Source organism: Agelaius phoeniceus, chromosome 22 (assembly GCF_051311805.1).
Source record: "Agelaius phoeniceus isolate bAgePho1 chromosome 22, bAgePho1.hap1, whole genome shotgun sequence".
Taxonomy (NCBI): Eukaryota; Metazoa; Chordata; class Aves; order Passeriformes; family Icteridae; genus Agelaius; species Agelaius phoeniceus.
Genome location: NC_135286.1, coordinates 964749 through 1015943, shown reverse-complemented (window position 1 = coordinate 1015943; position 51195 = coordinate 964749). Strand labels below are relative to the sequence as shown.

At 55.5% G+C, this 51195-nt stretch overlaps 1 protein-coding gene across 1 annotated transcript; it reads right to left on the bottom strand.

Moving 5' to 3' along the window:
- Nucleotides 1–14266: 14266 nt before the first annotated feature.
- RUNX3 (RUNX family transcription factor 3) lies at nucleotides 14267–49156 on the bottom strand. The gene is made up of 5 exons (XM_054648269.2): nucleotides 48663–49156; nucleotides 47654–47810; nucleotides 43268–43372; nucleotides 28438–28602; nucleotides 14267–17410 (listed from the first exon to the last, which is right to left on the bottom strand). The coding sequence occupies exons 1-5, from the start codon at nucleotides 48921–48923 to the stop codon at nucleotides 16887–16889; spliced, it is 1212 nt and encodes a 403-aa protein (XP_054504244.2). The 5' UTR covers nucleotides 48924–49156; the 3' UTR covers nucleotides 14267–16886.
- Nucleotides 49157–51195: the final 2039 nt, after the last annotated feature.

Genomic DNA, 51195 nt, shown 5'->3' with positions numbered 1-51195 from the left:
ATACAAATGAAGCTGTTGGAGGGCTGTAATTTCAGAGATTTTTTTTTTTTCTTTTCTTTTCTTTCTCCTTTACTAAAAAAACCTTTTGTGCACTTTGGAGCAAGCCTGTCATATTTCTTGGAGTCTCCAGTGACTCCTTCATCCTACAGACTTTCTGGAGTCCTCCTTGTTAGGCCGAGGACTGCATGATTCATTGTGTGCTGGAGATTTAATACTGCACGGAAAACAGGCCCAGTTCAAATTTGTTTTCTTTCTTTCCCCCTCCCCTCTTTTCTTTTTTTTTTTTTTTCCCTTTCTTGGCTTCTCACTTACATCCTGGAATTCCTTTTTTTTTCACAAGGTATAACATAAATACATTCCCAAATATGTCCAGAAGGAAATAATCCCATTGGATTTTTCAGCTGCTGTTTTAGGGCCGTTAAAACCAATTTGGAGCAGTTCAGCTTCCTCAGGGACTGGCTGTGTGTTGGGAAGACCCTCTCCCATCTCTCCTGGGTCTCCATGAACAGCTCAGCCTCTGCTGCGTCTGGACACGTGTATCCTCAGCCAAAGGCTTTTGGGGTTGCTTTTCCAAGGGTGAGATGTAGATTTTTAATGCCAAAAGGGGCCGTTTTGGTTGTTGTCCCATCCTGGTTGATCAGCAGGTGATTCCCTAGGTCTGATGTCAGCCACGTGCTCCCAGCCGTGGCTGGGATTGGGATTTTCCCAGGACAAAGTGCTCTGAGGGGCAGTGAAGTGATGACCTGACCCTGGGAAGAATTAATTGAACCCTTTAATTAGAGGTTGCCTGCAGTGAGGTGCCTCTGTCCTGCCCAGGCTCTTCTGCATCTGCATTTTCCAAATGCACGGTAATGAATTCCCGTCCCTCTCGGCCATGAGCTGAGGATCAATGCTCCAGAGGAGCCCAGGGCTGGCTTTCCTGGGATTTGGTTCTGGGAATGAGCTCCTAGAGCAGCTCCTGCACTCCAGGAGCCGGATTTCCACAAGGGCCTCAGCACTCCCACAGCAGGGAGAGCCTGGAGCCCATTCCTGGGACTCAGGATCAGTCTGGAGCCCATTCCTGGGGTTCAGGGTCAGCCTGGAGCCCATTCCCAGGGTTCAGGATCCCTGCAGGAGGGTGGATGAGCTGCCTGAGCCCGCTGGGTGCTGCGGATGCTCTGCTGTCTCTGCCCCTTCCCAGGGCTGGGGGGCACAGCTGCACCTCGGGATGCCAATCCCAGCCCTCTGCTCATTCCCGTGCTGTCCCTGCACCTTTGCAGCTCCTCAGCCTCAGAGAAACGGCTCCCACCCCTCTCTGAAGGATTTTTGGGTCCCCCGGGAGCCGCTGGTCCCACACAAGGACACCCAGGGCAGGGGTGCTGTCCCCAGTGCCCCCCGAAGCTGCAAACCCCAGGTAGGGAAGGGAGCAGGGGGGCCGTGCCTTGTCCCAGTTCTGTGCTGGGGCAGAACCTGCAGTTCCAGCTCGGGTTTTGTCCCTTTTTGTGGGGTTGGGGGTTCCCAGCCGAGCAAGGAGCGTTCCCCACCCGCACGGAGCGGGGGTCTCGGCCTTGCAGGTGCATCCCCCCCATCCCCTCCATCCCCTCCATGGCCCCCATCCCCTCCATGCCCTCCATGCCCTCCATGCCCTCCATGCCCCCCATCCCCTCCATCCCCTCCATCCCCTCCATGCCCTCCATGCCCTCCATCCCCTCCATCCCCTCCATGCCCCCCATCCCCTCCATCCCCTCCATGCCCTCCATCCCCTCCATCCCCTCCATGCCCTCCATCCCCTCCATGCCCCCATCCCCGCCGGAGCTCCGGGGCCGCCGCCGCCTCCTCCTCGCAATCTGCCGCCATCGCGGCGGGGCTGCCGCGGCCCCGGAGCGCCCCGGGCTCCCCCAGCTCCGCGCCCAGCCCCGAACCGCGGCGGGCCGGGGCCGCTTCCATGTGGTTCCGCCACCGGGGGCTGCAGCTTCCCAGCCGGGGTGGGGCCGGAGCCGGGGGCCGGGATTGCTTCAGCCACCAGCCTTTAATCCCGTCTGAGGTGACTCAGCGCCCCCGGGGGCCCGAGTTAAGCTGGCTCTCGCCGCACCGTACATTATATTTATATATTTATTTATTTATTCGTGGGCAGTGCGGCTGCGGGAGCAGCGCAGGGGGAGATAGCCCGAGATGGGGAGTTAAGCGAACCTGTTGGACCTAAACCCGGCCCAGACACGGAGCCCAGCTGCGGTCTCGGTGCAGCTCAGCCGCGGCTGAGGCAACTCCTCGAACCCGGGCTTTGCTCCTCAGGGCTCTGTCCCCGCTCCCGGGTCACACCTGCCGCCATCCGGGGCTGAGGAGGGGTCCTGCTCTCCCTGTCACCCCTTGCACTGTCCTGTCACCCCACAGCATCTCCCCAGCTGCTTTTCGTCTGGTTTTCCCCGTTTGCAGAGGGTGAATATTTGGGCTGCTGTGGTGGCCATGCCCCTGCGGAGCCACCGGCACAGGTACCTCTCAGGGCTGCAGATCCTGAGCGTGGAGCGAGAGGGCCCAAAGCTCCCTGGCTTTAAATCGGGGCTCCCTCCGTGCCTGCTGAGCACACTTGGCTGCTGGCAGGGATGTAGCAACTCCCCAGCACACATGTTGGTGGTTTTGAGGGCTAAATTGGACCTTGGGAATTAGCAGCCTTGTAAGTCAATAACAACATGTCCTAATGAATGCAAGATGTCCCCAGGAAATGAAAGCTCCTCTGCTGGACTGGGATCCTGTGACTGGGGGAGAGGACCGGTAAACAAGCAGGAATGCTTCAGCTGGAGATGAGCAGGAGATACAAACTCAACATCATTTCGGCATTGCAAACACACCCCGGTGTGGGTGGTGGTGGCGGGGGGAGCCCGAGCCATCGGCAGTTGTGAAACGCGGCCGTGTCTGACTCCTGAGTGTCCCCCCGGGGCTGGGGTGTCCCTGCTGCCCCTCAGGCTGGGGTGACTCCAGAGCTGCCCTCGGGGAGCCCTGTGCCTGTCCCTGTCCCCACGGGGCAGCCTGGACGTGGCTGGGCCATCGGGGAGGGCTGGGAGCAGCTCCAGAGGGGAGGTTTGGGCTTGGGATTGGCTTTGGGGCTCTGGCTGTGCTGGGAGGAGGGACAGGGGCTGCATAACACGGGCTGTGGTGTTCCCTGGGCTGTGGGTGAGCCCAGGGGGGACCTGGGGCTGCTCCTGGGGCAGAGCAATCCCCGGCCTGGCTCAAGGGCATCACCGGTGCCACGTCCTCAGGGATAGAGGACTTTGTCCTCAAGGGACAGGAGAGCAAACGGCCTCATGGATCCCTCTGGGAGATGGGGCCTTGTGGGTCTTTTCCCTCCAACCAAAACCTTTTCCCCAAACCTGCAGGAGCCCAGCACCTGTGAGACCTCACCGAGCTCCAGCGGGCCTGGGAATGGGCTGAAACTGTCCCAGGGCTGGGATTCCCACCGAGCTGGGCACGGGGGTGGAACCGGGAGCCCCGAGAGCGGTGCTGGGTCAGGATGTGCTCGGCGGGAGCAGGGAAGGAGCCGGGGCTGGCGGCGTTGCCCAATCCACGCGCATGGAAATGAAGCTTTGTGCGCAGAAAAAGCCTCGCTCTGCAGAGGCGCTGGGTGTGTGCGCGTGTGGGAGTTCAGACTCCGCAGGAGCAACCTTGGATGCCTGGAAAAATCTCCTTTGTGCATTTAATTAGCGGTGAAGCCCATTTGCATGCGAGATGCCTCTCGGTCTGAAGCTGCTCGTTGATCAGCGACTGCAGCCCGTTTGTATCGGGAGCTTTGCTGGCCCCAGACCGCAGCGGCGCTGCCGGAGCGGAGCCGAGCGCTTTGCATTTCAAAGCCGGGCAGGTACCGGGGCTGATTTCACAACCGGGACTCGGGCCCGGCCTCCCCTGCGTCTCCTCCTCCTCTCCGCTCCTTTCCCTGCGAGCCGGGGACGCTGCAGCCCCGGTGAGGGATCCGCTCCCTGCTCGGACAGGGCCCGGCCGAGGGAATCGGGGTCTGGGCTCTCCCAAACACCCGGGCTCGCTGTCGAACGGCGGCGCCGGGAGTGGGAAGGGCTTGTCCAAGAGGGAAAAGCCCTGCCGGACCCTGGAGGGTGCAGAGAGGATGGAAGGGACGCTCCCGCAGCCCCGCACGGCGCAGCCGGGCCGGGTTCCTGCCCGCTCTCCCTCTCTCTGGGTCTTGTCCATGCCCCCGGCCCGGGCCGGCCTCTCCCGGCTCCGTGAAGCTCCTTTGGCTTTTCCGCCCCCGCCAAATCAGCGTCAGGGCATTAGAGCAGGCGGCCGAGCTCCCTTGGCTGAGCTGGGCAGGGACGGGGCTCTCCCCGGTGCTTCAGCGAGGTCCCAGCTGGCCCCAGAGAGGAAAAAATCCGTCCCTGGCGCGAGGGGAGGATGGGGAACATCCCTTCCTCCCCCGGGAGCCACAGTCCCCGTGGAGATGAGTAATCCCCTCCCTCCCAGCTGTGCCGGCTCCCTGCGGGCTGGGAAAGGGATTTTCTGCACGCTGGTGGCCCTGGAGCCAAGGGGAGCAGCAAGGTCCAGGCAGGATCCCTGCCCTGACCCTGTGTCCCTGCCGGCTCACCCAGGCTCCCCTGGGAGGTCCGGAGCTCCAGGACACGTCTGTCCCTCAGCAATGTCCTGCCTGCCACACGGCCCTGGAGAGGGAAAAAAGGGTCGGATCCAGCCCCTCCATCCCGTGTGGATGTGTTCCAGCCCCTGCATTCCTCACCAGCCACTTTCTGGGCACCTTCCTGTGGTGGCAGCTGGCATGGAGGGGCTGGAATTTCCTCCTCCTGCTTGGTCCAGGCCCAAAAGGCCCGGCTGACATTTTTAATTTGTTATTTTATTTAATTATTATTACTTTATTTGCATTGATTTGGCCTTTCCAGCCAAGCTGTGGCCAGCAGGGCCACTGGCATTTGTAGGGAATTAAACTGGACTTGCTGTGCTTGGGTTTTCCTCGATGAACCTCAGCCAGTCCAGACCTCCCTGAGCCTTACCTGAGGCTTGGGGCTGTGGTTCCTCACATAAAAATTACCATTATTACTCTGGTTTTGTTTTAAAAACCCAGAATAAAAATCCCTGTGCAGCTGTGAAGCCTTGCAGGCTGATGCCAGCCAGGGGCCATTCCATGGATGTGGAAATCCTCCTGTCCCAGGTTTTCTCCAGCACAGGAGTGGGAAGCTGGGTTGGAGCCTGGCTTCCAGCCTTTTCCTTTAGTCCCAACTCCTGTTTTTCCTGGGCCCATCCTGAGCATCTCCCTGTGCTGCTGAGGCAGGGATTTGTTCCCTATCTGAGAACATTGGACCCTTCTGGAGCAGCCCTGAGCTCCTCCTGACTCGGGGGCTGAGGCTGGGCAGCAAAGAGTTAAATTTGCTCCCTCCACCTGTATATTTTCCCAATTGGGAATGCAGGAAACTGCACTGAAGGGCTCTGGATTTGCCAAAACTGTGCCACGAGCCAGAGGCATAAAGCAAAGTTTATTTGTGAGGTTCCAGCAGGCTGAAGCATCTCCTGTGAAGGGCTGAGTTCTTTAAACCTATCCCAGCTTTTTTTTTTTTCCATCTCTGCCTTTTCAAGTGACCAGGCTTGGGAAAAGGGAGAGGATTCATGCAGAGGGGCTTGGTTTTAATCTAATAAGGGTTTTTTTCCCCCCGTAGGCAAATGCTGGAGCTCTTCAAGGCACAGATCAAGCCCGGGCTGGGTTACAGAGGGGCCTTTGATTGGGATAATTTCAGAGCGTTTGGAGCTCTGGGAGGGACCTGGGGAGGCTCAGCCATGGCCCAGCTGTGGCTGCCCAGCTCCAGAGGGGCTCAGCAGCCCCCAGTCTGTGGGATGCTGTTTTGGGATTTTGGGATGCTCTGATGGGATGCTGTTTTGGGATGCTGCTTTGGGATGCTATTTTGGGATGCTGTTTTGGGATGCTGCTTTGGGATGCTGTTTTGGGATGCTATTTTGGGATGCTGTGCTGGTCCATGGCCACACAAGGACCACAAGGTCCTTGGCCATTAACCCAGCCCGGCTCCACAGGCTAATTAACAATTAACAAAGATCCTCAAATCCACAGAGGCTCCGTGGGAGTGTTTTACAACCTCCCCACTCCAGTGGCAGCTGCCATGCCCCTCGTGCCGGGGGAGCACATTAAAACTTCTTAATTAGATATTAAAAAATTAATAATGTTTGCACTTCTTGTGGCGGGGGAGAGCCAGGGGCTGGGTTTGGCTCCTTGCTCGGGGGCTCTGGGCATTCCCAGCTCAGAACCAGCCCCATCTGCTGCTGCTGCTGCCTGCCCAGAGCCAGAGTGAGAGGGGAGCGTGTCCCGTCCTCATCCCATCCTCATCCCCTCCTCATCCCATCCTCATCCTGTCCTCATCCCATCCTCATCCCATCCTCATCCCCTCCTCATCCCATCCTCATCCCCTCCTCATCCCATCCTCATCCCCTCCTCATCCCATCCTCATCCCCTCCTCATCCCATCCTCATCCCATCCTCATCCCATCCTCATCCCATCCTCATCCCATCCTCATCCTGCCCTGGAGAGGCAGCAGCTCCTCCTGCCTACGTGAGCTCTGGCACACTCCTGCTCTCCTCAGCTCCCAGAGCCCTGGGGCAGGAGCTGGGATGGGCAGAGCCGTCACCCCCTGCCCTGGCAGCCCAGGGGCTCCGGAGGGGACAAGGAGAACGTGGGACCCCACATTGTTCCCACCTTGGATGGGCTCATCCCTGCCTGGGGAAGCGCAGCCCCATGGACTCACATCCCATGGAAACAAATCCCATGGACTCACATCCCATGGAATCACATCCCATGGACTCACATCCCATGGACTCACATCCCATGGAAACAAATCCCATGGAACCACATCCCATGGACTCACATCCCATGGAACACCCCAGCCCAGCTCCAAGCCCAGCTCAAGCCCAGCTCCCAGCCCAGCTCAAACTCTTCCCAAGGCGCTGGGTCAGCAGGGCAGGGCTGGAGCCAGGTTTGGCACTCCATACTCAGCTCCCTGGGGTTGATTCAAATCCCTCTGATCCCCCTGGAAGGAACTGGGATGAGGCCAGGCCGGGAGTGCTGCAGGTGCTCCCGGGGCACGGGGCAGCAGGGCTGGGCACCCGTGGTGGCACCGAGCCACCCCAGCCTGGGTGGCCCTTCCAGGGCGGTGCTAATGAGCGGTGATGGAGCTGAGGCTGCGCTGCCACCTGGGCTGGGGCAGGGACAGCCATAGGGGCGAGCACGGCGTGTCTGGGTGCCAGGGGCACGGCCCAGCCGGCCCGACCGGTCCGACCAGCCCGGCTCGGTGCCCAATTGCAGCAGCAGCAGCGCCCAGGGCTGGGCTCGCTCCTCCTCCTCCTCCTCCTCCCCCTGCCCAGAGCCCCACCGAGGCGCAGGAAAGGGCTTTGGTTTGGGGTTTCCTGCAGGAAAAAGCACAAAGCCACCCCAAAATGGCAGCGAGGGTGGGGTTTGTGTGAGGAGGGGAGCGCTGGCCCCTGGCGGGGTCTGGGGGTGGCACTGGGTGCTGACTCGGGCACAGCAGCAGAAAAAGCTGGAACAAAGGCCTGTGCAGAGAGCCCTGGGGATGGCCGGGCCCTGGGGACATTCCCTGCAGTGGGGAGGAACCGGGGCTCTGGAGGGGACTCGGGGCTGTCCCAGCCTGGCATTTGAGCACGTGCAGCACCCTGGGGCTCCCCGGGCACCGCTGGCACCGGGTGAGGTTGGGGGTGATGGGAAGGGGCACCTCAGCCCTCTCCAGCCCTTTAAACTTCACCCTCACAACTGCCAAGGCCAGGAACCTGCTTTACACTCACTAAAGAAAATGGAATTAAATTACATTAAAAGGCTGATCTCCTATAAAAGGGGATTTAGAAAAGCCAGCAGCTGGCGCACCCAGGAGCAGGGATGGAACACAGCAATAAAATCATCTCCTTAGGCAATCTCCACAAAACTGGAGATGATTTAGAGGGTTGGAAATGCCTCTCAGCTTCCCCCAAAAAGGGCTCAGAGAGGTACGTGGGTGCCTGCATGTGCTGAGTGACCCCGCTTCCTCTCCATGGAAAAAAAAAAAAAATTAATAATTAAAAACCCCCTTGAAAAAAAAAAATTCCTGCAGTGTTTTCCACCCGTTTCTTTTCCCCCCACATGGATTATCTCCTCTGGTTCCAAAGCCACAAGAAAATATCATCACATTTTTAAACCGAAACCTCAAGGTAAATAAAGGAAAGGGTTTGGATCTGCCTCCAGCCCTCGCCACTTCTATCAGGGAGAAAAACGCCGGCGCAGTTCCCGCCGATATAAGATAGAAAGGTGGAGAACATTTTTTAAATGTTCTGAAAACATTCCATCATCTATAGGAATCAAAGCCCCATTGAAAGCTACAGAACCCCTCACATTTGAGGGTTTTAATGAAAACCAAATTTTTTTCAGGCCCTGTGTTTTTCTTTGCGAGGATTTCCAGGGGAATACAACTGGAGCGGGGGGCGGACGTGGGGAACTTGGCTGGAGTTTCTCCTGCCCCAATAGGGCTTTCACTGTGGGGCTTTTAAAAAATGGTTTAAAGATAATATGGCCTCGTATTTTTGGACTTGTCAAAGTGCTCCGGATCAGCGCTGGGTTATTTTCCACTGGAAAATAAATGATGGAGCAAGGGCAGGAGGGGAGCTGGGGGTCTTGGGTGTTTGCCATGAGAGGAGGGCTCCCGAGGTCGGGCTGCCAGGCTGTGGGCAGGAAAGCAAAGACCAAATTCTGGGCTTAATCTTTAATGGTGTGGAGCTGGGCAAACCTCCTGCCTTCCATGGCAGGGAAAAACATCCCCTGAGCTGTGAACTGCCCGGCCCTGGGCAGGAAACCTCTGCCCACCCTCCTTGGAAAGCAGCAGGGGTTGTGTCCCCATGAAAACACCCAGCATAAAACCCCAGCTGCTTTGGGTCAGCTGAAAGGCTGCTGGTAACAAACATCTCCTTGGTTTGGGTTTCCCATTCCTTTCAGCCCATCCCCGTGTGGAAATGTGGCCATGGGAAACAGATGAGGAGATGAGGATGAGGAGATGAGGGGCTAGCAGAGCTCCCCACCAGCCCCACCCCACAAGGACTTCCCTCTGCTCTTTCCCTTAGCCACCAGGGCCCCAAGGCCCCTGCAGTAACTCCATGCCCAGAGGGGTCCCTGGTGGGACTCAGTGAAGTTCTGTGTCCCACCCAGGCAGGGCAAGGTGCTGGACCACACAGGTCAGAGGCAGCACAAGGCAGGGGTGCAGGGACCCCTAAAACCACCCAGTGACAGTTGGGGTGGGCTGGGGACCCCCAAGATTCGCAGGAACATTTAATCCCCTCATTAACATCCCCTATTAGAACAATTCATTCTTTCACTCCGGCCTAAACACCCAACTTTGCTTTACAGCTCATTTCATTTATGACTGAGAAATGAAATTACTGTATCGATTTCATAGCAGACAGCAAAAAAACCCTGGGTGTTCCCTGCCATAATAAACCCACTGGCTGCAAAGACAAACAGCAAAACCTGCCAAGGGGGGGGGTCTGGGTTCCAGCCACCCTGGGGACTCACCGGGAGCAGCACCGGGAGCGGCAGCTCCGGGACCGCCCTCCGCAGCCAAACCCCGCTCTGCATGGTTATTTTCCTGCCCGAATTAAAACCCTCCCTGTGTGTGTTTGCAGGGACCCGGGGGCTTTGCAAATCACTCCGATGGAAAGGAAATACTGGGCCTGGTAGCTCTGGTGTGAAATATCCCTCCTGGAGCGGTGCCAGAGCCCGGCCGGGGCTGGGGAAGGGGCTCCCGGCACCTCCACAGGGGAAACGCTGAGTCTCGGTGGTGGAGACCCCGAGCTGATCCTTGGCCACCCACCCCACTGGCATCGGGATTTGGCTGCTCAAAGGGCTGGGATTTGGGTGCTCACAGAGCTGGGGTTTGGGTGCTCACAGGGCCGGGATTTGGGTGCTCAAAGGGCTGGAATTTGGGTGCTCACAGGGCCGGGATTTGGGTGCTCACAGGGCTGAGATTTGGGTGCTCAAAGGGCCGGGATTGGGGTGCTCACAGGGCTGGGATTTGGGTGCTCACAGAGCCGGGATTTGGGTGCTCAAAGGGCCGGGATTTGGGTGCTCACAGGGCTGGGATTTGGGTGCTCACAGGGCCGGGATTTGGGTGCTCAAAGAGCTGGGATTTGGGTGCTCACAGGGCCGGGATTTGGGTGCTCACAGAGCCTGAATTTGGGTGATCCAGCCCCAAAATGTGCCCGGGCTTTCCTTCCTCCCCTGCTCTGCTGCACAGCGGTGCTTTGGGCAGGATCTCTGGGCAGCACCCACGCTCCCAGTGCTCTCCTGATGCCCCGCTGCCATCCCAGGGATGGTTTGGTTGCCCAGCCAAGACACCCGTGGCTTTTCCAGCCCCGTCGGGCTCGAGGCACACGGCGCTGCCTTGCCGGGAGCGCAGGGCGCATCACCAACAGCCCCAGCAGCCCTGCCTGACCCTCGGGGGCTGCAGCAGCAGCGGGGAGGGCGCTCCCGAGCCGCGCCCTGGGCGGATCCCGGGGGGAGCGGAGCATCCCCGGCCGGGGGTGCCCGGGCGGGGCCGGCGGGAGCTGCCGGGAGCTGCGGGTGCTGCGGGTGCCTCCGGGAGGCTCCGGGCGCCGCCGGGCGCGCGTCCCCCGCCACGCGGACCTGCCCCGTCACGCGTGAGCCCGGCCCACGCAGCAGGTGCCCGCCCGGGGCGCTCACCTGGGGGATGCTCCGGGACGGCCCCGCGCTCTCACACACGGGACGCGGCCCCGGCTCCCCTGCCCGCCCCTGCTGCCCTAATTAGAGCCCGCTATCGGCCCATCTAACGCGATCCCCGGGTTAATGAGGCCTCGCTGCGCTCCGTGCCCTGCCCCGGCGCTTTGAAGTGGAGCTGCGCTCAGGGCCGGCTGTCTGACAGCGGCGGGATCCCGGCCCTGCGTCGCTTAACAGCGTTTTTAGCCTCTGTGGGCTAAGCCAAGAATAAAGACTCACATGAGCCTGTTCTAATTTAAACTCTTCAGATCTCCCGGCCCAGCCCAGCCTCTGCACGAGAAAACAGCTTCCCTGCATCCCAGGCTGCTGCTGGCAGGAATTAACAGTTACACGGAGGCCTTGCTTTGCATGGACTAAATAAAAATGAAATGTGTGATTAAATCACAGAGCAGCACACGAGGTGCCTGCTGAGGCTTTCAAGATGTGGTTTTTGGGGCTGCCAGTACCGGGATGCAGGTTCAGGTGCCATCAGGAGGTGACATGGCCCTGCTTGGTGGCATCTCTGATATGGTTCAGGGCTGGAAGGTGGTGTCAGGACAGGTTGAAGCTGGGGAGAAAGAGCTCCCTGAAAAATGAAACATCTTGAGCAGCTGCTATGACCTTGGAACAAGGTGTTCATTGGGTTGGTTTTGTATTGCAGCAAACTGGAGAAATTCTGAGTTATCAGGAATGAAGAATTGGGGGCTTTTTTAGGGATTTATACTTTGGGCACTGGACCAGCCCTCCACCCCCTGCTCCTCTGCCAGCTCTCATTGTCCCCCAGCCAGCACTGAATGAACAGCAGTTGGGGATCTCAGCCTGCAGATCCAGCCCTGGCCATGGATTTGCCCTTTGTGGATCCTGGGCCAGCAGCTCCTGCCTTTTCCAAGCCCTGGGAATGGCACTGGTCACCTCCCAGGAGTGGGAAGGGGACAGAGCCCAGGCCGAGGGGGCAGCGAGATTTAAAGAGAGGCAAAAAGTCTCATTTTTGTGCCAGTCTGGAAATTAAATGGAGGGGAAAAAACCCTCCCCAACCGCTCCTCTATATAAAACCCATGTATATAAATGTATATAAATATATCTCTCCCCCAAGGCGCGAGGTCCCGCTGAGTAAGTGGATGTGAATGACGTGTAACCCAACACTTGCCCAGACACCCTAATGAATTTTCCATGTTTTCCATCATTTAGCTTCTAAATAGGCAGCATTCACAAAAACACCCACCCCAGCCCCACAAAGGCCCCATCCTTTCCAGCAGGAAGGCCCTGCAGGAGGATTAACCCCCATGGATGCCCAGGGAGATGGTGCCAGAGCGGGAACCTCGCTCTGCCCCAGCTGGGTGCCCTCAGGGTGATTTTTTGCAGGTGCAGGGGGTCCCTGGGGTGCTGCATGGGTGCTCTGCACCTCTCAGGGCCATCTGGTTCTATTTCAGAGGAGCAGGATTTCATTGCTATTTCAGAGGAGCAGAATTGGGCCTTAATGATGCTGATTGCTCGTTTGGGCACGGTTCATTGAGGGCTTGATGTGGGCAAGGCAAAGGCCAGGATCCTTCCCCTACATCCTGTGTAGTCTCAGAATCTGTGCAAGTTAAAAGATTATTTGCCAAGGTAGTTTGGACACAACAGGGTCATTAAAACAGAGGCCAGGCTTTGGAGTTTGGGCTGCAATGAGAATAAAACAAGCTTTTTGCTGAGACTTTTGTTAGCTCTGATCTCAAAGGAAATAGTCTTCATTTCTCCTAGGAGATTTTTTAGCCCAAACTCCACACAATTTAATATCTGAATGCTCAAAAAAATAGCTTTTCAAGCTCCAGCTATTTTTTCCCTTTTTCTGTTTTCTGTTGCAAAAGAAAATAAAAACATTCCTGCTCTGACTGCCCCATGCTGTTGCTTCCAGCCCTGTTTTTCAGCTTCCCCCTGGAACAGAGGGAGCCCTCAGGTATTTGGGACCCTTTGGGAGGGGCTGATGTACCCCACGACCCCACACTGCTGTGCTGGGGTTCAGCTCTCCCATTTAAATGAAACTGGGGCAAAACCTGTGTGGAAGCACAAAGCAGCAGCAGCACGTTGGATGCTGGGCAGGGTAGGTGGCCTGGGTTAAAAATACCCCCAATACAAAAATGTCAACCTTATAAAAATATTACCCATGGAATAACGCAAATAATTATAATACCCATATAAAAATAATGCCCATATAAAAATCACAGCCCTCTGGCCCTCAGGTGCTGGGCACATTTAACACCACCGGCTCTCTGGGCCTCCAAGCAGGATTTTAGGTGCTGCTTTTGGCCTGACACATCCTCATCCCCTCCAGGGGCACCCCCACCAAACCCACTTGAACCCCATGGATTTCATGGATGATCCAGTGCATGTCAGTACAATAAAACCCTTTTTATTTGTCCTCTTTTTTCCCCCCTCCCTTTCCTTCTCCTTCTCTCTTCCCACTGCAGCTCTGACCGAAGCTGCAAGAAAAGCACGAATCCGTTTGGAACAGAAAGTTCCTGTAAATAACAGCTACACCTCGGGGTGTTTCCTCTCCCAGTAGCTGTGAAGAAAAGGCAGCTAACTCTCGGGTTTTCCTTGGAACATATTCCCACTGGCCAGGGCTGTGGAGCTGGGTACAAGCATTTATTGTGGTTTGGTTTGGGCTTTTCCTAATTTTTTTTTTCTTTTTTTTTCCTCTTTCCTCACGGAGATGCTGTAGAGGGAAGGCAGAGCTTTGGGGATGGCCCCGGCGCTCCTGCCCCGGGCTCATGAATAATTCTGGCGCTGAGTTCCCCGGCTCCTCGGGAGCCCCGGCCCGCAGCGCCTTGGCATCGGATCCTATTGTGGGCTGGGATTTTTTTTTCATTTCTGCCTTTCAGCTGTCATTTGGGTTCTGGAGGCGAGCGCTGAGTGCTGAGGAGTCCGGGCTCGCACCGCCCGGGAGTTTGGGTCCCGCTGCGTTTGTGCGGGGTTTTTGCGGCTGGGACGGCGCTGACAGGAGGAGGGCAGGAGGGGATGCTGGGCTGGCACACGGCTGGGCTGGCACACAGCGATCACCCTGTGCTCCACACCCCTCCGGAGAGCTTTCAATGGGTTTTCAGCCAGCTCAGGTCCTCCCACCCCATCCCGCCCCATCCCATCCCTGCCTGCCCACCCTTGTGGTGCCAAACTGTGGCCAAGAGCACCGGGGCTGGTAGCGGGATGCTCTGAATGAGCCGCAAACCAGAGCCTGCAGAAAGAAGTGACAGGCGGGAGGCGGCGGGGCCATTGTAACCATCGTTTATTGATCCACATGGCATTGACAGGAGTACACGGCGGCCGAGGCCACGGCCACGGCCCGCGGAGCAGAAACGACCCCAAACCAGAAAAGCAGAACTGTCCCCGAGCCGGGGCTCTGTCCCCACGCCAGCCCCGCCGGGCCCGGCTGCTCTCGGGGAAGCTGAGAGGCTCCTCCAGCCGCAGCTTCCCCGATGGCTTCTCCAGGAGCAGACCTTCCTCTTCCTCCTCCTCCTCCTCTGCCCCCCCACCTCCCCCCTCCCCAGTGACAAGTGCTAAAAATCGGGCTACATATTAAATATAGGGCATTACCTTCAAGTAGGGCTGGGGTATTACACAAATAACCACATTTTTTTGGTATCACTAGCGTTTTTTTTAATGTCCATCGTAAGACACCATTAAAAAACCCAACAACTTTAGCCTTCTTTATCTACAAAGATCTCTGATCTCATCTCCTTAGTCTGGTGATCTTTTACCCTGCACATACAAGTATTAGAAGCATTATTAAGAATCGTATCCTTCAACACATTTAAGAATTATATTATTATAACAAATAAGACCAAAAATTAGATTTTATAGTTAAATATTCTGTGAGCCAGACAAAGGGGCTTTACTGTACAAGCGATTGTGCATTCTTTTTTTTTTAAAAAAAGCAAATTATAGTGCAAAGCAAAAAACATTGGCCTGTCTCGTGACCATTTGCATACAACAGAGGTGCATCTATTTACACCTTCACATGACAATATGTCATAAAAACAAATTGTTGCCATTCTTTTTATTATTTTCTCTTTTAAAACTCATTACAAACAGTCTTAAATTAACCTACAGCTACGAATGCCTTGTTTCCTTTGTGCTTTCAACCAGTGGGACAGGATGACAAATGCAAAAAGGCATCAAAACACAGGCTGCCCTGTCCAGCTCCAGAGCCGGCGAGTGCCGGCGCTAAGGCAAGTGGAGGTTGCAGTTATGCTGGGGTAAGGTTTTAAAAAAAAATATTATTATTATTATTGTTATTATTATCATTCTTATTATTGAAAAGAGTTGTTCTTGGTTGCTTGTGGAACTCTGAGTGGTCATGGCAGCTCTCCAGGGCAGCCAGGATGTGCTGCTCCAGCCTCGCCGTGGTAGTGCAATTGCAGCGCTCTGTGCTGAGGGTGACCGGCTGCCAGCTGGGAGCTGGGACAGGTGACAAGGCTGGGACGCTGTGACTGAGGCACAGGGGCCAGGAGGGCAGCTCTGGGCCTTCGGTTTGCTTGTGTTTGTGGGAGAAGTGGAAGAAGAAAGCCGTGGTTACTGGTGGCACTGGGGCTGGCACTGTCCTCTGGCTGCGGGGAGGGCTCTGCAGGGCACTGGGCACTGCAGCTATGGATCCCCAGGAATCTGTGTGTGCCCAGCCCTGCCAGCACCAAGAATCCTGAATCCAGCCCCTATTCTCATGGCAGCAGAGGGCACAGGCCTGCAGGAGGTGACAAACCCAGTGTTGTGATCAGAGCTGGCCTTGGGGGAGCCCACAGCTGCCCCCACCATGGCCCTGTTTGGTTGCAATCTCTGTGGTGCCAGCTGTGAGGGTGTGTGGTGCTTGGCAGACCTGGTTCCTGCAAATGCCACCTGATGCCACCAACACCAGGGGCACCTTGAGTGCCCCCTCTTCAGCTTATTCCTCTACAGCAAGATCCCTGTGCTCGGGGTCACCTGGGGAAGGACAGGAGGGTGAGGGGATGGAAAAGGCTGCACAGCATCAATTCACAACATTCCCACCACCAGGAGTAGAAACTGCTCCTTTCTCCAGATCTCAGAGCTTTCAGGATGAACTGACACATGTGAGGCAAAATAAAAAAATTGTGTTAATCCTCTCTGGGTGAGAGCATGGGAAAGGACCAGAACAGAATTATGATGCTTTGCCACCAGCTGTGAGTGTTGCCACTCAGAGGGGACGGAAGGAACATCTGGAAAATGGTGGCAAGGCTGTGCCAAAGGTTCCTGAGCCCCTTGGAAGTGCATCTCAAACGTCTCAGATTGTCCTGAACGCCGCCTTCACTTCAGCCACCATCACTGAGGTTTGCTAAGGGGAGCAAAGAGCTGAACGGTGAGGTCAGGACAAGAGAGCAAACAAAACAAAACAAAACATCTCCATAAAAAGTACATCTTGTGTGTAAACATGGAGGAGGGGTCAGCCAGGCCGGGGGTCAGCCACATTACTGATTGACAAGTGACGACAGCGACACCAAAATGAACAATACAACTTGTGTCGTCAACAAATAATAACAATAATCACATCACAGCTCTTGTTCACGTGGCTGACTGAGCCCCAGTGCCCCTGGCTGTGCTGCAAACCCCACTGCTCTTTGGTGCTCAGGGACCCTTCACCAGTGGGGAGGGAAGGACAGGAGACAATGGGGATTTTTCTTTTTTTCTCCTTTTTTTTTTAAAGTTAAGTTCGGTCCTCCTGCACTGGCAGAGAGATGGCTCGGATGACTCCCTGGTGTCTTCTCTTCTCTGAACCATTTTGCAGAGAAAGGGTGAGACTCTCCTCACTTCTGAATGCTTTGTGTGGGGAAGAGGTGCGAGTGAGATGAACGAGAAGTGTTCTGCAAGTACCAAACATCTGATTCCACACGTCCTTGGGGTTTTTTCCCTATGTACAATCCACATACCTAAAACATATGAAGGAACCACATCAAGCGACACATTCAAGCCTCGTGGGTGTTCACCTTGAAATGTAACGAAGGTCTTGGTTGATCTTCGCTTGATGTTTGCATGCAGAGGATCCTTAACTTTTGGTTTGGAAGACTTTGGTTTAACTTTTCCCTTGGCATCACTTTGGCCGCTCCCAAAAGGAGCCACGGCGGCTGATTCAGTTAAAGACACGGGTGCCCAGCCGAGCTCCTCCTCAGTAGGGTCTCCAGACGGACTCATCCATCCTGCCCGTGGTGCTCATGGTGGTGGGGGAGTTGCTGTGGCTGCCGTCGGCGTCCACGCCGTCGCTCTGCGCGCCCAGGCTGGCGTTCATCAGGTTGCTGCCCGCCGAGGCGCTGGTGCAGGACGAGAGCATGCGGGTGGGCGAGCGCTCGCCTCCCGCCACCATGGAGAACTGGTAGGAGCCCGAGGACGTCCCGTAGTACAAGTGGTAGGGAGAGGGGTTGGCCTGGAAGGGCCTGCTCTGGTTCTGCGTGGAGCTGGGGTACGGCGGCGGCAGGTAGGTGTGGTGGAAGCGGGTGGTGGCGGGCATGCTGGTCATGCTGATGCCCCCGATGCCCGTGGCCGAGGGCGTGGCGGTGTAGGGGAAGGCGGCGGACATGGCGCCGGGGTAATGCATCCGCGGGTCGGAGAAACGCGTCTCCGTCAGCGCCGGCAGCGTGGGGAAGGAGCGCTCGAACTGCCGCGGGTCCGAGAAGGGGCTCAGCTCTGACGTGCCTGCCGGGGTGCAGGAGGAGAGGGGGTGGTTAGAGTGTGGATGCCACGGGACAGAGAGAGAGAGGGAAATGGCAAGCGTTTCTCACAGCGGCCTGTGAGACATTTTAGGGAGTTGGAAAGATGTGATAACCCGTTGAGTATAAACAATTTGCAGGTGGTGTTTTTCTACTTCGTTTTCTGTTCCTCTGAAGGACAGCGTGTGAGGAAGGTGTTTTTGTTAGTTAGCCAATAGATTAGAACCTATTGTACCACTCTATAAAACCCACGCAGTTCTTTTGAATAAAGCCTTCTTGCCTTTTCTACCTCAGGAACAGCCTCTCGCCTGTTCCTGCCTCAATCTCAGCACAAGAGCGACATTAGAGCATTCCCAAGGAATCAGAAGGGAAAGCACCTCTTGGGTCTGCCAGGGAAAAGAGCTGAGGGACTTAAATAAAAACCCTAAACCCATTTGTTTAAGTTGCTCCCATTTCCTGTCCTAAAATTTGTTGTTTCCTATCCAAGAAGGGACACGGCTAAGCTGACTTCTCTTAGGGGTCTATTCATCTCGGGCAGATTAAAGCAGCACGCCCCATAAACACAGAAAAAAGATGTTTAGCCATGACATCAGCTGTGTAGTAAATAAATGGAGGCAGGCCCCAGACGGCCGGGCCCTGGGATCATCCATCCCTGCTGTATACACACACACACACACTCACACACACACGGAGACAGGCAGGAAAAGCTGGAGCCCAGACCAGCCTGCTAAGCCTTCTTGTGGGTGGCCTGTTTGTGCTGATACCATCAGGGGATGGAGCTGATAAACACACAGCTGAAAACTCCCAAGCCAGGAGCCACTATATCCCTCTGCTCGAGTTCTCTGTGTATTTTTCTCCTTCCAAGAGGATAAAGAGAGTGAGAAATTCAGGCTCTCTGCTGGGGGAAGGGAGACTCGGGGCGGTGGGAATGTTCCCCAGCTCCATTGGATGATGGAGCCCCCCACGCCTTTTCCTGGAGGTCTAAACCCAAAGGAGGTCACAGCCAGCTTGGAACTGGAAAGGGACCTTGGCTTGGGATCCCGTCCTCCTGCAGGAAGGCCAGGTTAGAGGTGGGAACCCACAGCAGAAGCTCCTTTGAGGAGCTGGAGCCATTCCTGTGGCTCTCTCTGTTGTCCCAAGGCTGAGACAGAGCCCAGGAACCTCTGGCCTTGGTGCATTAAAGCAGAGAGAAATGAGGTTTGCTCTCCAAGGAAAGCGTCCTTCAGACCACTTCTATTTTCCTCTTGTTAAAAGCAGGGCCTTTTTCCTTTGCTAGTGGGACACCATCCAGCCTCAAAGTGACTTTTTTTGGTCGCCATCAGCTGGATTTTGTATCCCTCAGAGCAAGAGAATGTGAGGTGAGTATGCTAAACACGCCTGTTGGTTTTGGAAATGCATATACATACAAACACGCATCCAGAGGATTGTGTGGCTGCTCTGCATGCACAAGGACGTGTGTTTTAGATCTATTTATTACAATGAAGCATTTTTAACTTCTCAGGGCTGGCATTCCAGGCCCCAAAGCATTTCCCCAGGAGAAAACTCTTGATTTAATCCCTTCCAGCTACCTAGTGACACGGGCACGCTCTGGAGGAGCAGGTATGGAGGGGATTTGATGTGAACCTCCCTTCTGATCCCAGGTGAGTCCTTCAGCCGTGGAAGGAGAAGGGGAGGATCCTCCCTCCCTCGCCTGCAGCCCTTTTGCGGGCGCCCAGCAGCGCCTGCCTTCCCACGCAGGCTCCACGGAGGGGAAAGGCGGGGGAGCACCTGGTTTGTGAACGTGGCTGTGGCTTTGGGGCGAGATAAGAGAGGAGCAGAGCTCAAAGCTGTCCCGAACCGCACTGCTCTGCACACGCCCGGCGTTGGAAAGCGCCCGTGGAAGCGGCTGCCCGGCCACAGGGCCGACCCTGCTCCGTGCTGGGCTGGCTGGAAAAGCACAGCAGTGGGAAAAGCGCTCCCAGCCTGATTTCACAGCCCAGCAGGGACCCGTCCCAAAGCCGTGCTGCAGCCACAGCTGCTGCCAGGCACTGAGGTTTGAGGGAGCTGAGGTTTGGAGACCAGCTCTGCAAGAAGCAGCCTGACCACAGCCCCGTGGCAGTAGCAATCCAGCAGCATCACGGCTTGAGACGGGACCATGGGGCAGAAATCCTGCCTGCACCTGGACTGGAAAGAAAAAGTGCTCTCTTCTGAATGCCTCCCCTTAAACTTGGCAGCCCTGTACTGAGAAAAAGCAGCCTCCAAATCCCCCTCAGCCCCCAAAACACCCAGATTGTCGCTCGCTGCCTTCCCAGATGACAATCACTCAGACCACGCTCCTTCATTACTTTTCACAGCTCCATAAATAATATTCCATAAAATGCAAATCGAAATCAAACCTGAGCACTCAGGGCATATTTCCTTTTTCCTCTATAACTCACTCAAAGAGGGTTTTTTTTAGAGGCTACATTTTATTGGCCTGAACGTGCACCATTTGGCAGTGGGTCCCTGCTTCTAATTTGGACAGAAGCGTGTAAGAGCGTTAATTACGGGCTCTGTGTGTGATGAGCAAGGCACAGCGAGGCTGTGGGGAGCTCTGCCAGGCTCTGAACCCCCAGAGCACTCTGCAGGGCTGTGATCTGCGAATTTTGATCCTTCAAAAAGCGAATCCCTCAACGCGAACCCCTCAAATGGAATCCATGCCCAGCAGAGCCATGAGGCATCCGAGTGGCCGTGACCAGCTCACTTTGATCCCCGCCAGCCTTGGGCTCTAAGTCTGGCCCAGAATAAAGCTCCAGCTTTCCCTGACCGGAAAAGCTCTCAACTTTTCCCCGAGGCTACAAATAAACTCCCAAACTCTAAAAACAAAACCGCGGCGGCCCCGGCCCTCGCAGGGCCCGCCTGAGGGGGCTGCGGCCCCGCCGCCAGCAGGGGGCGCCCGCCGGGCCGCGGGAGGAGGCGGGAAAGAGGCGGGAAGGAGGCGGCCGCCAGAGGGGGCCGGGGCCTCGCCATCGCCTCGGGGCCATCGCCTCAGGGCTGCTGCTGTGTCCTGTGAGCTTCACCTCGGGGCAGCCCCTCTGTCCTGTGTCCTTCACCTCAGGGCTCCCCTCCATCCCATGTCCTTCACCTCGGGGCTCCCCTCCATCCCATGTCCTTCACCTCAGGGCTCCCCTCCATCCCATGTCCTTCACCTCAGGGCTTCCCTCCATCCCATGTCCTTCACCTCAGGGCTTCCCCTCCATCCCATCTCCTTCGCCTCAGGATTTCCCCTCCATCTTGGTCCTGGCCTCAGGGCTTCCCCTCCATCCTATCTCTTTCACTTCACAACTGTCCCTCCACCTCAGCACTGTCCCTTCTATCTTGGTCCTTGCCTCAAGGTTTCCTCTCCATCCCATCTCCTCCACTTCAGGGCAGCCCCTCCATCCTGGCTGCCGCAGATCGGAGCCACACAGCCCCAGCGCCTGCCCTGCACGCGAGGAAATCTCCACTGAAACAACCCCAGCGAGATCCAATTAAAACACGGCCATTAACACCCTCCATAACCACCTAACTCAGCAGCAAGGACCCTCTGCCACAGCCAGGTTCAAACAGCAGCCTGGAGCAAGCAGCTGCTGAGCAAAGCCAGGGAACAAGGAGTGGGTGAAGCTGCACCCTAGGACCTCACATTCCCTTTGGAATCACAGCTCAAAATGGGCTTAAAAAGCCCCTTCTTGCTGTCCCCTTCCCCAGCACACATCACACACATCTGCTCCGTAGTGCTGCCTCCGAGGATTTACTACGGTTTTCCCTCGCTTACTCGCCGTCCAGCCCCCATTTGCTTTTTTGGACCCTGGCAATCCGAGCTTGAGTACTTCAGTTGTCCAGTTGCCAATCAAAATATTTGAAGGAAATGTTTATTTTCTTCTCGAAATCACACCAGCTGCTGCACTAACTGAATAAGCCCATTTAGCTGTAAGAATTTAACCATTGTAAGAGTGAATTGAGTCCCCCAACTACTCCAAAATCTGACCCAATCTATCAGCGGAAATGTCAATGTTTTGGATGGGAGTTTGGGGAAGTGTGGAATGTGTATTAAATAAAAGCCATGTAAAGGTCAAAGCCCTGATTAGTAATGCCACTGTCTCCTCCTTAGGGCTGAGCTGCCCCGGGGACCGCAGAGGCCAGGACACACCCCATGATTTAATTGTGCAGCTGCAATTTGCACCTTTTGAGGACCCCCAAGTCCCCCCTGCATGAGGGGCCGGATAGAAACATGCTTTGAAAGCTGCTCAGCCCCTTTCCAGATAAAACAACAGCGCTGCAGTGACACAGCAGCTCCCTCTCTGTCTTTCCTTGGGTGGGTGGCCAGGACATAAATGCAAAGAGATGTCCCTGATGGGAGCCAAACCTCAGCTGGGTCATGGTGGCAAGGGCTGGCCGTGAGGTGGGAAGGGCTGGTTTGTGAGGCTGCCAACCACAGAGGTTTCTCTGGGTGTGTTCAGCCTCCTCCCTTCAGACCATGTTGGGTTTAGGAGCTGCTTCGGATGGAGTGGAACTGGTCCCTGCACCCTGGCAGGGTCAGGGCTGGTGGATCTGCTCTGAGGTCCCTGGAAGCCTTTGAGATGAGGCAATGAACCCTGCAGATGGCTTTAGGGATTGATGTGCATCCATCCCAGAGGAACAGTGGGTGCTGCCACTACCTCCTAACCCAGGAACACATCTGCTCTGCCTGGAGGGAAGAAAGGGCAGCAAAAGCAACACCAGGACCTCTTCAGTGCTGCAATGGTACCCAGAAAAGCAGCTCACCCCGGGCACGTGGCAGAGCACAGCACTGATGTACAGCAGGATCATCACTATCAGATCATCTGGGGCCAGGCAGGGACGTGTGGAACCTGAGCAGCTCCTCAGCACCCCAGATACCACCTGGTCCCCACCTTAGAGATGTGGGGAGCACGCGGTGGCTGGTGAACCCAGTCAGCAATAAACCTGAGCTCATGTGGATGTGTTACACAACAAATACTCACAGTGTGTGAGACACACAGAGAATAAAGGGAATTTAAAGGGAATGTGATAGCCTGGCACTCTCCAAGTGTATAGAATATAAAATATCATCAGCCTGGCCATAGATCACTGTTCTAATTCTAGGCATATGTGTGCCTTGTGAAATTGTCATGAAAATCTACCCCAGGGGAAAAAGCCCTGCTTTCCTGTCTCACTGCACAATGATTGACGACAATGTAAACACTAATGATACTTTATGCTTCTGTGTATAACACACCAGCATGTGTGTGACAGTGGGAACAGACATTCCTGCTCGGGATATACCTTTGGCTGTTTTTTCTCTGCTCACTTCTGTCGTGCTTGGACCTCCAAGCCACCTTTGAGCATTTTTCTGATCTTTGTCCCTCTCCGCTTCTGACAATAACTCCATGTGGGAGCAGGGAGAGGCAGGTGGCCAAGAGAAGGAGAGAATCTCCATGGAAAGGTGCACGAGATGCATCTGATCTCTGAAGGCCCAGCTCATCTCTAGAGAAGGCGCCGCTCTCCTCCCCACCCACGCATGCAGGCACGCTCTCACGCCTCTGTCACGTATGTTAACAAGTTCATTTGTTTCCAAGTCAGGGCCAACTAAAAAAGAAAACGGCCCCTTCCTCTCAGCCCACGTAAAACAGAGCAAAATATATTTTGGGGGAGGAGGGGAGGTGTTGAAAAAAAAAGGAGGGTGTGAACAGCATCCGTTGTTACACGCCCATGGAGCAGGGCTCTGTATCTGATAGAACCAGCTCACAAACTGGGTGCACGGACTTCCTCTGCAGCCTGAAAAAAAATGCAAACCCCAAACCAAAACACAACAACACACAGGTCCTTATCACAGCATCGCCAGGCACCACCTCTACACTGCCAAGCACGTTTGCTGCTCAGTTTTGTGATTCTCCCTGAACACCGTGTGCTGCCGTGCACTCACACACGCAGGCCCAAACCCACCGTGCCGAGCAGCACAAACCCAGCCAGCTCCTGGGTCCTCTCCCACCCCAAACACACTGGGGAGCAGCAGAGCAGGGAAAATCCCAGGTGTTCTAAGCTCAGTGAATCGTGCATCTCAACCTCCTCTGCAAACCCTGCCAGCTCCATCGGGATGCTCCAATTCTCGGAACCCATCCTTCTGGGGATGACCCACCTCCTAATTCCAGTGTGGATTCATGCAGGACCAGTTCAGCCCCATGTCCTGTGCCTGCAGTGTCCTCCAGAGCTCACAGGAGCTCCTCTGCCTCGCCGTGTTTACCCCCTCGATGTATTTACACGGAGCAACCGGCTCCGCTCCCCGCCTGCCCTTTGCTAGACTAAACAAGCCCAGCTCTCCCAGCTTCCGGCACAGCCTCGCTCATCCCAGAGCCCTCTGCCCGCATCCCCCTGCCCGGCACATCCCGCCGAGCTAATGAATAACGGTGCTAATTGGAGCGGGTGGGTGGGCTGAGCGGGGACCGCGGGCACTCCCCTCCGCCCTGCCCGCGCTTTGCTCTTTACCTGTATTCAAAGGGTATTAAAACAAATTAACAAGCCCTGACTACATAAAAGGAAGCTGCTGGATTTACAACCCAGCCTGCAGCTAGACCACCTTGCCTGCCGAGCAGGTTTGGGCCAGGCCACGTCTGCCATGGGAATCCCACTGCGGAGGGGTGATGGCACAGGGGCTCCAGCGGCCAGGAGCCCGGCTGGGGGCTGCCCACCCCGCTCTGAGAATGGCACTGCAGACCCCAGCACTCTGGAAAACCCAGGATGGCACCCCTGAGGCAAATCCCGAGGGACTCCTTGCTGCTCTGTAAGGATGCAGCACCCGGAGCTGTGGCCGGGGTTGGCCACACGTCCATGGCACAAAGGCAGCGGTCGCAGGTGCCTGGACTCTGTCCTGGGGGAATCTCCTGCTCAGCACTGCTCTGTGGCTCATCTGTGACAGTTCCATGCCAAATTCGCTGGAGGGACATCACAAATGTAAAGGAGAGGAGCAGAAAAGCAGTTTAAAGATAGACACAGAAGCCTGAAAGCAGGCAGGAAACCCATCTCGAGCGTGTTCCTTCCTTTGAGGCTGAAGCTGAATCCCACAATATGTTTTCTTCCCACTAATGCTTGCCTAGCTTCCTTTGGAAACAATTTAGTCTCTGCCCGTGGTAGAATGTTTTTATCCATTAAGAAACGGATATTTTAAAGAAACCATAAGTCAATCTGGACAGGGATTAGGAAGCAGCAATTCAGTGTATTTGCTGGGCCCATAATTCAGGACTTAACCTCAGAGCAGCCACGTTGCATTTCGGAAACAATAGGGGCACTTGCTGCCTATGCCAAGAGGCTTCTTAAAAGTAATGTAATACTTTAAAAATGTATATTTAAAAAGAAAAAGAGAGAGAAAGACTTTACTTTAAAGGCATATGATGGAGCATTCTGCTGATGATAAAAAAGTTGTGCTGGCCTGAAGTAATGGATTGGGAATGAAGCTGAGCAAATTCCAGATCAGGAGATCTGAAGCTCTTCAGTGAACACAGAGTCTCCCAAAAACCATTCTGCAGGCACTAAGAGAGGCTTGCAAAAGGGTCTGACATTTACTGTCCTCCCTGTGAAATCAAGGGAGTTTGGCTTCTCTGGAGCAAAAACAAGAGTGTGCAGGGGGACATGAAGTGCCTCAATCAAAACAGTTCGCTCTGGTACTGAGGAGATCCAATCTAAAATCCCTTTGCAATTGTCCTGGTGAGCACAAGGCCCCTCCATGCTGCTGGACAAGGCACACAATTGCTTTTGAGTGGTTGAAGATGTTTCCACCACAGAACTCGGGCATGGGCGGTCCTGCTCTGCTGTGCTGGGAACAAAATGGTTCAGCCTGAGCCCCTGCTGAAACACAGGCAAGGGAGGACACAGAGAACTGGGGAGGACGTGTGTCTGTCACCAGCCCACCTTCCCTGAGCCAGGGGGCCCCGAGAAGCAGCTGAAGGCAGACAGCAGAAGTCCCTTTAACATCTTGCTTCGCTTCTGAGAGCTACTTGATTTTTTTTAAGCTAAAAGGCAAAACTGGACTGAAGCAGGCACGCAAGGCTCTGGCTTCACATGCCCCATAATAAGGAACCATTTCAAGCCATCCTAATGACAGCTTGGTGTCTCGCTGTGGGGATGGCAGAGCTGGGATTCCTAACACTCACATTTTCCAGACCTCTCTGGAGAAGCATGGGGCCAAATCCTCAAAAGAGGCTCTGCTTGGTTGAAGCCTGGGAAGCAGAGCTGGATGGTGATGGGGGTCTGCCTGTCTGACCTACCCAGCACTGGGCCAGATTCTCATCACAGCTACAGGGGTGATGCCAGAGTTACCCTATTTACTCCCAGAACAGCACAAGTGGGAATGTGATCTGGTGTGTGCAGGGTTGCCAGTGTCCATCCCATTTGGGGACAGGCATGGGAAGGGATCAAGTCTCTGCCCATCTGAGTGGGGCAAGGCAAGGCCAGAGCCACTGAAATACCCTGGCACTGGAGAGAGCAGGATCCGACCCGCTCGCTATCAGAGCCGCGCTCTCTCCTCCCGTATTTCCTGGCATGCCCTTCAGAAACCACCAGCTTTCTCCTACCAGGAGGGTTTTGGTTTGAGACCATCTAACCTCAGCATGATCATTTTACATGGGGGCTATTTATAACCTCCAGGGGCTGCTTTACTGAAAGCCTCTGCGAGTGGCTGAGGGCCAGACCCTTCTCCCACTCCCCGCGGCGCCCTTGCTGTGATCTCCACCACAGCCACAGCTTTCCCTCCTCAGGAGGAGAGATTGGACTGGGCCAGAGCACACACATCTCCCAAGAACCCCAGATAAACACTGATAAACACTGTCTCCTGCCTGCCTAAAAACCCAAACTCCACGTGCCATGTGCAGGGATTTGAGGTGCTGGGATCCCCCCACAGTGGCTGATGCTGTTCCTGAGCATCCCAGCTCCAGCCTGCTTTTGCCAGGAGCGGATTAGGAAGCTTGTGCAAACTGCTTGGTCAGCAGGACAGGGAAGCCAAGCACCCCTGGCACACAAGCAGGGGGAGCTGGGCGCTGCTGGAGGGAAAAACCTCCCTGTCCCCCTCTTAATCCCTGCACAGGGATGCTAAAAACATTAACCTTGGGAAGCACCCCGTGGAAGATAGCGGGGGCCGGATGAACCCCAGCCTGCCCCATGGCCCCTCCCTGCTGGTATCTCGTTCTGCTTCCCACTAATCGGCCTCTCCTGTGTGTTACCCAAGAACGTGCCAAGTCGTGAGAATTACAGGCCTGTTAACTCCCGTGTTGTTCTTGGCACGGGCCGGGCTCCACTTGCTCGGGTAAAAATTATGATCTTTGTGAATAAGCCGTGTGTGTGTGTGTGTGCAAGAGAAAGAGGGGTTTTAAAAATGATGATTATGATTGGTCATAGCCAGAGCTGTGTCAAAAGGACAGGGCTGAGATGAAAATGACTGAGCTGCTCCTGCTCCGAGTTACGCTGGTAGGAACCCGCAGTCATTTTAAGACGGTTCCTCCGACTCGGGAACAAGGGAGCCAAGAGCCGAGCGTGCACAAACCGCCTTTTGCAGCATTCCTGGGACTTCGGATTCACTCCGCAGGAATGATTTCAGAGGCTAATTTTGTGTGTCTCCACTCCTGCTGTCACTTGACATTTGGGAATTTGGCAGGGGCGGTAGCTTGTGGCCAACTCCATTTTTTTTCTTGTTGAATTTGTGTCATCACCTGATTCTTTGCTCCAAACGGCGCTCTTTGGGTTTCTGGCACTGCAGGGGGCTGTGCTAATTTAAAATACAAATCTTTTTTTCTTCCCCCAAGAATCTCTTTCTTTATGATGCGGCCAACGGGACAAGCCTAGAAAACTCTTTCTCTCTCTCCTGCTTTTTTTTTTTTAAAAACCTAAACGATAGTCCTACACAAAATGCCCGTGTTCTTCTCATAAACCTTGCTAATATCAATGAAAATTCCAAGCATGGAGATTTGCATTTCAATGAGAAAGAAATTAAATTTTCTCTGTAATTTTGGGTTGGGAGGAGCAGCGCAGCTTTTACAGTTCGGGTAACATTTTCAAACATGTTTTTACACCCAAAACTCCCTCTTTGCTAATGACTTTCAAACAAGGCTGAGGCTTTCAAACAATCATATCCCTTCTGAAAACGCAGCACGAGGGTTTTGGGAGCTTTTTCTATGAAACTTTCCCAGAAGGGCCTATTCTCACCAAAATTCCAAATACAGACAGCTTAAGTACTGTTCCTTGAAGCCCTGTTAGTATCTCTGCTGATTTCTGAAGGAAAAGAACCGGCGAGACTAAAAGTGCATGGAAAAGCAGCACAGAAAAGGACGGGAGAATGGTCTCTAATTCATCCTGGTGGCATCTGCCTATGCAGAAAGACAGGAGCAGCACAGCAGCTGAGGTATTTTAAAGCCTTGCTTAGTTTGGGACTGAAATTCCAGGATTAGCAGCCTGGTCTCTGTCAGGTAGCTCCAGTGGCAATTCCTGCCCCTGTCCTGGCAGCAAGCTGCGGATTCCTGGGGAACGCCCAGGGACTCGGGCGCTCTTTGCCGCTGGCAGATCTGGGAAGAGCAAAGCTCTGTGTGTGTGTGTGTGCCCGTGCAGGTGTGCATCCGTGTGGGGAATTATGCTGGAGCTGGGCGAGGGATAACCACACTTGGCACCCACACAATGATAAGAAACCGTTGGGATTAGCATGTAAAGCACGGAACACCCTCTCTGGCTGATGCATAACCATAGCGCGGCTGCCTTCATGTCAGAGGAGCTGCTGGGTTCAAAGGGTGCTGCTCTCACCTCCCTCACGCTCCTGATGCTCATTTGCTCCTCAAAACCCGGCTCTGATGGTGCAAAAAGTGACTTAATGGGTGCAAAAAGGCTTCCAAGGTCAAGAAATCCACACAAGCCCCTCCCTGGCACCTTAAGCAGGGGAGAGCCAGACTCCAACTCTAAAATCCCATCCAGGGGTTTGTTCCCACTCAGCCATGCCTGGAAGACGAGGGTTTGGGGGTGACACTGGGAGCCCCAGGTGGTTACCTTGGATTGGAGTCTGAGCCTGGGAGCCGAAGTGGCTCGGGGTGCTGAGGGATCCACGGGGGTTGGGTGTTGTCGGGGTGACTCTCATGGACTGGCGCAGCCGCTCCAGCTCTCCGTAGCGGTCGGTGAAGGGTTTGGCTTGGTCTTCCAGCTTTTGTCTGTGCCCTGGAACATGATAAAAGAGTCTGGTATCTGATCAGCTCCCCTTTGGCTGCAGCAGCCTGGTTACACAGGGAGCCAGCCTCTGTCTCTGTGGTTTGCTGTTACTCACACAGAATAATGGGTGCCAGCCCTGGCAGAGAGCAGCTCCCAGGGCAGGTGGACACAGAGTGACCCACATGGGAGGCTCCAGATCATCCAGAAAGTTTCCAGGCAAGGAGCTGGATCAGGATGCCCTGCCTGAGTGACCAACCTCCCCCAGCCCTCACTGACTCTGTACATGGAGGGGAGACATGTGCAAGGCAGGAGAGACCATGTCCTTGCAAAGTGGGGACTGGGGAACCGGCAAAAATTGAATTTTAAGTATTTTCTGCAGCATTTGCTTATTGCTTAATGAACAAACTCCCATCTTACTCCAGCCCCCTCCCAGCTGTGCCCACCCAGCTCGGTCAGAGCCAAGTGGGGCTGGAGGAGGCGCAGGAGGGATGGGATCAGCCCTCGCTGGTACCACACCTTGGCCACCTCACTTTGCTTCTCTCTGTTCCTCTTTCCTCCCCATACAACGGGCAGACTAATCACCCACCTCCCCCAGGCAGGGCAGCAGCTAATGAGCGTTCATAAAGCACTCCCAGCTCCTGAGGTAGCAGCTGCTGGCACAGGGCAATAATTATTAAATTTATGCTAATTGTCCCGAGGCGAGAGGCGCATGAAACGCACTTGATACATAACTTTCACATTTTACTGGATTAATCATCGCCAAACAGCTTCGCTCTCTCTGGACCGGATTCCAGTCTCAGTTACACCCGCACAAAGCTGGAGGGGCTCCAGAGGAGCCCCAGCTTCACATCAGAGCAGGGTTCAGACCTTGGCTTCTCCTTGCTGTTCCCCTGCCGCAGCCAGACTGCCCCCAACACCCCCAGCTCTCTGCACCTGCCACGGAGGGACCTTGCCCGGGTGGCACCGCCTCATCCCGGCTCCATCCCAGCGCTCAGGGGCACTGGAGGTGTGCAGGCACGCCGGGAGAGAGGCTGGCAAGAAACCCTTCTGCAGCACTTCAGAGAGCTGGTCCTTATCAGATCCTACAGCCCGACATCCACCAAGCCAAGCTCAGCCCTTGGTGGCTTCTAAAGAAGAAAAGGAAAGCAAAGCAGTGCGTTTAGAAGGCAATGAACGAACGCAGGCACCTCTCACCCCCCCTGCCCTTCCCCCTCACATCTGCACAGCTCTGTGAGCTGTGTCAGTTTATAGCAAAGTCACAGAAAGTCCCCACACTTCCCCTCCCTAAATCCAGCGTCTGGTATCTCCTGATCTCCCACTTGCCTGGCTGAGGCTGTGCTTGCCAGGCTGGCTGTGGGGATGCTGGGATGGGAGGGGAGCTCCAAGGGGAGCTCACACTCCCAGCTGAGCTCCATGGGTGTCCCAGCAGCAAACCCATCCCAGCCACAGATTCTGAGGGGCTTTGACCCCTCTCTGCTCTCTCCACAACCAGGTGAGCCCCACCATCCCCTGCAAGCTCCATAATCCCCACATTTCCAGGGATGCGAGGGTCCAAACTGAGGGAAAACATGCTGGCACCAGAGAGGAAAACTTGGGGAGGACAAACCCAGCAGAAAGCAAAACCCCAGCGGTATTTTGAAAATGTATTTTCCCTGCTGTGTGAAGCAAACCAAGGAAACCTCAAAGCAAGACCATAAACGATCTATTCTCATCTCTGTGTGTCCCCAGACCTCAGGCACCTCTGCATTATCCAGGGCCTTCGGAGCTGTGAGCAGCATCTGTCACGTAGTGCTTTCTCTGGGGGTAAAGTGTGTGCACTGAGATCTCTTATTTTAGCCCACATTTTATTATTTCACTATACATTTAAGCACAGAAGAAGAAAAGTAGTGTTATATTTCACCTTTACCCAGTTTCTTTGGGCAGAGCTTCGCAGGAAAGCCAAAAAGGACTTCAAAGACCAAGTTCCTCAGAAATCTAATGAAAATTAAATTCCCTTCCTCTATCTCAGCACAAACCCTATCCTGTGGTGGTATCTGGCATGTGACAGGGAAAATCCTGAAAAAATATATCAAGTGATCTCTATGCTGATAAAGTTTAGAAAGATTATTCAGCCATGCAGCCCCACCAAGGGCTTCATGTGCCTGTATCATGCTGCACTGTGGTTGCTCTGGTGCCCACGCTATTTGAACGTGGGCACAGTCCCGTGAGCTTTGCCAGCCTGGAGCAAACACATCCAGAAGGGGCTGGTTTGTGGGGAGACCCAGCAAAACCTCCCAAACCCCTGAAACCATCCTGCTGAAAAGAAAGAGGAAAACTTGACGCAAATGTAAGGGAAGACAAACACAGGGGTGGTGGGATCAGGGCTCTTCCCAGCCCCTCTCCCGTCTGTGTCTCACCTTGTCCCCATGTGTGGGATCTGGCAGCCCCAAACCCTGTGAAACAAGGCAGAGAATGAGTTAAAAACCACCAGCTTGGCCTGCCAGCCCTCTTTAGCTCAGGCTGTCTCCCCAGGACTTCCTGCCGCTTGTCACTTAGGGCTGGGGACGTCAGACTTTGTCACGCAAGAGAGAATCGCTGTTAATGGGTTTCTTTCATCAGAACAACCTGAGCTTTTGAATTTCTGCAGCGGTTGGCTTCATTAAAAGCCCTTCCCCATCTGCCCACAGCTGTCACGGAGAGGAAACCAGTGAACAATAGCTCATACCTTAGAGAACAGGAAGGTGGTTTCTACCTTCACCCAAGCACTGACTCAAAGCCTCCCGAAGCCAGTGGGTGGATTTTCACTCAACTTCAAACAGCCCCAGCCCTCATCCCAAAAGAATCTGTCTGAGAAGCCTTAATCACCCCAACCTGTGAGTTTTCGGGCACAAAAGGCACTGCTGAGGTTGGAGATTCTGCGCTGCATTTCCAGCTGGGCCACCACTGGCTTGTAGGTCAATATTTATGGAAGCAGCAGAGCCCAGCATGGTCAAATGGTGGCAGCTCCTGACCTTGGGCACTCCTTGTCAGCAGCGCCAGGGTTTTAACGCTGGATCGGGTTTCAGAATCGGTTAACTCCGGTATTGAACGTGACATGATGTAAACATTGACAGATCACCTACAATCCTGATGTAATAACAAGATCTGTATCAGCATATCAAACAAACTATCCCATTGAACACTTCCCAGCTGGAAGAGCCGACGTGAATTTGACACTTTAGGCCAGTAATAAGAAGCATACTGGAAGTTTTGGATGTTTCCTTGGAATGCAGACAGCGAAGCAGTGTGTGCCACACGAGCTCAGGCCCTCAGAGCTATGATTTAAAGACATATTTTCTGCATTAAAATATTTCAAAGACCAAACAGAGTCTGCTCTTCCTTCTAGGAGTGTGCAACCTGATGTGGCTTCCCAAGCCAGGACCAGGACGGGGTTTCCAGGCTGTGGAGGGGGAGTTCCAAAAGCAGCTGATTTCCTCAGATTACTGAGATGCAGAATATTAAGTTGAGCACAGGTAGAAAGGGGCTCCAGGAACTTCATGGCTTGAGCGACACCAAAATCCCAGAGCCGAGAGATTTGATTGAAGCAAACCCTCAGTGGGGTGAATGGGAGCCCCAGTTGCCTGATTTCTCTGCAGATGGAGTGAGATGAGAGCTGGGGAGCTGCAGAGCCCCCTCCCAGCCCTGCTGGGCTCAGAGCTGGGTGTCACGCTCACCCCCAGCCCCCGGCTCAGCCCCGCGCTGCCGGGAGAGCAGATGGTGGGAAGTGGCTTGGCCCTCCCCGGGAGCCTGGCTGCGGAATGCTGGCGGCAAGCTGGAGCGGAGGAAACGCCGAGGGACGTTCAGGAGCACACACACACACACACACTGCAGATCATTGCCTCAGCCCCAGACAGGAGGAGACACAGCCAGGAGAGGGTGGCATGGGCTGGCACAGCAGCATGAGCCACGCTCAGCCTCCTTCAAAGCATCGGAGCATCCCCCTGGCATTCCAGCATCCTCCCACCAAGGCTGTGCTCAAATATTCCCAGCCTCACTCCAGGGCTGAGCCGGGCTCACCAGGAGCAGTCCCTGCACATAAAGCCATGGCTTAGTCTCTACACGTCCGTGAGAAGGGACCACAAGAAAGGAATCAGCAGTGGATAAAACTCTGTCTCAATGTGCAAAACACCTTTCAAATCCCTCCTCCCGTGGCCCTCAAAATAGGTACTTCAGAGAGACGCGCCAGTCCTCTGCAGAGGCTGGAATTTTTTCCCAGTCTGAGTCTCGGCTAGACTATCAAGTCCCAGCATGTGCTCCAGAAAGAAGCCACATGTGAAACTCCCATGTTATGGGAACAGCAGGCCTGTCCCTTGCAGCTGATGCTGGGCTGGTTTCGCCTTTGCACACCTCTAGCACAGGGCAAGAACGTGGCTCAGGCTCTCCCTGGAGTCCCACCTCCAGCTCTAGAGCTGCCATGGGAAATGCCCAGCCAAGAAGAATTCAGAGCAACCCCACTGGCAGGGAAGGAGGGAGGACAGTGAAGAGGAAGGAGGGAGGACAGTGCAGAGGAAGGAGGGAGGACAGTGCAGAGCTGGGAGCTGGAAGGGACTCAAACGTGACGCAGGATGACGGAGGTGCCCTCCGAGCCCCAGCGAGAGCCAACCCCGCTGCTAAAATCAGAGCCCAGGAGTTCACAGGAGGGAGCAGGAGGGAAATGTTGGGAGGCACCATCCCTTGTGCTGCTGAACAAAGTCAGGCACAGATAACTCATTATTCACATGTTTGAAGTGGGCCTGCTTACGCCATTTGGAAGGAGAATCAGTCACGGCCGGGCTTTGCTTTGGTTTCCTCTGGCTTTCGTGAGACACTGCTGCTACTGTCTTTCTGCAGCTCGGGGAGAAAGGGGAGTGTGGCGCAATGCGCCCCGGCTCGCTTGTCCTGGCACAGCCTTCACACCAACAACCAAAGGAAAATAATATTTAAAGGGGTGGGGGAGAGAATTAGGAAGGAAAAAAAAAAAAAGAAAAGAAAAAAAGGCTGCTAATTTATAAAGCTTTTTTAGCTGGTGGTGGTCTGAGATGAATTGGCTGCCTCTAAAAGGATGAAAATAAATATCCCTCTTTTTGAAGGAAATAGGCTGGCTCCGGGCCAGCTGGCAGGAAGCACAGAGATATGTTGCATTTACAGTAGGTTTTTAGTGTCTGAAGCTCCAGCAGCGGGAGAGATGTTCGTTCTGGGCAGGCTGGGATTGATTAGGAGGCTTTGGGAGCCCCTGATCTCCTCTCACTCCTGGCTTAGTGCTGAGACCTCGCCTCTGCCTCTCTCCCTGCCCGCCCTGTGCCCACCCTGGCAAGTCTCTGACAAACCCTGTTGGGGCCTTAGATTGTGCTGGGAGACCCCAAAACTGAGCCCTCCAGAAGGAAAACAAAGCAGGGCATTAATTTAAACAGAAATCCACGGAAGTGCTTCCAAAAGCTCCAGGGACCCAGGAGCTGTGGCCCATTCCCAAATCAAAGGGAAAATCACGCCCAAATTTCCACACAACTGCAGCTCAAATGCCTGAAGGACACAGGATGCCTATTTCCAGGGTTTCAAGAGTCTTTCTGGATTTACAAAAATATTTGAAGGTGGGTAAAATTCATCAGGTTTAAGCATTCAGGTCACTTGTGCCTTGCTGAAAATCCCCACCAGAGCTTTCCTGCCTTTTTCCATCCAGAGTAAGAACTCTGAAAATCTGCCCCTGAGACTGCAGAGTGAACTGGGTGGGGGTTAAAAGTTGTGATTTACAGATATGAAAGCTGCAGCCCGGGCGTCACAGCGCAGCAGGTGGGCGCACATCTGCGGGAAATCGGGCAGCTTTCAGAACAGGGTGCAAAAACCACCAGCCCCGACGGCCTCTCTGCAGTCACTCCCCGTTCCAGGAAAGCAAAATTCACTTATGGGCTGTGATCTGGTTCTCATGGAATCAGGAAAACTCCCTGATTCCAAGATTTCTGAGCCGGGTGCTGGGAGGAAGCAGACAGGTCTCAAGGACATCCAGCTGGTATTGCCTCAGCCCTGGCTGAGATCAGGTTTTCAGATTCCATAGATCCATGGAGAGATGCCAGTCCCAGTGAGCTCCTGCTGCTATCTAACAACCTGGACTGGGACCTACCAGTAGAGCTGGTTTCTCCCAGATCACAACCTGTTCCATTAGGGCAAGCACATCAAATTCCTTGGGGTGACACTGGTTAAGGACACGGTGCCCGGGATGGGGAGGACCAGCTGCTGGGCTCAGCCCTGTGCAAGGAATGTGCCGTGGTTCAGCTGATGGAGCTGAGATGTCCCTGCACTGTGGGGAGGGAGCAGCAATTTGCCAGCCTGGCCTCTGCTGTTGGGAACAGACCTGAGTTTTCTCAAGGTTTGAGGATGCTGAGTGCTGCTTTTCCCCTCAGAGAGCTGGAGCTGAGCCCTGCATTTGAATACTGATCCCCTGCATCCCAGGACTGAGCTCCAAGCTCCATCCCCAGAGCCTGGCTGGTGTTGTCCTGCTGGATATTTACTTTGGATAATAGCTGGATAATAGCTTTGCACTGCAGGAGGAGCCCCAGAGTGATGCAGAGCACCCTCATCCTCATCCTCCCTGCAACGCTGCTCCCCAAAGCCAGGGGAGCAGAGCTGACCATGGGGAAAGGGGTTCCCTGCTCCCACATCTGATTTGGAAAAGGGAACCTCCCAGCACAGAGGTTCCCATCCCACTGCCACCATCCCTGGAGGCTGGGAAGGCACCAGGGGCACTCCCTGCTCGCTGTGTCCCTCTCCTTCCTCACCTCCCTGCCCTGCTCCCACTACAGCAGAGACACTGGAAAGAGTAAGAGAAAATAATGCAAACTCATGTCTGAGCCCCTTCCGCTGCAGGAGGTGATTTCTGATTTATCTCTGCCTGCAGGACAGGTGACTGCGCTCCGGCAGCGGAACAGAAGGGTCGTAGGAACTCCATTTCATTTCACTCTGAGTCAAATCCTCTTCCTCCCTCTGCCACATCATTAAAGTGATTGGTTGCACTGATAAACCCTTTCGGGAGGGAGAAACAAGATGTGTCCTGCCTGACATCTGATGTGATCTTGTGGTTTTGGTTGATAGTTCTGGTCCTTGAGCTGTTGTCTTCCCTGAAACGAAACTTGCCTTTTAGCGCTGGCAATTTCTTTCCCCCTCTCTCCTTTCCAATCTGTGACTCTTTGAATCCTGCCCAAGGGAGCTGGGGCCACGCTGCATCAATGACCCTGCAAATCCTCCCTGCCAGCCTCCTGCACATCCCCTGCTCCCCCCAGGAATTACAGACAGGTAAACTGAGGCACGGGGCAAAATGCTGCTCCTTTGGGAAGGAGTGAAGCTCAGCAATGGCCTTGCTGCAATGCTCAGAAAAATTCTTTTTTTGGTGCCACCTGCATCCCATCCCAGCCCACTCATCCTCCTGCACGGCTCCCTTTGGATCCAGCAGGAATTTCTTTTGTTGTGTGTTTGAATTTGAGTTTCTTGTTTGTATTTGAATTTCTTTTGCTGTGTCTTTGAACAGCCCCTGGCACAACCCGACATCGAGCACCACCACCATCCTCCTGGAAAAAGCCTTCAATGCAACTTAACCCCCCCAACATCCCTCAGTGACCACCAGATCCCACCAGAAAACCTTTTTGATCAGTTTAGTCTCTCCCAAATTCGGGATCAATGCCCATTTCTCCGTTCTGAGTTATTTCCAAAGCCACCCCAGGGCCAGGTTTGCCTCTTCCACCCCAGCCGAGAACCATGCCCTGGGGTTTTCCCAAAGCTTTCAAAAGCAGGAGGTGTTGCAACCAATCCCAACAAAGATTCCTTTGTAGGACGCAAGCAAAAATAATTTCCCTGTTCTGACTCCCAGTATTGCTGCACTTAGAAAATATTGGAGGTTTTCAAGTGAAAAGATTTTGGAGTTGTTACGCAGCAGGCGATTGGAAAGGAGAGGTGGAATTTACTGCATGTGGTGAATAAAATAATTAGAGGAGTGCATTTACTGGAGCCCAGATAATTCCAGCTGCTCTGTAATTCCTTTTGAGGCTGGATTACAGCCTTGAGCTGCAGCACCAAAGGCCCTGGTGATGCAGACCCAGTGCTTGGAGCACTCTCAGGCAACTTTCATCCCTGCTCTGCTCTGCCCAGGCAATTCTCCGCTCCCTGGTGTCCCCTGGGACATCCCCAAGTCCCACTGAGATCCCCACTGGGGCTGGGAGTCTTGCACAGCCCCACCACAGAACCCAGGGCCAGGCTGGGTCTGTCCCTGAGGGGTTTTTGTCCACCCCGCTGCCAACACGGGGCATCCCAGAGGGGGAGAATTTCCCCTGGGATCAAAACATGTTAGAGATGGGAAAACAGGCAGGGAAATGTCCTGGGAGTCAGCACTGGTATCTGCAGAGGCTCCTGCAGGACCTGGGGTGCCCTAAGGATTCCCCAAGGGCTCCTGCAGGAATTGAGGAGCCCTGAGCCTCCCCAAGGGCTCCTGCAGGAATTGAGGAGCCCCAAGCCTCCCCCAAGGGCTCCTGCAGGAATTGAGGAGCCCTGAGCCTCCCCAAAGGCTCCTGCAGGAATTGAGGAGCCCCAAGCCTCCCCCAAGGGCTCCTGCAGGAATTGAGGAGCCCCAAGGCTCCCCCAAGGGCTCCTGAATGAACCAAAGCCCTTCCACTCCTCCAGCAGGGAGAAGCAGACACCCAGGAGCTGCTCAGGTTCCATCCCACAAAAGCAGAGGCTGGAGCAGGGCTGGGATCACCCCAATCTCTGAGCAGCACGCCCAGGGGATGTGTGAGGATATCTGGGATCACCCCAATCTCTGAGCAGCACGCCCAGGGGATGTGTGAGGATATCTGGGATCACCCCAAAATCTGAGCAGCACGCCCAGGGGATGTGTGAGGAAATCTGGGATCACCCCAATCTCTGAGCAGCACGCCCAGGGATGTGTGAGGATATCTGGGATCACCCCAAAATCTGAGCAGCACGCTGCAAGGGCACCCAGGGGATGTGTGAGGATATCTGGGATCACCCCAATCTCTGAGCAGAGCGCTGCAAGGGCACCCAGGGGATGTGTGAGGATATCCCAGGGGAGGCACCCAGCAGCAGCAGCAGCAATGCCACAGCTCCAGGAGGGGCACACGGAGCTTCCTCCGACGGCCTCAGCCCTGCCAGAGCTCAGGCAATAGGGAAGCCATAAAGGCCACTCAGGATTTCCTCCTCTTCCTCACCAGGGAAGGGGACAGGGCTCCACAAGTGGGAAATCAGCTTGTTTTAAGTACTGAGTATTAAATTAGAACATATTACAGCAATATGACATGGACAAATCGCTGTCCAGGAAGAGCTGAGGTCATTTATTTATTGAAATTATCTTTTTTTTTTCCTCCTATTTATTCCTTCTTTTTGCCATTTCCCTTTTTTTTTTTTTCCTTATTCCCAGACAATCTGGGAACTGTCTGTGTATTTATTTCTAGCTAAGGACAAGCAGGGGAATAAAACAAAGACCTCAATAATACCCAAAACTATCACCCCACGGGAGCACTTCAGCACCGGGTCTGCTTTTAATTACAGAAAACATCTCCAGCTCAAGTTTTACGCAGCCCCACGAGGGAGCCTTTTGGCCAAGATAAAGATCTGGAATTGGACAATACTGGCACAACCCACCCCTGTCCTGGGTCTCCACTCCAGCTTCTGAGAGGCACAAGACTCTCCAATAATTTATCCTCCAAGCACTTCCCAAATCTCTGAGGATGAATGTGCAGAAAGCACAGGATCTCTGGATCTCTGCCTCGAGGTCCCCAAATTGCCCATAGGAATACGGGAACAGGGGCTCATTTTTGCCCCTGCTCCTCTTTGGCTCCCATCCCAAGACCCCACTCCATCTTCCTCATCCTCAGCTATTTTAGGCTGACCCACACTCGTCTGCCACCCAGGACATCCCAATTTCCCTGTGTCCCTGGACTGGGAGTATTTTATTTCCCCATCTCCAGGTTCCTGGAGCTGCCATCCCAGAGAACACCATCCCAACCTTCCCACAGCGCTCCCAAACCAAGATTTCCCCTTCTCAGCCCATCTTTCTCACAGGATTTTTGCTTTTTTTACCTCATATTCAAGCCACGAGTTCAAAATGCATGGGGTGAGGGCAACCAGCACCGTGGGGACAGCAATGCCACAAACATCTGCACAGGAGGGACAAGAGGGTGCCACTCCCTGCACACCCCAATTCTGCACACCCCAAACCCCCCGTGTCTGCACACCCCAAAATCCTCATTTAATTTCTGCACACCCCAAACTCCCCATTTAATTTCTGCACACCCCAAACTCCTCAGATCTGTACACTCTAAAATCCTCATTTAATTTCTGCACACCCCAAACTGCTCAATTCTGCACATCTCAAACCCCACATTCCTGCACACCCCAAACCCCCCATTTCAGCACACCTCAAACTCCTCATTTAATTTCTGCACACCCCAAACTCCCCATTTAATTTCTGCACACCCCAAACCCCCATTTAATTTCAGCACACCCCAAACTCCCCATTTAATTTCTGCACACCCCAAACTCCTCAGATCTGCACACCCCAAACCCCCCATTCAATTTCTGCACACCCCAAACTCCCCATTTAATTTCAGCACACCCCAAACTCCCCATTTAATTTCAGCACACCCCAAACCCCCCATTTCCCAGCTCAGAGCACGGGGCTGTGAGCTCCCGTGGGAGGGAAACCCTCTCTCAGCTGAGCTCTCAGAAGTCTGAAAGCCGAAGAGCAGCGGCGGTTCCTGGAAACGCCTCGCTCGGGGGAGGTGAGAAGCTTTCCCACCCGCTGGCTACGTGACAGGGACAGGGGGACAGCCACAGCCTGGGGACAGCCACAGCCGGGGGCAAGGAGCCTTTCCGGGGGAGGGAAAAGCCACAGAGGGAACCTGGGGCTGGGCAGGATGGGCCCAGCAAGAAAAAACTGCAGGGACAAGGTGGGAGAGGGGATGTGAAGGGCTGCGGCCACAAGCCCCCTTGTCCTGTCCCCCCTTGTCCTGGGGACAGGTTTCTGTCACTTGCTGTGGTCACACCGAGCAGGGACACGACCAACAGCACCAAATCTCTGATGCACACCCCAACAATGAACAGGGCACCGACAGCCAGCACGTCCACAGGGCTGAGCAGGGAACAGGGGGGACACAGGGACCCACAAATCCTCCTGGTCCCCCTTCCCTCCCCAACAAGGACAGCAGCAACGGGGTGGGAGCCAGAAAGAAGGGATTAAATCCAAAAGGGATTTAGAAAGTGGGGAGAGAGGTTAAAAAGTGAATGGTAGCAAAATAAAAACGCCAGTCCAAGAGGGACGAAAAGGAATTTAAAAGGGGAAAAAAGACTTTGCCCAAGAGTTCTGGGCAGAAAGGGGCTGGAGCTGAGAGAGCTGGGAGGGAGAAAGGAAAAGTGAGAGCAGAGAAGGTGAGAGCCTTGGGAAGGAAAGGAAGGAAAAGGGAGGGGAAGGGGAAGGGAAGCAGGCAGCAGGTGGGTCTGAGGGGGCCCTGGGGATGCTCCCTTTTCCCCAGGAATGGACTGAACAGCCCCGTGCAGCTCCCAGCCCCTCAGCTCCCCAGCTTCTGCCTGCTGGGGATTATTTTGCAGCAGCTGTGGATGTGAGAGGGCTCTGCAGCCTGAACACAGGCCTGCAGAAAGAGGGGGGAAAGGAGGAAATTCCACAGGAAGTTCAAATATTTTATTACTTCCTGTTTGTACAAAGTATGTCAACACTTGGCACCCGCTGTGCTATTTGTTTAGAGCTAAGGTGCCAACTTGACAGAATGTCCTTTTTTTTTTCCTGTCCAGATCTAAGCCAGAAAGAGCTGGAGCAGGAGGAAAAGGAGCTCAGAGGGAGCAGGGCCTGAGGAGGAGATGCTGCAGGGAAGGCACCAGCGGTGCCAGCCCTGGGGATCCCTCGTGCCCCCCTGCCCTGGCAGGGCTCTGCCCCTCACCCTGCGCTCCCCAGCCTCCCCCCTGCTCTCGGGGCCCGGGGCTGGGCACAGCCTGAGTTGAAAGCCTCGCCCAAGGGCTCAGATAAAGCCATGGCCAGGGGTGGAAGATGAATGGGATGCCCAGAGGTGGGGCCCAGCCGCAGCCCTGGCCCCAGAGCCCACAGGGATGTTGGCTGCAGGGATCCTGCTGCAGCTGAGAAGGCGCTGCCCGGGCCTTTCCCAGGGTACCAAGACAAATGGCCAATTCTTTCCACATTAAGGATGGGTTTTGTCCTCTCCACCAGCCCCACATCAGCCTCCAGCCCTGGCCAGAGCTGATCCCCACACCAGGAGCCAGCACACACCATGGCCCATCTTTTGAAGCCAAGAAGGGGAAAAAATTCCATCTATTTTTATGTCCACACACATACACACACACACACATTAACATATATATGTTAAAAAGTGTATATAGTATGTACAAATATAAATAAAAATTGCAATTCCTGCTGGCAGCTCTCACCTCCCTCAGCCAAGCAAGGCAGAGCCTCAGTGTTTGGCCCCAGGTGGGGATCACCAGGGCTGTGCCAGCCCCAAATGCCAAAGCTGGCACTGCCAGGGTGCTGTGCCCGGGAGCCACCCAGTGGCAGGTGAACCAGGAAAAGCACCTCGGCTTTCCAGGATCATTTCACAGCTGCTGTTTCCACACCCAGGGTTTCTGCAGAGCAGGAAGGGGAGAAAGGTGTTTTTTCATTATTTTTTAGCAATTGTTGTCTTCATTCAAAAGTGTGGCAAGAAAGGAATTCTTTTAAAAATGTGGGTTTTTTTCCCATTGGAAATTTGTGAACCATGAGTTCAAGCACCAGGGTCAAACTGGGAGCCAAAACATGACCAATAAATCTATGATTCCCTGAAAAAAAATTCCAAAATAGCCACAATTTGGGTCTAAACCTTTTCTATCAGCAATTTATGGGTTGGGGGTGCAGGGATGGGGGAGAAATCAACCTCTGGGGCCCACACCAGGCAAGGGCACAAGCAGCAAATAAACCCCACACAGGTCTCCTCGAGGAGCCAACACTTCCAGCACAATTTGAGGTCCAGAAATCATCACAAAAATAAAAAGGAAAACCAAGAAAACGCTGTCCTTGCAGCAGGGAGGGCACCCCTCACCAGAGCCAGGACAAGCTGCTCCATTCCCTGATTGCCACGGCCTCCGTATCAGAAAACTGAAATGAGGGATGGGGAGCTCTGGGGTAAAATGCTGAAATTCAGGAGGAACAGGTGTGATTCACCTGGGTTTGGCTGTCAGGGAGGCCAAACCGAGCTCCAAGAGTAGCAACTATCTCACCTTGTATTATTATTTATGTATTCCTGATGGTGAGGATGATGATGATGATGATTATTATTATTAGAAAGGCGATCTGATGCAGCTGATAAGGGGCTGAGCCAGCAGTCAGGAGGGCTGGTTTCTATTCCTGACACTCCTGGCAGAGTTGTGAAATTCCCTGCCCAGCCCTGGGGCTGAGCCCCTGCACCCACCACAACCCACAGGTGTCCCACACCAGGGACCTGCCTGATGTTTCTGGCTTAAAAAAAAAAAAAAAACCCCACAACAGCAGCGTTGGATTTCCTGCATTCCAGCTTCTAAATCCATCCTCGACAGGCTCCAAAAGAAAATCAAGAAAGGGGGAAAATCCTCCAAAGCCCGATGCAAATAAAACGCCCTGGCCGAGGTAACGGCCTCCACCTGGCCTGACATCAAGGGGCACCGATGGCCCAGCGACAGCATCAACAGCAAATGTTTTTGGAGGCGTTTCTGAAGGATCAAACTGCTTCCCCCCACTGCGGGCACCTCAGCCTGACACGCAAAGGGAACAAACTCGGCTTTATAGTCCCGGGGTGGTGCTGAGCGGGCAGGAAGGCAAAGCCGGGGATGGAGCCCCCAGGGACGGGATCCCAGCAAACAGAGGGGGTCCCACAGGGCAAATCATCCTCGTGGCAGAGGAAACTCTGCGGGCAGCGGCTCCTGAGAGGGTCCCTGGGCTGCTGGAAGGCCGAGGGCAGCTCCGAGCAGCCCGACGCCGAAAGGCAGCCCGGGCAGGGCAGCTCCCGGAGCCTCCCCGAACCACGAGGCACCATCTGCCCCCGGGAGAGCCTCCCCAGCACAACAGAGACGCTTCTGCGGTCGCAGAGTCTCTCTGGTATCTCCAGGCTCAGCCCCCGGCCGCGGGCGCTGCCAGCCCCAGCCTTTGACAGCCCGAAAGCGAAACCACCGCGAAGCCGAGGGGAAGGAGCTCTGTGCCAGGGCAGACACCGCCTCGGCACCCAGGGAACCTGCGCCGTTTCTGCTTTAATCAGCCAGCAATCAGCCGCCGAGGCCGAGCACAGATCTCTGGTTTCATAACCGCCCCAGTCCCCCTGTGCAGAGCCAGGCTGGGCCCTTCGCGCTTTTGCCAGCGAAGCCCAAAGAGTTTTCCCAACATCCCAACCTGGAGCTGTGAAATTATCCCTCCAAGGTGGGTTAGGGAGCTACAAACCATCCCTCCGTGATGGGATGTGGAGCAGGAGGCCGGCAGGGAGGGACACACGGGAACACCTGAGCAGCCAACGGTGCCACCCCAACGCCGTCCCCGAGCTCCGTGCGCCAGCTCCGCACCCTGCGTCCCTCAGGCACGGAGAGCCCGGGCCCTGCACCCCCTCCCCACAGTTACCAGCGCTGCCAGACCCCAAACCAGCCCCTCACTTACTGCGGGGCTCCCGGGGTCCGTCCACGGTCACTTTGATGGCTCGGTGGTAGGTGGCCACTTGGGTGGGGTTGGTGAACACGGTGATGGTCAGGGTGAAGCTTTTCCCTAAGGAGGGTGGGGAGGGAGGGAAAACAAAAATAAACAGAAGTGAGGATCCCACATGGGTTCAGCTGCTGCGGGAGAGAGGGGCTGGGACAGGAATCCCGCACACATCATTGCATTTAACGAGCCGTGATTGCCCCGACACAGCGCCTGGCGGGGGCTGCGGCAGACGCAGCCCTGGAGCCGCACGGAGAAGTCACTCGTCCCCTGCCCTGGGCCCGTATCGGCCCCTCCATCCAGGGCAGCCCCCGGGGCTTTTCCCTCTCGGACGCTTCCCCTTTTCCGCGGTGACCCAGCCCTGGGTCGGCGCTGGGTGCGGGATCCCCTCCGGGACGCGCCCTTGGGATGGAGCTGGGATCACCCGCAGGGATCCAGGGCCCGGTCCCTGTGCTTGTTCCCACTCGGAGGGAGCCGTGCTCGGCCTCGGCCACGAGGGAACCCGCGGGAGGGCCAAAAACCGAGAACTGCAAAATGGGAACTGAACCCGGCCAGCTCCGGCCAGCAGACAGAGAACTCTGCAGGGACTGTCCCCTCTCGCAGCCCTGCCCAGAGAGCAGGAACCCGGGAAAGGGCTTGGGTACCCTCGAGGAGGGTTGCAGAGGTGCTTTTGAAGCACCAACCTGTCACCTTTTTGCAAACAAAAAAAAAAAAAAAAAAAAAAAAAAGGGATGAAGCATTGAAAATCTCTTGGGAGCCAAAGTTTGCAAGGAGAGCCCCCCTTGCCCCAGCAGAACAAGTTTCTACCTACAGCCTGAAATTGCCTTTACCATCACAGAAGGTGTCACCACCCTGACCCCAACCCCTCGCCCTGTGCTGGGCTCAGTGTCTGGCCCAGAGGAGGCTGTGGGAGAACAGAAACCCCCCAGGAAGGGCCTCAGCTCTGCCCCAGGCTCCCCAAATTCAGGAAACCCTCGGCTGGAGGGAGGAGGCTGCAGAAACCACTCGGACCCAGCCCCAGCAGCAATCGCTGCGGGACTGCCGAGGTACCAGAGGTGTGAACCCGGCAGGGTGTCAGGTACAAACCTCGCTGGGACGGGTTTCTGCTCCTCCAGCCTCTATTGCACAGATAAAAGCGGTAAGGAACCACCTCCTTTCCCTTTCCCCCTGAAGCAGTCAGGGGTTTTCAGATCCTGACCATCGTCTCTCTACGGGGTCGGACCTGAGAATATCCACAGCAAAACTAAGCAGGATTTATCCAGCTAGGAGGGAAAAAATGAATAAACCGGGGGAAAAAATGAAATTCTCTCCCCCAGAGAGCATCGTGGAATTATCCCAGGTGGGAGAGCTCCTCCAGGGAGCACGGCAAGGAGGGAATGCGGGTTCTACAGCCGACAGCGAGCACCAATCCCCGCCTCTACCCCGGCTTTCAAACCAGGAATGAGCAGCGCACAAACCTTCAGCTCATTTTCTGCACAGAGAGGAACGTTTGGGAGGGCAAAAGAAGCAGAATTATTGCGTTCTGAATCCCCGAGGATGCAGCCCCTGCTGCCAACCTGCAGCAACGGGGATGAGCCAGGATCCCAGGGGATCACGGCAAAAACAACCAGCACCGAGGGGTTGGGGGGAAAACCTTGGCAGAGCCAGAGCCCGGGGCGAGGAGGATGAGGAGCAATAATTTAGGGAATTTGAAGGAGCAAATATTTAGGGAATTTGAAGGGCTTCAAATTCCCTAAATAAATGCAGGCAGCATGTGGCAAAACCCGGCTGTGAGGCACAGAGCCCCAGAGCTGAGCCCGACACCTCCGTGCCCCTGTTTATACCGCATTAATAGTGATTGATTTGTTATTATTATTATTATTATTATTATTATTATTATTATTATAATCTTGAAGTTTTTATTCTCCACGTGAAACAACCTCCCTGCCCCGGAGTCCCTCGCTGCAGACACAAACCCAGCCCGGTTCTGCCTCTCTCAGAAACCTGCCCTGAACCGAAAATGATGATTCTGCCCCAGCATCACTTTTAGTCATTTCCCGCCTTCTCAGGAAGCCGGGCTGGGGTTTCTCATCCCCACCGAGCCCCGGCAGAGCGGACCCGGGGCTGGATCGCGGCTTTGGGAGCCCCGGCGGCTCCAGGGGATGCTCCGGGGGGAGATTCCAGCTGGGAGAGCAGGCGGGGATGCAGCGGGGATAATTTTCATTTTGTACAGCTCAACCTGAGTAAAAAAAAGTCTGATTTTCTTTTTTTCCCCATCTTTGTTTTGCACTTGGAGATTTGAATTTATTTTTGAGGGGGATTTAGGAGCGGCTCTTCCCAGCCCACAGCGCCGGGGAATAATCCCTGACATTTTTTTACTAAAAATACCCAAATGGGCCCGGTTCAAGTTGGTGTTTTCCCAAGGGGAGCCTGGCTTCTGCAGGCTCCTGCAGCTCGGGCACACGGCAGGGCTGGAGCGGGATCCGTGTTTACGGATCCACACGTCCTCGCTTCGGATTTACACAAACATTTGTACACACGCAGCGAAATATTCCACAGCGACTCCAAATTTCTGCCAGGATAAATGAAAGCAGCACCGGGCTTGTCTGGGATGGAGCCAAACGAGGCAGAGCGAGTGCGACACCCGGAATAAAAATTCAATAGGGGCGATTTTTCACAGCAAATTGCTCTGAAAGAAAAGAGCCCCGTGCCGGCAAAGCAGCGCCAGACACGGGGACTGAAATCCACCCTCGACACGGCGAGAAAACCCCACGGAGCCGCCCTCAGGGAGCCCCGGCGGGGCTGTTCCTCTCCGAATATGACAAAGCCTCACCCCACACGAATATGTAAAAAAAAAAAAAAATTAAAATAATTAACGCCCGAGTCCCGCCCGTTAGAGGCAGCGGAGGTGCCGCCACCGCTCTGCCCGGGGAAGGAGTTTATTCACCGAGGGCTTCATGAGACCCAACTCCTGCTAATTCCGAGCTTGAGAGTGCGGAGGAAGCAAGTTAATAATGAATTCAAGAGTCACGCTGAGATTGGGTTGCGTTCAGTTTGGAAATTTGTGCGAGGATGAAGAAAAAAAAAAAAAAGGAAAAAAGCCCAACCAGAAAGAAAAGAGCCTAAGAGAATAATTGATTACAGAAATGAAAGCTTAATTCATAAAAGAAAAACATTTTCCATCCATCAACCTGCAACCAGTTAAGTGGAGAGTTTTAAAGAAACTGCAACATGGAGAAGGAGCCAACAGGAAAAAGGAAATGTATGAAAGAATGTAAACTATTCAAGTTTCATAAAGAGGAACAAGTAAACAGTTATTACATGCAAATAATTCCTAACATCACTGCTTTTAATTAATGCGGAGAAGTCAAAATATATCTGACACTGTGTGTATACATTTGGAGCCTTAGAGAAAGCGCTGCCATATGGCCATTAAAATATCGAGTTCTGATTCGGGCTCAAACGCAGGACTGAGGGCTTCGATGTGCAGCGCCCATTGGTGATGGAATGCTGAAATTCTGTTTATACCCTCGGAAACGCAGGTACCGGGAGGGCGGGCAGGGCTCCGTGCTCAGCATTTCCAGGGGATTCATTTCGCTCTGCTCGGGTGGCACGGGCGGATTTGTTTGGAAAAGCCAAATTTTGCCCTCCTGCTTTTCCCTGCCACGGGCGGGGGGAAATGGAGCAAAATCCCCCCCGAGCAGCCGCAGCTCCCTCCCGTGCCAGCCCCGCAGGCCGAGCTCTGCGCTCTTATTTCACTTTAAACTCTCGATTTTCGCTATTTAAAGCCGAGCTGCCAGGTGGGGTTTGCTCACCCGCCTCTGCCTCCTGCGTGATGGGGGAAATTGGGGAAGGTTCGGGACGGGGCCGCCTTATTTGTGTTTAGATAGATTTACAGACATTTGGATATATTTATGTCTGTATTTTAAATTGTTTTTCATCTGCACTGCCCATTCCCGACACCTGGACAGAGAAGAAGCCCTGAGAGGAGCGAGGGAGAGCGGCCGGCGGGGCCGGGGCTGCTCCCGCATCCTTCCTGCATCCCTTTCATCCTCGGGAACCTCTCTGGGGCCGGGGGGCTTCTCCCGGCAACGAAGCCACGGTTGGAATAAAATATAATATAGAATAAAATAATAATAATAATAATAATAATAATAATAATAATAATAATAATAATAATAATAATAATAATAATAAAATTTAAAAATAAACTAACAAAATAAAATTTAAAAATAAAATAAAAAATACAAAACATAGTAATAAAATAATAAGAAAAGAGAGAAACATTCTTCTTTCCTTTTTCTTTTTTTTTCCCCCCCTTAAAAAACAACAAATAAAAAGGCCAACCATTTCCTGGCCGGTACCTACCCCTGCCGCTTCTCCCAACAAATCTGAGGTCGTTAAATCTCGCTACTTGGTTTTTCATCACGGCAGAGGCGTTGCGCAGCTCCGCCGAGTAATTCTCGTCGTTCCCCGCCATCACCGTGACCACGGTCCCATCGGGGACATCTCCGAGCGCTACGACCTAGGGCAGGGCCAGAGCATTTCAGGCTCCGATCGACCTCCACCGGAGCCAACCTGCGCCACGGTCCCCCCCTAAACCCGCGCAAAAAAAACCCCAAAGCAAAACCAAAAGCAGCCCGAGCCCCCGAGGGAGGCTGAGAAAATCGGAGGGGGAAGGGGAAAATGAGCTCGAAAAGGGTTAAAAGCAGACGGGGGGTCCGCGGGGAGGGGGTGAAGGGGGTCGGGCCACCCTCGGCCCCGTCGGAGGAGTCTGTGCGTTTATTTTATCGGATTCGGGACCAAAATCAAGCGGCGCCGAGCGCGGGGCGGCCGCGGGAAGCGGCGGCACCGGGGAAGGGCCCCAGCCCCTCCCGGGGAGCAGCGCCCGGGGCCGGGGTACCCGGTTTGAAGCCGCCCTCACCCCTGCGGGCTGCCGGGACCGCGCGGCCGCCCTGCCCCGCTCCCCGCGCTGCTCCCGGCTCGGTTTCGGCTTCCCCCGGCCGGCCCGGGGCTAACGGGGATGCCCAGGCCGGGGGTGCCCCGGGGAGCCCGGGCAGCGCAGCAGGCACCGGGGTTCAGCTCTTCGCTCGACTTTTCGCAGATTAGATCTCCCTTCCCTGCCTCGCTCTCCCTCTCCCAGAAGGTAATTAACCTCCATCTCATTAAACTTCAAAGTTGCCTGAAAGCTCCTAACTGTACGGAATATCTAAGATGCCGTGACCGCGGGGCAATGCGGAGACTTGATTAAAATAATAAACTGGGCTATTTGATTAAAAATAATAACCCGGGCTCCCTCGGCGGTGATGTCGGGAGCGATTTAAAGGGGAAAGGGCGAGTGGGTCGCAGCTCGGTCCCGTCGGGGCTCGGGACTCACCTTGAAGGCGACGGGCAGCGTCTTGTTGCACCTCCAGTGCGACGGCAGCACGGAGCACAAGAAGTTGGGGCTGTCGGTGCGCACCAGCTCGCCGGCGTGGTCGGCCAGGACATCCACGACGGAGCGCACCTCGGGCCGAGCGCGGGCGCCCGGCGCGGGGGCCCCCAGCGCCCCGCTGTTCTCGCCCATCTTACCGCAGGGGAAGGCCGTGGACGGGGGAGTGAAGCGCCTGCTGGTGCTCGGGTCTACGGGAATACGCATCACAACGGCGGGCGGCGGGGAGCCGGGCGGGACGGGCGGGCACCCGGCGGGGCTCGGTGGGCGGCGGCGGCGGCGGCCGAGCCCCGCGCTGCCTCGCTCCGTGCCGGCGGAGCGCCGTCCTCGGCGGGGCGGCGCTGGGGGAACGGCGGCGCGGGGGATCGGGGCCCGCGCGGCTCCGGGGCTCGCCGCCGGTGGCTGCGCTGCGCTCCGTGCCGAGTGCCGGTGCCGCTCCCGGTGCGAGCCCCGCTGCCGGCTCCCTGTGCCGGCTCCCCGTGCCGAGCCCGAGCCCCGCTGCCGGCCCCGCCGCGCCGCCCGGTACCGTATTTACTGCCGGCCCCGGCGGGGCGGGGCGGCCGTGACGGACGGGCCGCGCCGCCAATGGGAGCCCCGCGGCGGGCTCTGGCCCCGCCCATCGGTGCGCTCCCGCTGGGCGGAGGGCGTGGCTATGAACAAAGAGGCGTGGTTAGTCAATGAGCGGGTGGGGTTATGGACAAAGGGGCGTGGTCTATGCGGGACACGCCCCGGCGGGCGCACGTCGGGGCTCCGGTGGTTTCTGGCCGCCGCCGCCGCCGGGGAGGTTTTGGGGTGCGGTGGGGCCGGTTTGGGGCCGGAGCCGCGGCTGCGGACACAGCGCGGCCCCGCCGCCCCGAGCTCCCGCGGCCGCCGCCGCCCGCGCCCTCCCCGCGGTGGCGGGAGCGTGGCGGGGAGGAGGCGGCGGGGACCACCGGCACCACCGGCACTCGCGAACCTGGCGGGGGATTCGCGTCTCGGCTTGCGCTGAAAACCCCGACTCCCAAACCACCTCCTCCCGCCCTCCCCAAAATCGTGACCCGCCCCATCGCCGGCGGTCTCGGGGCGCCCGCAGCCCCCGCGGCCCCGGCAGCTCCCCCGGGACTGCGGCTGCGGGCAGCGCCGGCGGCTCCGGCCGGAATCCGTTGGCGAGAAAATTCGTGGCGAAGCCACCGGTTCTGCGGCAACAAACACAACGAAGGCGGCGGCTCCCCGAGCCCCGCGGGTGCCCCGAACCGCGGGGCGGGCGGGGGCAGAACCGGGGGAGAGGAGGAGAAGGTTGCTGTGCCCGCGCTGCCCCCGGGTGTTTCCCGGTGCCCGGCTCGGTCCTGCGGTGTTTGCAGACCGGCACTGTCCATCCGAGAGGAGCCGGCCGGGCGGCGGCGTTCCCGGCTCCGCGCTGCCCGATGTGGAACGCAAATTTCCTTAAAACAAGTGAAAATAAAGCCCAACACCAGAAAATCCTCCTTTCACTCTGTACCGAACCATTTTCCTCCGCGAGCCGCCGTGCCTCGAGGGGCGAGCCCGGGCCGGGTTTTGCAAGCCCCAGAGTCCCCGGTGCTCCTCCAGAAATAACAATAACAATAAATGCACATTATTTTTAACCGAGGAGCTCCCGTTGCACCGTGGCAACCACCGGGATCCGCCCCGGGACCGTCGAGCCCGCCAGCCCCGCGGCTCGGGCCGGCCCCCGCCGCTACCGGCGCTCAAATTCTGCCCTTTTTAGGTGAAAGCGGCCGCCGGTTCAGTTCTACTTTTCGCCCCCCGTTCGCCAGCGGGGGGAACCCGCACAACCCCCGGGGCGGGGCAGGGCTGCGGGCGGGGCCGGGGTTTGCCGGGGGTCGGGCACGGCCCGTCCCGGTCCCCCCGGTCCCCCCGGCGGGGCACGGAGCGGTGACCGCGGGGCGCTTGCGGGGCCGGGCTGCAGTTCCGCCGTGCGGCCGCGGGTTGGCACCGGGGCTCCGCCGGGGCGGGACGGGACGGGACGGGACGGGATGGGATGGGATGGGATGGGATGGGATGGGATGGGATGGGATGGGATGGGATGGGATGGGATGGGATGGGATGGGATGGGATGGGACGGACGGGCTGCTGACACCCCCGGGATGATGCTGACACCCCCGCACCGTCCCGCCACCTCCCGCCCTGCCCGCCCTGCTGCTTCTCTTGCCCCTTCCCGACCCCGGGGCTGCCCCGCCTCTGCCCCCGCCCCGCCCGGCCCTGGCGGTGTCACCTGTCCCCCCCCGGGGCCGCGGAGGGCACGGGAGCCCCGCTGGGGCTCTTTGGGGTGATGCGGGGCTGGGTCCCTGCAGGAGCGAGGCGCTCCCTGCCGCAGGACCGGTGGTTCCCTGCCTTCGCCGCTTTATCCGCGGCTGTGTCACAGCCCCGCCGTGCACACATTTCTCTGATCCCCGTTTTTCCTGTTTATTCCGGGTGCCACCTGTTGGCGCGGGCTCTGAAGGCATCACCGGATTCCTCCGAG

Coding starts and splice junctions, on each gene's coding strand:
- RUNX3 (XM_054648269.2), bottom strand. CDS start 48,923: ATGCGTATTCCCGTAGACCCGAGCACCAGCAGGCGCTTCACTCCCCCG. Junction 43,373..47,653: donor TGTTGGGAGAAGCGGCAGGG/GTAGGTACCGGC, acceptor CACCCTCCTTAG/GGAAAAGCTTCACCCTGACC. Junction 28,603..43,267: donor CGGACCCCGGGAGCCCCGCA/GTAAGTGAGGGG, acceptor ATCATGTTCCAG/GGCACAGACAAAAGCTGGAA.